Here is a 72,089-nt window from a genome sequence, read left to right as displayed (position 1 = left end):
ATTGTGTGATTCTCTTTTAATCTTCCTTCTATCCTTGTTAGTGTTATTTACTTTGTTTATCATTTTGTTTTGTGATTTTTGTATTGTTAAAACATTAAAAGTTGAGTATCTTGTCACTTTTGTACTTTCTGGCACGATCTTTGTGTTCTGTTTGTATAGGATGATAGCATGCCACATTGTTGTCCATGACCCATGCATGCATCCTAGATAGAGAACTCGCAGATTTCACTAGACAATCTCTATGACTTGTGTTTTCAGGTCTTGTGATAAAAAAAAAATTCCGTTAGTACTAAATAGCTTTGTGCTTTGTGCTAATCCTAGTGAGTTGACTTAGAGGTTTGAAAGCTTCGATGATTCGCTTTCAATAGAGAGAAAGATTAATGAGTCCTAAAAAATTTTAACTGCCTTTCACTGCACTTCACTTTTCCCACTCTACAATAACTATCCCTCAATTTTAAATCTCTAAATATCTAGTTAAAATGGATGCAATTTCTCTCCTAAACTAAGTTATTATAAGAGAGGTTTGGAATGCATATAAAAATATAATTTTTACAGAATATAAACGAGTGTTTGAAGATCTTTCAGCCTCTATAAATATAATGATGGAATGATCACACTTCACCATTAAACTATACTGCCACAATTTTATTGTATTATTATAATGATGGAATGAATCACACTTCACCATTAAAACTATACTGCCACAATTTTATTGTATCATATAGATCGATCATTTGTCCAAATAAAAACAAACAATTATTAGATTCTACTTGAATTTAATGCAAGTTCCTATCATGAAATTTTCCTATTTCTAGAAATTGAATTCAATAGGAGATGGCTCGTATCATAAAATAAAAGGAGAAGCCCTAACTTGCAGGATGAAATTTACTAACATATGTAATGTGGGGGCCAATAAGTAGTTGAGAGGAGACAAATTTCTTATACAATTCAACGATATTTTGCTCTGAGGAAATCAGAAACACAAATATAAACTGACTTCTAGAATCCTAAGAATGGCTGCAACCAGAAAATTATCTCTATAACTGATGTGTTTTTTTTAACCTTGAAAGATGTAATTTCATAGCTTTGTTTTTCCTTTACCAAAGTGGTATCATTGTTTCAGATTCCTCAGTTAAGTGTGGCAATGGCATTGATAACGACCGATAACTGCCACCATGAGAGTGGCATTTTCATGTCGTCAAACACATAAATTTGGCTATTTTTTCTGCAATTACTCAGAGAGTAAATGAGCATGATAATAAAAGCCAGGGCACTTTTCTCCAAAACAAAGAGATTATGCTAAGAATATTACTATTTCTTTAAAGCTGTTGTTTTCAAGATTAAAATGCCTGGTTTAACCATGGCAATAGGTGGCATTGGAATTTATTGCAGACAACTGTGACCCACCAAGTATATTTTCAAAAGGAATCTATCATATAACTTCACTATCATCACATCAATGCCCTCTGTGTTTTCATGTCAGAGTGGTCCCATTTTAACTGTCACTGCCATAACCGTGCTACGGAGAAAGTATATACGGTATAGCAGATCTATATGTTAGGCTACCCTCCTCAAATTTATATGACAAGGTGGTCTGCAAATCCTGCAACCCACCAAGGTTAAGAACAAGTGCTTAGCTATTAGACTTGTGTTTTGCCTATAAATTTTGATAGAGAGTTTGATGGGCTTGAATATTTGAGTTCTAATGCTTGGAATTGGTGTATGAAAGCTTGTTGTATTGTCTCAAGCTGGTGTGATTTCATAATGGGTGGTCTGATTTTGGATGACTGCAAGATTGCCATAGACAAGCAAGAGAATGGTGGGGAGAATTCGTCCAAAATACAGAGTGCATGTAAGAAGATAGTGATTAAAATGATGGGCATTGTGAAAAATCTGGCTAGAGAAGTGTTTATGTTGGGCAAAGATGATCCACGGAGAGTCATACATGCAGTCAAAGTTGGGTTGGCTATCTCAGTTGCCTCATTGTTCTATCTGATGGAGCCTCTCTTCGATGGAGTGGGTGAAGATGCCATTTGGGCTATCATTACTGTTGTTGTTGTGTCTGAATTCACAGCAGGTAATTTCTAATTTCTAAGTAGTTATGTTTCTTAAATTATTTATATCATTGACGATCAGATTTGATGGGTGAGAGTTTTTAGTGTCAATGTTTTGGATCACACTTTACGATTCATTTTTCTTTTTCTTATGCAATCTTTCAGATTCATTTTTCTTCTTCTTATGTAATCTTTCATCCTGATGATGGATGACAAAGTGTGATCTGAAACATTAATGCTGAAGCCTCTTACACAACCGAATCTAAAAACAACAAATAATCAATATTATAGATTTGGGAAAATCTAATATCACTGATATATATAATTAGGTACATCAAAATCTCCTTTCACTAGCCTGCAATAGCTTTGTACTGTTTATGATTAATCTGATTTTATCCTTATTTTAGAACTTTGTGAATACCAATCTGTGGGAATCAAGCTTGAACATCTTTGTGGCCCAGGTGCTACTCTGCATAAGGGGCTGAGCAGAGGAATAGGTACAGTGGTAGCAGGTTCTCTTGCTGTATTGGTTATTCATATTGCAGAGTTGGCCGGCGTAGTTGGAGAGCCTATCATCATTGCTTCTTTCTGTTTCATTATTGGTAGGTTATTCGACAAACATTAAGACTTAAACAGCATATTTTAAGCTTTGATCTGTTTAAATGTTTCATTTTATTTGAAATTATATTAATTTATTCATTAGAATCTACTATTCGTGATTTCCGATAAACCACCCAAACAAACCAAAATCTAAAATATGTTGTTCAAACCAAACTCAATTGTTCTAAAATAGAATTTTTCTATTGTGAACACATGATACATCTCTCACCTGGTATTGATTTTCATCAGGAGCAACTGCAACGTTCTTTCGTTTCTTCCCCAAGATAAAGAGAAAATATGAATACGGCTTGCAGATTTTCATTCTGAATTTCAGCGTGATAACAGTTTCTGGATATAGAGTTGACAACATATTAGTCATGTCTTGCCACCGCCTTTACACAATGGCAATTGGATTCACCACGGCCCTCCTTATTAATCTCTGTATTTCTCCCAATTGGGCAGGAGAGGATCTTCACCACTCCATTGTTAAGAGAATTCATGCTCTAGCAGATTCTCTTGAAGGTAAAATTAATGACTTAATTTGCTACTATATCAGCTATCTATTTTCACAGCGTTTGAAGCATTTCAAGGAAGTGATATATTGTTGCAGGGTGTATGATGGAGTACATCAAAGGCTACGAGAATTGTAAGATGAATGAAGGCGAATCAATCAAAAGTTTAGAAGACACAATCTTCAAGGGATGTAATGATCTCTTAGATTCTAAGACCAGCGAACAATCCTTGGTATATCTCACCTTGTGTCATATTTGGCAAAGGAAACAAATTAGTTTATTATTTTCTTAATTGAACTGCAAAAATGATGGGTTGAACACATACTAAGACCATCTTTTAAAACATTATATTGAAAAGCTTCCATAACTTTTTTCAATAATTGTTTTATTTAAAAATTTTGACTTATATTTGTGATTCCTAATTTGTATATTTGGCATTATACTTTGTGATTAACAATAATGTTCTGTTGTCTCTTGTTTGCTTGCGTTTTGTTTTTCAGCTGTCTTTTTTTAGTTTGCTGTCTTTTTGTTCTGCTACGCTTTGATGTAAATTTTTTGATCTTTTGGCTGTAATGGGTTTCAGGAGCCATCAAAACCTGTTTTCCCATATTCAGAAACAATAATGTTTTGATTATAATCTCTTATTTTGGTTATAAAGCGTTTTATAAATTTATTGTCATTAAAATATTGATTATTTAAATTGTCCTTTAAAGTTTGTTAAAACATTGTATATTGTTATTAGTAATTACTGAAATTTTATAAACCATCATTAAATTAGATTAAGTTTAAATATTATGTATGTTTGTAATTAATTCGTAGTAAAACATTATGTTTAGATTTAACTATGTAAATGTCTTAGTGTGATGTCTTAGATTATAGTGTAAAATGTAGTTTTAGTAGTTTTTCTTCATTATGATATATAATCATTGAATGTGATTTGCAATAATAATATGAAAATTAACTATACAATTAAATCCAAAACTTCATTTCAATTTCATAGATTATAAAAATATCATATCTCTTACCTACCATATTATTATTTCTTTATTTGTTAAATATACATCATCCTTTTAAACCTAAGTATGGTAAAACTAATATAAGCTCAACACACTTTCAAGTAAAACCATAGTAAGTATCAACATTTAAGCTATGCAATACCACAAATGAAACTATGGATATATTAATTGATTTCAAGTTTTTTCAGGCAAGTTTTGCACGTTGGGAGCCGGGTCATGGCAAGTTCAGATTCAGGCATCCATGGAAGCAATATGTGAAAGTAGGAGGCATGCTTCGTCACATGGCTTACTGTGTAGTGGCCTTGCATGAATGCATTCACTCCCAACATGAGGTGAGACATGAAATCTTAGCTACATTACTTATCAAGTTTTTCAGAGAATTTATGGGACTGTAGTGACTAATGTTTCTCACCATGCAGAGATCCCACTTTAGCCAATTGGAACTCTACAAGTCATACTCCTATAAAGTGGGTATGGAGGCAGCGAAAGTTATGCATGAATTGGGTGAGAGCATAAAATGCATGAAGAAATGTCCTCCTCCACAGTCCATGATGGAGAGTTTGAATGTTGCAGTTGAGGAGCTCATTTTTTTAGTCTGCATTGAGCACAGAGTATGGCATGTTATCAATCCAGATGAAAAGAACACAAGTCCTGTGAAAATCACTGACCTAAGTGGAAACCCAAGTGGGCATCATGATAAGCCACTGCATATCAGTATTTTAATACCTCATCTTAATGAAGGAGAGCATGTCAGTATTTCAACACCTCATCTTAATGAAGGAGAAAATATCAGTATTTCAATACCTCATCTTAATGAAGGAGAGAATAGTGATGTTGAGATGCAGTCTGAAAGTAAATGCAACGTGGCAAAAGGTGTTGAACCATCAGCCACCTTTCCTTCACTTGTGATTGAGATGGTACGAAGACTAGAGCATCTTGTAGAGAGTATACATGAACTTGGGAAGCTTGCTGCCTTTTAAACTTTAGCTCTTATCAGACACAAAAATAAGAGGAGGAAGCTAGTTAAGGTTGTAGTACAAGGTATATGTTCAGAGTTGTATGTTACAAGGTGGCACTTAGAATCTTGTCCACCTAAATATAGTTATAATTAAAAATAAATTATATGATTAAATAAGAATAATGTTCTTCATTAATAGAAAATAATGTAAATGTTAAGTTTTTAATATATTAATATATTATATATTTATCTAATCATTGTGGACCTTTAGATGTATGATATATCTATTGTATGAAGTTTTTCTTTTACAAAGTATTATTTAAATGTTAAGTTTTTAATGTATCAATATACTAAATATTTGTTCAATCATTGTTGACTCTTAGATGTATGATATTTCTATCATATGAAGTATTTCTTATATGAAGTACATGAGAATGTAAACGACATATAGAAAATGCTAAAGCTTCATTTTTTAAAATATTGTACTAGTTTATTTTAAATTAATGAAAAGTTAAATAAGATATATTCATTAAAAAAATGCAGCCCGGGCCTACCTCTTTTCTAAAACTCTTCTTTATTTTGTATAAAACATCTTTCATCAAGTATTTTATTTAAAAGTGGCTAGTGTTGAAGGTTCTTAGTTTATTAGTAAAGTTGAATAGTTTTAGAGGAGCTTATTAGTAGCACCCAATTTGGGTTAACCAGTTATTATTCAATTGCATTTCCACCAATTAAAACTATGAATTTTTTCTTTTGATATTTTTTTTCAATTTAAAAAAAGTTAAGATGCACGATTTTTAAGTTTCTAAATTATAGAAATTTATTTTCTTCAATCTAATTGGCTAAAAACTTTACATCTTATTACTGGATTTCATAGATCCACTATTTTTTAGGTACATTAACATAATTTTAGTATGTTTTTTGCACCTAAATTAGATAGGTAAACAATAATCTTATATTGTTTTAAGGGTTTTAATTTAAAAAATATTATAATAATGAGAATTAATATTACAAACATATAATAAATAATTAAACATGCCTCACATAATAGTTAGAACATACCTTTTATAAATATATATTTTTAAATTTATAGAATATTTGTAACAACATTATCTAACTAATTTTTTAATATCAATTTAGAAACCTTCTTTTAATTGTAGTATTTTTTATTTTTATTTTGCATAAATTTTAAACTATTCAATCTTATCATAATTTAACTTATTATATAAAAACATATTATACATTTGCAAAAATAGTAATTACAAAAATGCTAATACATTTTAAGTAATAATGATTTATAAAGATCACTTAATTTATTTTATGTCACCATTAAATTTAAATTTAAATTAATTACAAATTATTTAGAAATATTTATAATAGTTATAATTATAGCTTATGCTATAATTACATTTATTATTAATAAATATAATTAGGGTTAAGATTGGATTTTTAGATTAAGGACTAGGGATGGAGTTAAGGAAAAAATAGGATTAGGATTGTATTTAAAGTTATAATTAGGTTAAGTATTAGGGCTACAATGAAAATTAATGTTAAAGTTAGAATTAGGGTTATGGTTAAAACTAGAATTTGAACTAGGCTAGACATAAGACTAAAATTAAGGTTAGAGTTAAACTTAGATCAGCCATTAAGGGTTGTTAAATTTAGAATTAAAGTTATAGAGATGAGTGTATTATATAATTATATGATGTTAAAGTTTGAACATATTAAATATTATTTTAAAAATTAGAATAATTATGCAATAATTATAAATAAACAATGAAACACCTTTAACTTTGAATATCAATTTGTTGATTACATACTACAATTGTGGGCACTCTACTACATATTTGTAATACATGTGCCATGAAAAAATATATTATTTAAAACTATTGTTGAAACAATATGTTATAACTCATCTATTAACTAGACAAATTTTTACTAAAAAGGCAAGTACTAGCCACTACATGGCACTTGTTAAAGAATAAGTCTTGCTTAGTGTGAGGCTCTTATGACTATAAGAGATGGGATTAAAATTGCACCTTAGGTACTTTTGATAAAACAACATTATGTAGAACTTGCATTTCTAAATCAAAGTGTAAAATGAATAGTTCGACAAATAAAATTATAGTTCCTTAATGAAAGGAAATATACAATTTTTTATTTAGACAAATGATATGAATATTAAATGTCTTTACCTCTTCCTTATGTTGTGCACCAAAAATATGAATATCCATGTGAAAAACATGCTAAATATAATAGGAAATAAGTATTATAAAGGTCTTTAAGTCAAGTGAAATATGAATTAAGAGCTTTGGCATAATTTTTTCAATTTATGGTCAAAATTTTGTATTGTAAGTATTTATTTTCTCATATCAGTTTTTAAATTTAGAATTTAATGACAATTAACATATCTAAAGAAATATTACTATAAATAAATGACAATCAATTGATATGTTTGAACACTCTACTTAGTCCCACTTTATTTTTTCTACTCGTGTTCAATTTCTATTTGGCTAGTTTCCTTTTGTATTTTATTTTCTTGAAAAACTCTTACTTCAGCTACTTTATTAGAAAAATCAATAACTGCCACATGATGGTTGCAAAACTACCACGGTGATTTACATAGTCAAATTGGTTGTCATATAACTACCTAGTGAACGTGGAAGTTCCATGACTATTGCATAGTTTCCACAATGGTCACAGACTCACCATTAAAGTTTCACATTTGTCTCTCTACTAAAATTGGTAGTTTAGCCAAGAAAAAAAAAAGATTTTTTTAGTGTTTCAAAAACACATCTCTTTTTTTTCTCGTTTCCTTTGGCATTCTATTCACATTAGGTAGGTTAATAACCTTCTATTAAAGTTATTAAAAAAAATTGATTTTTTTTTTTTTTTAATACAATCAACTAATACACACTCACTCAAATGAACCATAAATATCATAGAAATGATTTCTTATTGTATGATAAATTAAAAAATTATAAATCAATATTTTAGAAACATTTAACATCTAATTACAAAATTTGTATAACCACCAAACTTATAAATTCTTTTGCAAGCCAACTCCTTGGCCATATAGTTTTTCACTCTATGGTCTCTTTTTTGGTTTTTCTTTTAGGATTGATTATGGGCCTCTTCTTTAACTTTCTAAACAAACCTTAAGAATAAATTCTATATCGACCTAAAAAAAATGCATGTTTCTATTTTGGGTATTATATATAATACACCAAATATCAAAATCATAATATATTTATCCTCCTTTCTATGTTTGTGAATTGGATTGATATCATTGATTAGGAACTATTCTAACAAATTACTATCCTAGGACTAGGTATATTAATTCTAGCTCCACTTGATTTTCTCTTTTGATGTTTGAATGTGGTTGCTTATAAAACTCCTATCATGATAGTAGGATTGAGATGATGAGAGATCAAATGGATAGCATGATGCTATGATAGAGATATATTAAATAGAAAATATAACAACATAATCCTAAGATGGATAGAAGATGCTAAAATAGGGTGAGAAACCTCTAATTAATAAAATTTATGAAAGGTTGATGGATGACTAGGATTAAATAAGGATTAGGTTTTGAATAAACTTTTTAGTCATGTGACAAGTGTCTTGTAAGGGATAAGGGCTAGATTTTAGGAATGGGTTAGGGCATATCCTTATGTGGATGGTTGATATTTGGACATGTAGTATGAAATAGATGGATTAGATGCAAAGTTCATTTGAATGTTTATCCTTTCAGATGTGAGAGGATAAAGGTGGCAGGGATATTTGTCACATGATGACAAGTTTAGATTGTGATCCATGTGAATGAATTTAATGATTAGGATTAAATGAGAAAAGATTGGGAGATAAAGTGGAATAAAAAATTGGAGGAAAAGGTGGTAGGGGTTAATTAGTCTAAATCATATAATTAATTTATTTAGTAGGATTTTGGGGATAAAGAAAGACATAATTAAATAGATATAAATATATTTAATTAAGATGATGAATAATGGTTGAGGGGTATATTAATTAAATAAATATTATTTATTTAAATAATTAATGGCTAGGATAAGGTGAAGTCAAATGTGGTCAAGTATGGAAACTTTTAGGTGTCTACACAAGTAATTATAGGTTCAACTATTCTAATATCTAAGGTCTTTCTCACATTGCATCCTTCATGAGAATATCTTTCCATTAAATCAAATATTCATTAGTGCTTCTAACTCTTACCTTTACCTCCTTCACATCCATGATGCTTTCAGGAATCAACACAAACTTTCTTTATTTATCAATTAGAGAAAACTTAGCTAAAGTTATCACATGTTTGATCCCATTTCTCCTTTAGTCAATATGCATTATATACATTATGTATATTTCTCCCCTTCAATATCTCCAACCCATAGGCAACTTGACCAATCCATCTCAAATATTTATAAGGCCTACGAAAGTGTGGCTTGACTTTTTTTTATCTCTTTTCCATTAAAGAAGATTTCTGATATGACTACAATCTCACAAATATAATGTCTCCAACCTTAAATACCCTCTCAATCCTATGATAAGTTACATTCAATTTTTGTTTATTTTAAGCCTATTGGTTATTTATCCTCAGTAAATTTAGCATCTCATGTTTCTACTTGATTAGATCACTCTCTTATGAAACCTTACTATCTAACAAAATATCAGCAAATATTTTAGCTTCACACTCATACAATGCCATAAACAACATCATCTTGATTGGCATGGGATAAGTGATGATATAATAGTTCTCTCCTATATGGGTCCATTTGATGTTATAATAAATCCTCTATCAAATGCTCATCCAAATTGCTGCCAATAATATAAATAGAAATTCAGATATCAATTTATGCTAGTAGTGAACAAAACACCCATCAACCAATGCAACTTGTGGCCACAAAAACAAAGAGGTCAAGCACTTGAATTGGTGATAGGGCTAAATTTTAAGTTCCTAATATCTCAATATAGTTAGCAATATAGTTTAAGTTCTTGAGATATCAACACATATGGAGATTGGGATATCAATTTCTGTTGGGAGTGAATAAAAATCCCATCAACCAACGCACTCATGGCCAAAAAATTTGAGATCTTAGGCACTTAAACTAGTGTTTCTAGATAATATTTTAGAAGGCCTAATGATAGTTACGAATACAATTAAGCTTGATGGTGTTCAAATTGAGAAAGGTGATCTAGAATTCAATCAGGAGACTCTGAAATGCCATTTCTTATAAGTTTAGCCTAGAATAGTAGGATAGGGGCACCCAATGAATTAGTCTATAATTTTTATCCTATTCAAAGTCTATCACAACCTATAACAATCTTCTTTGTTCTCTTGTACCACTTTTGTTGTGAGATCTAAACCTGCACACATGAAAAATAGGAAAAAATAGTGGTGTTATATAGGAGCTTGCCTAAGTCAACATGCAAGGTGTCAAATTCCATATTTATGCAAATAATAATTAATCTTCACTTGAAAGACATCCCAATAGAGAAAATATATCCCCACAACAAAGTTAGAGCTTTCCTTTTGACTTCATACATCTATCCAAGTAGTCAACATAGTCTCATTTAACAACTTTCAAATCCTAAGAAGAGATAACTCCAAAGAAACACCACATGTCACCGTGACACTCATTTGAAAGGTTTTCAAAATTTCCTCCCTCCAAATTAGTGCCCTTGTGACAAGTGTCACACTCTCACTAGCCACAAATTGCATGTAGGAAGCGAACTTGTCATCGAGTCCCACAAAGTTCCTTAGCAACTTGGAAACATATATTCTAGCATTTAATTAATAAAGAAAGGAAAAAAAGGGACTATTAAATTAAATATTTAATCATGGGACTCTCTGAGGTTAAGACACCTTAATCTGAAAAAGAATTAATTATCAATTTTAAAATAAAATTCCCCATTTTTTTTCTTATTAGTTAACTCTATTCTCCATCATTTAACTCTATCTCTCCTCATTAGTTAACTCCATCTCATTGTAAAAAAATATTCAAGTAATTCATTAGTTGAGTACATCTTTGAATGGAAACTTTTTCTACTCATTTATCCTTTTATTAAATTAAATAATTCATTTTTATCCTCTCATCAATTTTAATGGCAATTTTTTAAATTTTGGTTGAGTTGAGTTCATAGTCAATCTATTTAACTCAAATCTCTAATCTTATTCTCGTCCCTCTATTGGATTTTCCTAGAAAGTCTATAAATATAATCATTTTTCACTATTTTCATGATCACGCTTTAAGAAAATACTCTCTACCAAAATATATTTTAAGTCAAATTGAATTTGAAATTTGTTGTTGAGTTTCATCCACATTCAAATGAACTGGCATTTATCTTGAGGTTAGTAATGAGGTTGGTGTTGTTATATGGAGCCTGATTAGACTCAGAGGTTAAATTTTCCCTACTTCTATCAGCAAGGTTTCTCCCCATATTTTTTGACTGGGGTTTGGGGGCAGCGTCCCCAAGGTGGGGTCAATGGGCATCGCCCTGTGAGGCCAAAAAGACTTACTATTTTATAAAGGCATCAGGTGTTATTTTTCTATTGGATGACATGTTGTAACCCTAATTTTGTAATCAACACAAGTCTTGATAAAAAGGCTAAGGGTTAGGGGTTTTCTGTAGAGAATTTTATAGCATTTTGCAACGGTATTGAGTTGCAAGGGATTTTTGGTTGTAATTGGTTTTGATTTACTATATAATAATATTGGACTCTCTTTTTGGTGGATGTAGCCCGATATTGGGTGAACCATGTTAAATATTGTCTCTTTGTTGTTATTATTTTTGTGTTTTTCATTCCTGTGTTAATATTTATCTACATATAATTGACATTTTCTGTATGCAATTCCTAATAGGAATTAGGATTTGATTTCTATTTTATGATTTCAAGTCATTGTATTTATTGTTTTTAATTTCATTTCTTACACTTTGATTTAAGAATAAGATGAATTTAAGATGCTAGCAAATGGTCAATTCTGGTTCTTTGGGAGGTTGGATAGAATCTTTCATCAATCATTATTTGTGCATTTGTGAACTACCATAGAACATGGTGGCATTGTAATTTTGGTTTGTCTGGATGGGAAGGGATAGTGACTGATGTTGTGATCTAATTTTCCTTTCTCTCATGTCTTTGGATTTAATTGTTGACCTCCTTTCACTTTGGGAAATATCTCTTCTATTTGCAGGTGTTTTAGAGATTAGGTGGACCATAAGATTAAGGTTGAGTTTTAATGATCCACCTTATATTTTCAAAATTTATTGGTGTTTTTTGGTTATTTCACATGTGAGATAAACCTAATTAATATTATAAAATGAGATCTTGATTCAAGGTCCTAAAGAAACCTTCCATTAGGTCTCTTTATCTATAATTTAGCACTTTTTCTAGATCACAACACTAGATTAGGCCTAAAGCATAAGTTTGAGGCTACAACATGGTACAATGGAATCCTTCCCATGGATTAGCATCCTTCCTAGGCACTGCAGTTTTCCTAGAGCACTATCATCATTTATATTTCAAATAATGAGAATTTCTAGGAAAATTTTGTATGCAAAAGTAGTTTCCCTAGTATTGTGATTCATCTTGTGGCTTCACTTTTTTAACGTATCATAATTTAAAATTTATTACATCTCCTACATTAAGTGATCCTTCACATGAAATGACTAGTTGTCATTCCACCTAGTGTGAACACTTTATCCTTGTGTTTGGGTTTCATTTGAGAGTTAAGGATGTTATTAGAGGTATCTTTTGGACCAACCCCATCCTACTCTACATGTAGGAAATCAATGGTCATTCTAACTAAACAAAGTATGGAATCTACTAGTCATCTTATCACTTTACTAGGTTCTTCCCTTGGTGTTGTGTGAGTCATTAAGAGTGTTTAGGGAGTGGATTCAAGTTTTATGACTTCCTAATATTATATTATTTTTATGAGATAATGCAATGTTGTTTTGGAATTGATTATCATTATGGTAAAGCATCACTCTCTCTTTGATAATCATCGTTACTTTGTCACATGACTTGTAAGTCTTTCACATGTGTCACTTTACTTGGATCCATGCCAATATTTTATTATGCTTAATTGTTCTTGATATGAAACCTTATGTGTTTTCTAAGATGTAAGATGACATTTAAATTTCTTATCTTGAATATTAGATTCATTCCTATTTTGTTCTTTCAAAAAAATTAATCACTTTCATAAAGTCTTTTGTGTGAAGCTTGAATAATTATAACACTTGGAGGTTGAGCATTTCTAATAGATGTCCTAATAGCCACATGCCAACCTTTACAAATAACCACTTTTTATGATGACTTAGAACTTGTGTTACACTCTTAGTTGTAACTAAATCATCACTCTTGATCATGGGATGTGTATCTTTCTTATTAAAAATATAGGATTCCAATAGGGGCTCATTAGGTTTTGTTTATTTTCTAGTAAATGGTTTTAACCACCAACTATTGGCTGCTCAACCACTTGGACATAAAAGGCTAGAGAATCCTTTGTCACTTTGGTAGGTAGCTTATGTATAAGTGGAAAATTGTGAATCTTACAATCATGTGCTTGGGATATAAAACAACTATAGAGATGGTTGATATAGTTGATAATCTACATAAAACATAAACCGCCCACCTGTATCTTTATAGATTTATTTAATTTTGAGGTGACATCCATATTCACACACATATTTATAGGCTTAAGTTGTAAATAAAACTTCAAGTTTATGACACATAAAGCAATCAAAAGTCTAGACAATTTTATCTAAGAAAGGCCATATTCACACACATATTTATAGGTTTAAGTTGTAAATAAAACTTCAAGTTCATGGCACACAAAACAATAAAAAATTTATTTCATTTATCTAAGAAAGCCCAAATAAGAATAAGGATTCTTAATATCTCAATTTTGATTATATATTTAAAGGATACCTATTTTAAAAATTAAAAAAAACTTAGGTCTAGGATTAAACCACCAAAAAAAAGATAAACTAATAATAAGACTGGTTGAACATGTCACTTCCTAGATATTATGAAAGATGATATGAAAAATTCTTTAGCATGATTTTAAGCCCTAGAGCCTAGCATTAGCAAGATCCTAAGAATCATAATTTTAAAAAAAAAAATATTAATGAGATAGGATACCTAATATACGACAAATTTTTAAGTCTCATATTAAAATAGAGTTAAAATAACTTCATGTAAAATAATATCAAAATGTGGAAAGTTATCCTATTAGACACTTAGGAGCTATTATCACCACCACACAATATTAATTTTAAACAACATAACTATGGTCATTTGTTAAGCCTTAGTTTGTCCAAAATGTGGGAGAAAGGGTGAACAAAAATGCAAAGACTAAAAAATATTACACAAGTGGTATATACAAGAGAAGCTAAGGAACTAAGCTATATATTAAAATGCATCATAGTATGACAAGCTAGCTAAGGCTTTTTTCTTTATTACATTATCAAAACAAATTTCTTAACTTTATTTTTTATGCGAATGATTTTTTTCAAAATCTATTTATATAATACCAATGTAGAAATTGATTGATTGATTTTTTAATATAATGTAAATTATTGAAATATTTTATAAATATTTATTTAAGTATATATTATTGTAGTGATGATTGTTTAATTGATTATTATTAATTGTATTCATAAATTAATTATATGTTATATTGTTTTTAATCTAAAGTAAATTTTTAACAAAGTAAACATGATATTTTTAAATAAAAATCTTCACAAAATCGAATAAGAATAATTTGTATTTCTCTTAATTAATTTTTTTAATCTATTATTGTAACCTTCACATTATTGATTCTATTGTATAATCAATTCATAATATGCAATACTTCACCAAATAGTTATATATGAAATTATATGAGACTACTTCATCTTTGCTATTATAATAGATATTAATACATGTTTATATCTAAATATGTTTATGGTTTTAGGAGAGAAATGTTTTTTGTTTATGGGTAAAACATTTTTTGAAGGGGACTGAAACCCTTCACATGAATATGCTTATAAGATAACCAGAACTAACCAACAATGAAACTAAGGAAAAAAGTGTTGCATGAAAGATAGACACAACAAGCTCACAATAGAACTTGAGAGAAAAAAGTTGCCCCAAAGGAAAGAAATAGTAGAATTGCAAAAAAACAAACAACAAAGACTAGACAAATAGTAGAGAAAACAAGACCCATTGTAACATATTCAAAGTACCAACAACTTTAAGCTCTTGTCGGTACATGTTCTGATAAGTTCATACAACTTTTGTAAGTCCTTCTTTTTCGCCTCCATAATTTCATCTTGCCACGAGTCCTAGTACTAGGACCTTGATGATTGGTACATGTCATCTCCCTTGCAAAAGCCACCTCTGCATTTTGATCCTCTTTGATTTCCTTGATTTTCTCGTCTAGAATACATATGACCTCAATACTATTTTGAATAGTGAATTTGCTAATATAAATGCATATTATTGAAATATTTTAAAAATATTTATTTAAGTATATATTATTGTAATGATGATTGTTTAATTAGTTATTATTAATTGTATTCATAAATTAATTATATATTTTTTTTAATCTCAAGTAAATTTTTAACAAGGTAAACATACTAATTTTAAATAAAAATCTTCATAGAATCAGAAATATTTATATTTCTATTAATTAGTTAATTTTTATCTATTATTGTAACCTTCACATTATTGAATCTACTATAATCAATTTATAATATGAAATACTTCACCAAATAGTTATATATGAAATTATATGACACTACTTCATCTCTGCTATTATGACAGATGTTAAATCATGTTTATATCTAAATATGTTTATAGTTTTAGGAGAAAAATGTTTTTGACTATGGGTAAAACATGTTTTGAAGGGACCTAAAACCCTTTACATGAAAATGCTTATAACATACCCAAAACTAGCCAACAACTAAACTAAGGAACAAAGTGTTGCACACAAAATAGATACAACATGCTTGCAACAAAACCTAAGAACAAAAATCTACCCCAAAAGAAAGAAATAGCAAACCTGCAAAAAACAAATAGTAGAGAAAACAAGATCTACTATAACATATTCAAATACCAATAGCTTCAAGTTCTTGTCGATACATGTCCTGATGAAATTCATACAACTTTTGTAATTCCTTCTTTTCTGCTTCCATAATTTCTTCTTGCCATGAGTCCTAGCACTAGGACCTTGATGGTTGGTACATGTCCTCTCCCTTACAAAATTTTACTCTGCATTTTGATCCTCTTCGATCTCCTTAAGTTTCTTGTGTAGAATACAAATGGCCTCAACACTATTTTGAATAGTGCATGTGCTAATGGTAATAATTCTTTCCAAATTCTAGTTAGCTTGTTGCATTTTTTTTCTCCATACCTTATATCTTGCCATCAAAGTCATTCCTTAATTTTTGAATTCTTTCCTTAAATTGACTCCTCAAGACAATCACATCCTACTTCAAATCATCAAGGGTAGATTGAAAATCGCCAATATCACTAGACCCCAAATCATTACCATTATCCTTATTAGGGACAAACCTATTATGTAAGGATTGTAATTTTATATTAATTTGATTAATTTTGATATGACATATTTTAGCTAGTCGAAACTGACCAACCACACTTTCATGTTTGCAAGGCCCAACACATTGTAAATATCCTCCTTGTCATCTAGGAGGTCTTTTAAAAATAGTCCCACATCACCACCATCAATATCAAGCACTCCAACATTTTTAGGGGGACTATCTTGGTTCTTATGCAAATCCTTAATGGAATTCATATCCACCTTTCCCTTGCCTTTGAATGTGTTATGTCTTTATTATCCCATGTCAAACCAATTTTCTCCTTACCTTTAGAGAGAAAATTATAACCATTTTCCACTTTATATTTTTTTCTTTTTTCCCTTCTTCTTTGACATAGACAAGTTACTAGAACCCCCATCCCATGTTGGGGATCCATTAGACAAGAAAACCTAGTTTCTTTTTCTTTTTCTTTTTTGATGTTTTTCCCATTTGCCTTCCCTAAGAGGGGTGTGGACAAATAATCTTCATCCTCCTCAAGACTCCACTCCACATCATCATCAAAATCAACATCAAATCCAAAAACATCACAACCTTAGTTTTGTGGCTTCTAGTGGGTCTTATAGAGGGAGAGAGAAGGGCTTTAAAGTGCTCCACAATCAACTAAATCAAACCCTCATGTAGGATGGGTAACTTCACACTCTTAGCATGCTCGTTCAATTTAAGCTCCAGGAGGCGAGCAGAAAGAAAGGAAAGGAGTCGACAAGCTTATGACATAAATGATTAAGAGAGATAAAATGAATACCATAAATTGTAGTAAATCAACCATCCAACGTAAAATAATGCATCATCAAGGCTTACACTACATTAACCCACATAGGTTTAATAGACATTTTAGGAGAAAAATGTCTATGATATAATCACTTTAAAATAATGTACATAGTTAATAATAAATATTACTTATTTCACATGTGTGGCATTTATATTTTGATGGCAAACTCAAAACTCCACACAGCATATAAATGTGGACACATATTGATAATATTTAGAAACCACTTGCTCATTACTAAGAAATCTTTTTTCTCATCAATAGTAAGTAAATATTTATTTTAAGGAACAATCTCAACTTCAACTATGCTAGCCACATTTGTGTCTAACAAGAATCAAAATTGGAGTAAATCTTCACTATATAACAATTATAATCGTTATCAACCTAAAAATAATCATAAAGTTTTGACTTGCAAAATCTTGCAAAATCTAGATCGCCTTGTGTCTTAGATTTCAAAATGTTATCAAAATAGCTTCAAAATTACTGTCATAGAGGAGAGGGCGCTATAGTGGAATAAGGTCCAATAGTGGGGATAGTAGTTGGGCACAATTAGTCTAATAGTGGAGCAAAAAACGTGTCATGTCAGTACTTATCCCCTAAAAGATTCCACTAAATTTGAAAAAGCAATCAATCAAATTCACAACTTTAAATATATTAATTATCTTTGTGACTTAGTGCACAAGTATGGAGGGACCATCTTGGACACCTTGACAAACAAGGCATGTGCAAATTTTTAAGTAGGAGACTTGACAAGTAAGCCAATGCATAAAATTCAAAAAGATTTAAAATATTTAAGACAGATTTTAGAAGGTGACTCTACTATAGAACCCTCTACCCTAGCTTATCTATCAATTACAAGAAAAACATTATTATTACAATATTTTGAAACAAATACTCCTAATAAGAATGATAGAAGGAATTGAATAATTTAGACTGGTAAAAGATATTGTTAGTTTTTCTCTAAAACAACAAAAAGCATGTCACATCTACTTGTTTAAGATCTGAATTAAAATATGATGACTTTATTTGATGAGTATTCATGCCAGTCACAAAGAAAGATCATGGAGTATTGGCAGGAATGTAGTACAATAAACGACAACAGGCATTAAAGTGCTCAAATAGCTAGAAACTCTAAAGGTAAAGGTTCATTACAGTGTTCTTGGAAAGCAGTTGGTTTCTTCTGTAGCTGATGGTACTGAACGAGGCGTTTATTCAACAGTTCATTATTTCCAAATAATTATATGTATGTAAGTCTAAATGGAAATACAGTGGGATTGAAACCTGGATATCTATGTAGGCTGTATATGGTTTTTTCTTGCTTAGAATGAGGTTTCTGTCTGTGGTATTATTAGCAGTGATTAGATGAGGTTCAATGTTTGTCGCCTCATTAGACTCCAAGACTTTTCATCTTTCTTTGTAGTCTTGTTAATTGGAGTTATTTAGCATAAAAGATCTTTTTGTCCCTAAGCTTGCTCTATTCTTCTTTGTCCCTCTCATTCGTAATCTCATCAATTAAGGTCAACTCTTTTGTGATCTCAGAAGTTGATGGGAGTTAATCTAAGTATTCACATATTTGTTGTCAGTCAAAGTGGAATTTTATAGTTCTTTTAATATATTTAAAGTTGTTTAATTAGAATAAAGGTTCTTTTTGAAAAAAAAGATAATTCTATTTTGATCTATAAAATTCAAAGAGTTACATAAATATTTTCATATAATAATGTTATTATTAAAGTTTAAAGACTACAAATTCAAGGAGGTTTGCAAGAGAATCATTTCTAACAAACCTCATAAAAGAATAGTACAACAAAAAGACAACACGATCTTTGGGACATTTTCCTCCTTATTCTTTATTCTTTTCCTCACCTTCTTGATCTATGGAATGCTTTTTTAGCAGTGGTTAGTCTAGAGTTGTTAATTTCAAGTCTTCTAGACTGATGTGTAACACTCATTTTTATTTTTAGAAAAATGAGTTGTTGGCCTATGGGAGGTAATCAAAATGATTGGGTTGCTCTCTCTTCTATTTTGGTAGATCGACCTTATTGCTCTTTAGAAGAGGTTGATGCTCTTGCTTGGGGTATGATTTGAAAGGAGCTTATTCAGTTTCAAATGGATAAAAAATCTTACCATAGGAGCAAAATGGGTATGATGCTTTTCCTTAGTGGAAAAAGATATGGAATTCATATTGTTGGCCAAAGTGAAATATTTTTATTTGGCTTCTTTTTCATATAAATATCTCACTTGGGATATATTGTGACCTTTTCACACATCGCCCCATTGCTAACGGGGACCCCCTCTTTTCCGGCTTTGTGCATTGTTAGGTTAGGGTTTTGGCTACTTAGTGGGCAGTTTTGTGTTTCCCATGCCCAAGTCTCAGAGTTTTGATCATGCCTAGTGTCGTTTAGGGTTTTTGAGGTTATAGGAACGTTGATATTTTAATGATCCTAAATTTTGTCTAAGTGTTGACCTTTTTTAGCGTTAATGTGTTTTTAAACATGCGCATCGGTGATTTTTAAAGTGCCAAGGTATTCCCAGACCTTTTTGGAGTTGTTTTCTCGCTCCTAAGGTATTATTTAAGTTGATTTTGCATTTTATCCCGACAAATTTCCTAGTGTTTCGCTCATTTTTTTGGAAAATTTGCCTACGTCCAGTCAAGTTTTAAAGTTTCTAAGCGATTTTGAGTGGTTAATATGCCAAATTCCTAAGGGAGATCCATATTCCAAGGGTTAGAAGGTCAAATTCCATGCTAGAGGTGCTTTCCCCCCTCATATTCCAGACTACCCACCCTTTTCCCCACTCAAAATCCACACTACACATGGGTTTCCCCTGTTTATCCATGCCTAGGTCGATTTTCCCCTGGAAGTGCTAAAATTTGGCTAAGTGTCAGGATTTCTCTAGACTACCATCGATTTTCCACCAGGAGTTTGGACTGGAGTGCGCACTATAGTGCAAACAACGTTGAGGATGATTTCATGCCTGGGTCGATTTTCCACCAAGCTATTTTGTGACAAGTTAATGTGGATTTTTGTGCAAACTCTCAGTCCATACCCAAGTCAATTTTCCACTGAGAGCATTTTGATGAGTTTTCAGTCCGTATTTTCATCCAGACTGAGGTCGAATTTCCACCAAGGAGTGTTTTTTGCAAATGAAGTGAATTTGGAGTATGGATTCCTTGTCCAGACTGCCATTGATTTTCCCCTCGCCTGTTTTGTATGCATTTTGATGAAATTTTGCATGGATTTTTTATCCAAGCTAAGATAGATTTTTCCTTGTGGGGATTATTTTGACGTTTTAAGTGATTTTAATGTGTTTTTTTTAATCCCAACTAAAGTCGATTTTCCCCTAGAGGCTCAATTTTGACTTAAAATTGAAATATTTAATAAGTGAGCCCCATTTTAATTATTTTTAAATGATGATTAATGATTATTTAAAATTTTAAAAGCAAAATCAAATAACTTGCAATAAGCATTTAATGATTTTACCCTTCTAGAAGCAAGTTGGTTTCTTACCAAACAAGTATATAAGCAAGTGTTTTATCCCACATTGCTTGTGTGGTGAAAGTGAGAAGCAAAAGAAAGTATAAGAGAGGAGTTTCCAGTAATATTTTATTATTTAAGTCTACTAGGTGTCTCCATGAAAGGCGATTTTTCTCCCTTATTGGCAAATTTTGGTGAAGTGCTGAAGTAAAGTGTTGGGTTGAGGATTTTTTCCTCCTCCATTTTTTCTAGCTTGGCAGTCCATCCTATTGCTTCCATTGAAGACTATTTCCATATTTTTCGATTTTTCCATGTTTGGCGATTTTTTATGACTTTGGCAATTTTTGGTGATAGAGAGCTTTGGCAATTTTCTCCACCATTATTGCTTGTTGTCCTAGACCTTCATTGCAGATTGTGTTGCAGATTCAAGCTTGATTGAAGATATTTTTCAGAATTTTAAAAATGGCACCATAGCTAGATATTTTGAATTTTATTTGGCAGGTGTTTTGTGCCATTGTTTGGGGTGATTTCCTTCACACTTGGTGGCTTCCATCATTCCCAGCTTGTTGATATGTTGTAGATCTGAGTTTGTCCTCCATTGTTGTCACTTGTTTGACCTCCATATCTGGTTGGAAAATCAATTTTCAGATTTATACCTTGTTCCTAGCTATTTTGTGCCTTAAGAGATTTTATCTAAGGAGCCGATTGGAGGAATTTTCAATCAATTTCTAGAGTTGTCTTCCATTGTTGCAGACCTAAAACTCCATTGTAGGGGTGTTGTCCTCAGAAAACAATTTTTTCCAGCGACCTACCTACCTTGCAATTTCACTTAGGAAGCATTTCTGCTTCATTTTGGAGTTTATTTTTGAGTATTTTATCATTCCTAAGGGTGTTGGTAAGTCTAAAAACTTCATTTCCAAATTTCTCTTCAGACTAAGTTTTCATTTCTAGCCCACTTACATGCTCAGATTTTCTTATGTTTGCCTTGGAAGGTTAATTCTCATCAATTTATGCATATCTAGATGATTACAGCATGTTTTTAAAGTTTAATTTTCAAGTTGTCTTCAGATTTTGTTGACCTCCATTGTTGATTGCGGAAGGTGTCCTCAGACATACTTTGTGTGAAAACACAACCTTTCACACCTTTCCTTAGTTATCGTTAATCTGGTATACTCCTTTGCATTTTAGTTTGCATAATTTCTAAGTATAAGGAGGTATTAATGAATTTTATAGAGGGTTTTGATGCCCTAGCATTGTCACACTTTGAATCTAATTGTCAAGATCTACAAAGTGTATGGACTATTTTCCTGACTTCATGCTCTAATTAGCTAAAATATTTAGAAAGTTGGGAGTTATATCAAGAACATTATTTATTTTCCTAAGTCTAACTTCAAGCTTCGTACAGGTGCGATGTCGAAGTCCGGATTTAAGGAAAGGAAAGAACTACTGAAGATGCTAGAGACTAGATTTTATCTAGAGCTCAAGATTTCATCCAAATGGAAGGAAATCACAGATACAAACATGCATTTCCTAGACTTGAACTAGATGTGATAGGGGATGTTCGAAGTCAGAAATTAGGTTCCTTCCCCAACATATGCGAACATTATGAAGAGTGGTATTTTTCATGTCGTTGGATTTCCACAGTCCATACAATGTAGTGATCTCATCCTGGAGTGTGCACGGTTTTATGATCCTCTCACACGAATGATCAAAACTCCTAAGGGCATTTTCATTGCCTACCTTGCCGAGGATGCCATTGCTGAGGTGTTCAAAATTCTACGTGGAACAGATATGAAGGATTTGACTAAGGATGAATAAATAGAAAGATACACGATGAAGATGGGTGCATGCAAGAATATGATAAAGAATGAGTGGATGATTGAGCCTGAGTCTCATCATTCCAAGGCTCCCAAGATACTCATGTGCATAGACTTCAAAGAGGAGTATAGTGACTTAGTATTCCTACTCAACAAAGTGATGGGGATGCCACGGGGAGCAATATTCGATGGATTGATGTTCTATTTCATCCAGGATTGTCTTAGTCAAGGAACATTAGTAAATTGGTCTAAGATTATAAGTGATAATCTGGACTTTCAGCTGAGGAATGTGGAGCGGTCCAAGTCATTTGCCATGACTTCTTACTTGGTATACCTACTTGCATGGTTTTTTTCATACAGAGGATTGATATGAAAAGGTGAAGTCGGGAATGGGCAATGATAATTCAGGAGTCATGCATGCTACCCCAGCTGAGCATGTATAGAATTGAAGACTATAAGAGAGTGAATGATGCATTCACTATGTACATCATGTGTGTGTTGCAAGGCGGAATCCATAGAAGATTATCCAAGGAGGCAAAAGAGCTAATAGATAAATATGGATCATGGTATATTCAATTTCCCACCTTCACGTACCTTAGGATTCATGGGTTTCAATCAGAACCCTACAGACTTCCTAGGTATCAGACCGACAGAATGATCTTGTTGAAAGTGGTGAGACAACTTCTAGAGTTCGATGTCATTCAAAGAGAGAAGCATAGGATAGACATGGCATTCCCTATTTCATTTGGGAAGATGTCAAAGGTTTAGCAGTCTGCCATGGCCGCTAGCACTGCGAGTGAGGAGCTTGCATTCTATCGATTTGTTACATATAAGAAAAGAGAAATATTTGATCCAGATAAGAAAGTAGGAAGGATTAGGGGAGAGAAGTTCATTCACAAAGTTGACATAGAAGATTATTGGGCCAACCTAATGGGCGAGCAAGCAGTGAAGAGATGAATGTGGTCCAGAATGTCAGTGGATTTCATGAGGAAGTGTGGACTTTTCCTCATTCCTGATCAAGTGTTAGATGACAGAGATCATACGCATCCACAGTATGAGAGTGAAATGAAGAAGGAAATTTATTTTCTAATTGGTCAGAGTCAGAAGAGATTGACCTGAATCTATTGATGAGAGAGGTCTTAAGTTTCTCTCGTGCATGGGTAGATATACAGATGAATAAGTTAGTTGATATGGGAGTTCCCTTCACTTATGAAAGGATGAAGCCGAAAGAGTCTACTTTCGAGGATGATTAGAGGACTATCAGTGATGTCAGAATTCATGTAGACAAAGAGACTCAAGCTCCCAAGAGAAAGAAGAAAGTGCCAAGAGAAGTCAAGGCCAAAGGGAAGAAGATTGAGGAGGTGAAGAAGAAACAGATGACTATCATTCCTCCACCTATCATTCCTTCACCACCTCTTAGTGTCTCATCAATCAAAGTGATTGAAGTAACAGAGCAGAACAAGGAAACCCAACAGTGTTCCAACATAGTGATACTACCAGAGAATATTCAGGAGTTACCATGCCACAGCGACATCTGCACCTCCAAATGAGAATATGATCAGACGGGATCCCCTACTGTCCTTTTGGAAGTTAGTTTGGGAAATGTGATATACGATTTGACCAGGATTAATCCTGATGATGATGATGATGTTATCTCGGTATTGAGAGGACTTGATTGAGAAATGTGTATCGATGATGGTTTGGAGATGGCCACTATTCCTGATTGGCTGATGAGAAGTATGGAGAAAAGTAAACAAATGATAGAGGTACAAACTATTGACGACATTGATGACTACCTAGCTAGGAGTGCTAAGGAGAAAGAGCCCAAGAGAGTGAAGATTTTGTTGCACATAGCTAGAGATGAGACAGGAATGCGGATTGCACAGATTGTTGTTCCTATTGTAGGCTTGACAGCAAACATTGCTACTCCTATGGATTTACATATCACTTCAGTTACCCTTGGTTGTACATCCAGAAAGAAAGAATTTCAGGAGGTTGGTGAAAACCTCAAGGCAATCGATGTAAGGTTAGACAGAGAGATTACGGAGAAAGAAAGGTACAAAGAAGAGAATATTAGACTTAGAGAGTATATCGCAGGGATAAGGCATGAAAATCCCACCCTTATTTCCCCTATTGCAGTTGACCATGGAATGCATTGACACTATGAGGCAGCGAGAGATGCACTCTCGAAGGTGGAAAAGTGGATTGAGAGTACAAGAAAGCAGGTCGATGATTTCCTTACTCAGTTTGTCCATGCATATGATAGGACAATAGGGCTTGTATTCAGAATCCAGTATTTGGAAGGAGTTTGGGAAGAATTTTGGCCTATTCAAGAGAAGACTATTCCATGCCTCCAAGCTTTGAAGAGGATTCCTAATTCCACCTTGGTCAGCGAGAACATTGTGTACAATGGGGACAAATATGATTTCCATGGCTGGTATTGTTCATTAGTCGTGAAGAAATCAACGTATGAGAACACCCAGTCGTATGGAGATGGAGGGATTGATTCAAGACATTCGAATGAAGATCCTTGCCTCGATTGAGGAATTATTGGGTGTTGATGTTAGTGATGCAAGTTGTTTACACTTAGCTGAATTAAGAGACAAGATGAAATTTATGTATTTTTTCTAGTTGGACTCTTTGAAGAAGAGTCAAATAGACGACTTGCTCTCTTTGTTGATTCATGTTCATAGTTCGCATAAGCTCATGCCAGATTGGGAGAACACTTTGGATGCTTGCTCGGATTCACTAGACATCATTAATTTACAGTAGGATACCTTGCCTAGCATTTCCATGGAGGAGTTAGATTCAGTATTGGCTAGATTCTTGGAGTATGCTAGGAGAGAGAGATGCAGGGAGGAATCTTCTAGAAGATTCCCTATTTGATAATTAGGTATCTTTTCATTGGACCATATGTAGGTGGCGCCATTTTTTATGTAAACCCTAATTAGGAAAATTCTAGGGTTTTGTTGGCATGATCTTGGCCGTTGATCTTGGATCAATCTTGGCCATCCATTTTGTAATAGACTCTATATATGCCTCCTTGTCTCTCATTTGTAAGAGAGAGTTTTTGTAGAATTGTTGGTATATGTTGCAACTATTTGAATCATAATCATTGTTCAATTGTTGGTGATTTTTCTCTTCAAGTGTTGTCTTTGCATTCATAGTTCTCAATTCCTCCAAGTTAGATTAGAATTTATTTTCATGTATGTTAGATTGAGTGGAAGATTTGTTGAGTATATTTGTGTGGAATCCTTATTCCATACCACTAGCCTCTTGCCATCGGTAAGTGTGCCTTGTGTGGTCAACTGGAAATTGAGTAATCTTAACTTCAACAATTACGTGTCCCTTGACAAGCATCAACTTGGATGGTGTCAACGTTTGATGGTAATAGCCTAAAAATCTTTAAGTATACCTTAGACGATTGCACTAAGCTTGTGTCAATACCTATTTGTGAGAGCTCGCCTAGTTTGATTCCACTAGATTTGTTCATCATTTCCTACATTCCTAGGCTTAGAATAGATTTCCTGAACCCTATTCCTTTTTCCCTTTTTTTAGTAAGAAGTAAAATCCAGAGCCATATTGATAAATCTTAAGTTGTTAGTGCACCTATTCCACATCATTAATGATAATCCAAACATTTGCATAAGTCCCCAAGTGAACATAGCAAGTCACATCGACAATTGAGTTACCCACTCGTCAAGACCTGACATGTAGAAACCTTGGAATCATTTTAGTTGATCTCAATCTTAGCATCTGAGGTGATTTTGTTCAAGAGAGGGTAAATTACCTTGGTATTTTATTCTGAAATGTTATGTGCATAAAACAAACATCAACATGATAACTTACAAAAAGGCGTTTTCAAGGTCCTTCCTAATGTGTTTTATGTGGATCTAGTGAGGAGAGTGCGTCTTCAATGCTCCTTTTTTTTAGCTTGTGGAGACAATGGTGGTTTATTTGGAATGGCCCTTTTGTTAGGCCTTTTTCTACATCTAAATTTTGGGCTACTTAATGCCACCCTCCTACTTCATTCTCTATTCTTTCAATTGCATGGAAAATAGGACCCACTTTAATCCTTTACAAAATTTGGCTAGAAAGAAATCATCGAATTTTCCAAGGCTATTAGAGTCTTATTGGGTATATTTTGCAGAAGTTTATAAGCTTAGTGAAAGAAACCTTATAAGAAAAGTTCTTTTTGGATGTTGTTCTTTACTCTTTTGATAATCTAATTTTTTAAAATTTAGATTTGGAGTAGTTGACTTTCTCAACTAACATTAAGTCTATGGTTAGATCTTTGAGTAAAGTGAATAGAGTTGGTAAATGGTCACTATCTCCTTTGGGATTTTATAAGATCAATATTGATGGTTCTTCATGAGGTAATCTAGGAGCTACAAGGATTAGTCGAATTGGAAGGGATAGTATTAGGTTAGTTCACTTTTTCATTAGCTATGGGGTTTTTTACAAATAAACACATGGAAGCTCAAGCAGTCTTAGTAGCTATAGAGAAAGCTTGTGAGTTGGGTTGAAAAAAGGTTATTTGTGAGATTGGTTCAAAGATTTTGGTTTCCCTTTTGAGTAATGGAAAAGTTTCTCAATCTTCTTGGAGGTTGGCTCTTTATGTAGCACAAGTTCTTCATTTGACATGAAGTTTTGATTCCATCTCTTCTATTCATATTCCTCAAAATCAAAATGTTGTTGCTGATCTTTTGGTTAAATGGGTTTCTAATGTTAGTTATGGTTGGAATGTTATGTATTGAGGTGTTATTTTTAAGTTAAAAATTGTTTTCAAAATTTTAAATCATTTAATTTTTTAATATTATTTTTATATAATTATAATGTTTTATTGATTTTATAATAGTGATTAAGAATATTTTTAAATATAATTGTATGTAAATTTTTTGTATCCAAATTCTAGACCTTCACAATCCATCATCATAATGAAAATAAATTATACAAAATGATCCAAAATATTAATACAAATTTTTAATAATTATATCTAAAAATATTATAATAATACAAAAATATTATTAACACATTTATATTTCCTATCAACAAACCCACTAAACTTCTATTAATATTACTTATCATCTTTCTCATGTTACAAGTTCAAACAAGTCAAACTCCAATGCAAGGATTAATTGTATAACCATATTTACCAATTTTAACAACAAAATACCATCAAATTGTGTTCAGAACGTATGGAAATGCTGAGGAGAACTTTAAAAATTATAAAGATTGTGCTTTTACATATATCTACATTTAAGGATGAATACCTTCGATTTTAAAAGTTACACAATTAAATCTGAAAAGCATTCCATAGAAAAATCATATTTTCACAAACAAGTTCACCCATCAAATTTTTAACTCTATTATATCTTCAGATCAACATATGGAAACATTTTTTCAGAGACTTATACTAATATGACTGCACTATGAGGACAGCGTAAACACCTATACTGTTATGCCCATGCAAGGGCTTATGTACAAGAGTGTGAAGGAATATAAGGAACAAATTCCTTTACTGTTATGACAGTATTAAGGCCTATAAGAAACAGTATTGAGAAGGCATATAAAGAACAAATTCCTACACTATTACAATATGACTTATGACAGTATCAAGGCCTATAAGAAACAGTATCTAGAAGGCATATAAAGAACAAATTCCTACACTGTTATGACTTAAGACAGTAGTATCCAGGCCTATAAGTAAAAGTATAGAGAAGGCCTAGTGTTCAAATCCTGCAAGTGTTCCCAGTTCTTGAACAGACTCAATAACATGTTCAAGCCTAGCCACTATCTCCATCACATGTGATGCAAAAGTAGCCAAATGAATTGCCTCTGGAAATTCTATATTGACTGTCATTTTAAATTGACAAGGTGGCTCAATACTTAGAAATATATGATTCTGTTCCTCTGTATTAAGAGCTGAATCTTGTTCTTCCAAAGCCACAGAGATCGATTCAGAGCTGCAATCATGTTTTCTATTGCCTTCAGTGGAAATATTGATATGGGCATTATTTTCAAGTACATGCATTGGCTTGTGATGTTCAGATTGGCCCCTTTTCTTTGAGGATTGTTGGGTAGAATTCAGATCAGTGTTTTGATGTGGCTGGATTATGTGCCAAATTTTGGGTTCAAAGCAGACTGAAGTATTGAGTTCCTCAATTGCAACATGCAAGCTCTGCATCATGGATTGTGGAGGAGGGCATTGCTTCATACTTTTCATGCTCTCAGCTAAGTCGTGGAGTATTTTTACTACCTCCATACCCACTTTATAAGTGGAGGGTTTCTTGAATGCTGATAGATTGATGTGGGCTGCCTGCATGGTGAAATTATCACTAAAAGTTTAGGAATTATTTCAAGAGCTTGATTAAATGTCTGAGTTTTGAAGGCATATATCTTTAAAAATCTATATAAATTTTCGATTTTTCTAATTTTATAAAATATTTAAGTTATATTTGTTATTTTTAGGTTATGTATACTGATTTTTAACACTCATATACAATTGTAGAATGCTTCTGGACATTAATGAAGTGTTACCAGATATTCTGAACGAACGCATCCATGCAAAGCAACAACACAGTAAGCCAGGTGACGCAGCATGCAACCTACTTGCACATATTGTTTCCATGGATGTCTGAACCCAAACATGCCATGTTTCGGTTCCCAGCTAGCAAAATTGGCCTGCAAAAATTTAATGGTTCAGAATATTGGAAAAGTTTATAGTATTTTTTCAACTTCTTGTTGTTATTTCTGAGTTCGAGCTTATATGAATTTTTATATCAATATTTCGAATCACACTCCACATTTATCATCACAAAATTTAAAAAATTTAAAAAAAAATTGAAAATAAATGTGTCTGTTTCTTCAACTTCTAAATGTTAGAGAAACATATAAGATGTTTTTATATGAGAACAGCACAGCATATAAACTGAGATATACCAAGGATTCATCATTTGCTTTAGAATCTAAGACATCCTTGTATCCTTTGTAGATGATGCCTTCTAGTATTTTTCCTGATTCATCCTCGTTTATTACAGAATACTCAGAAAGCTTCATATAGTCTACCATACATCCTGTAACAGTGCACCAGCTCAGAAAAATGTTAATCACACAGTGAAACTAAATGGTTGCTATTGTGATGAATTAAAACAGTGATGCTACTACCTTCAAGAGAATATGATAAACCATGAATTCTTTTAACAATAGAGGTGTGGAGATCCTCTCCTGCCCAGATGGGGCATATGAACAAACTTATAATGAGGGAAACTGCACACCCGATTGCTATGGTGGAAAGGCGTTGACAAGCCACGGTGAATATGTTTTCAACGCGGTATCCAGACACTGTTATCATGTTGAATGTAAGGATGAAAATCATAACGCCATAATCGTACTTAACCTTTATCTTGGGGATGAAACGAAAGAATGTTGCAAGGGCCCCTGTTAAACAATAAACATGAGTATAATGAGTTATTACCATCCCTAGCAAGTAATGGATCACAACGTCTACAGATTATCATTGTCCTCCTTCATTAGAGTTGAGTTGGAATACCAAGAACAAAACAAGAAGAACTGATGGTAATAGGTTCTCCAATTTTGCCAGCCTTGTCTGCAATGTAACCAACAGATATAGCCAGAGAACCTGCTACCACTGTGCCTATTCCTCTGTTTAATCCCTTACTCAGAGTAGCGCCTGGAAAACCAATAGCCATAAACTTAACTGCTCCAAAATTTGATCATTCTCAATACCAACAAGTTTAATCAGGCTAAAGTAATAAAATTAATTCTTGACTTTTCAAACCTAGGATGTTCTATTTGATTTGGGAATGTTCTACTACTGAACTAGTGATCCCTTTACACCAATCGATCTTTAATCCGAATTTAACTTATTTCCAAGAATATTTGTCATTTTCTCTCTATTTTTTTTACATGTTATAGGTTTAGTACTATTGATTCTCACATATAAATCCTTTGGAGTTCTTGCTGTTATTGGTATAGTGAGTTCACAATTAATTCAAGGTAATCATCCAAAACTATTAACGCAATATTTGCAGCTTCAGCCTATAAGTATAAAGATATTAAGATATTACCAACCCAGCAAACAAAAAGTATAAAGATATTACCTGCTGTGAACTCAAAAACAACAACAACAGTCATGACGGCCCAGATGACATTATCACCAACTTGATCAAACAGAGGCTCCATTAAGTAAAACAGCGATACCAAAGACAATGCCAGGCCCACCTTGATTGCATGTATGACTCTCCTTGGATCATCTTTACCAAACTTCCACATTTTCCTCACAGGTGTCTCCAAAAGCTGGCTCAATTTCCTCCACATTTTCCTCGCAGGTGTCTCCAAAAGCTGGCTCAATTTCTTCATACATGCAAAAAGACTTCGAGAAGAATTTATTTCAGAACCTTCCAATGCAATGTCGATGTTACACTCACAGAGACCATTAGTTGCCATTAGTGAGCGATAAACACAATTATCTCACGTAAAACGAAATTGACACTTGCTGAACTTTGTAATGCTCCAGGGCTTTTTATAGATAGGATAGAGATGAAGTCTGTTTAAATAAATTACAGGGTCCACAGAAACTAATAGGAAGGCCAACAATTTGTTTATCAGAGTTTCATGTCTGCCCAAGTAAGGAAACTGAATAGTTACTCTCTTTCTTTCTTTTTGTTTAGTGTTTTAATACAAATACACTCCTTTTTTTTCAATTGGGATATTGGTTGATTTTTTTTCATAAAGTTAAATTTAAAGATTTTTATTTATATTATCATTTTTTTATTTAATATAACAGTATTAGTCTGTGTTATCTTTTTTCAAATAAGAATCAAAGACTGGGATATCTATTTGGCCACCAAAATCATGTGGGACCCAATCTTTATTCATCCACTATCATACCTACCACAATTTGAACTTTGATGCATGAGTAAATAAGAGATGGGCCGTCATTAGCAATAATTGTACTCAATAATAGAACTTTGATATGAGAGCACACGTATGTTAACATCTCTTCAGATAAGAGTCAAAGACCGAGGTGTTTATTCCACCAAAGTCAATCTTGACCTCATCCATTATATCATGCCTCCCACAATCCGAACTTTAGTGGATGACTTAATAAAGGATGGACCATCACCCACACTAATTGTACTTAACTAATAGAACTTTGATATGAGAACACAAGTCTATGTTAATATCTCTTCGGATAAGAATCGAAGACCGAAATATCTATCTCACCAAAATCACCTGAGACTCAATCTTGACCTCATCCATTATATCATCCCTCCCACAATTTAAACTTTGATAAATGACCTAATTAAAAAATAAACCATCACCCACATTAACTATACTGACACTAACTATCCTCAACCAATAGAACTTCCAACCTTAAACCATCACCCACATTAACTGTAATCCTCAACCAATAGAACTTCCAACCTTCCAATTAATCAATCTCTGATCAACTATTGGACTTTCCGAATAAGTTAAAAACAATTTACCATAAACCCGTACCCAAAAACAAAAGATACTAACTTCACTTACGATAAAATGGGCTCCATTGCATTTGGATTCTGTCAGATTTCAAGTACAAGAACTTCTAATCCTGTTGGGTATTAATTTCCCAAGTTTCTTCAACCTAATTATTGTGCGCATGGCCTCCTGTGGCCCTTATTTCACCGTATCATTCACAGTTCCCAGGCCATGAGGAACGAACAAACATGTTCGTACACTGAATCATTGATATCCGTACACTAAATTCTTAAACGGCTTTCACTAAACTGCCAAACAATTGGCCTACCAGACGGTTTCGATTAATTTCATCGAGTTATTTGATCCACTCAAGGTGAAATGTTTTCAGCCACACACAAGAACTCCAATATTATAATGCAGATAATATCCTGCGCTGTGTTTAGAGCCGCTACTCTTGATTTGAAGAAAAATCAATCGAAATGCAATTATGGTGGAAAAAAAATGGTCGACAAGATGTTGTATTGCCTGGGTCGATTGACAGATGTAAAATAAGGACATTAAGTGGAGAACCCACTGCAACCATTCCGCTGAATTTATTCAAACATGTCGGACAATGCCCTTGTTTCTGTTTGTCGTCTCTTTAGTTTCTCTTCCAGTTTTATTATTATTGTTTTCATGACTTTGGTGTTTTGATTGCCATGATGGGGCCATGGCTTCCATAACTCTGAAAAAACTGAGTGCGATCAGACGCATGTTCTGAGCCAGGAATCGTTAGAGAGCTTAGAAACTTCTGCGGTTTTGCATTTGCAGGAGTTTCCTCTTGGCAATCCTCAAATGATAACAAGTGAGTCGGTTTACTGATTGTGAAATGAAATTAGTGGCCTTGAGTAATAGCCGTTTTGTCATAGGAGTTTTTCAAATTTGGGATGATTAAAATAAGTAAATAGTAATAGTATCATTGAAGTAGGTGAGGGAATTGGGTCCCTCTCCTTTTATAAGGAGAATAATAGTGGGTTTAGATGGTATTTGAGATTAAAGGTTGATTTTAGTAATTAAAAAAGTGAAGAATAGCAATATGGTTCATTTTGATTGTTTTGGTTTTATTTTATTTTGATGATGGATCAGTGTGGTCTGAAATGTTGATCCAAAAAATTGAACATAATTTAATCTAGAAAAGCATCATCATAACATCATGGATTGTGAAAATTTCTTATCATTAATAAGGGGTACATGTAGCATTCAGCCATGGATGCTATGGTACATCTTAATGGTTGGATATCTATTTTCCTAAAAAAGGAAAATGACTATATAATCAGCAGGATGCACTATGGTATCAATGGTTGGATGGTACATAACTGAAGTTTTGACTACTCATTGATGAGGATTGTTGTTCTTCATTTGAGATGATGGTACATTGAACAAGTTGCAAACAATCCTCATCAATGAGAAGTCAAGACTTTAGTATGTAGCATCCAGCCATGGATTCTATGGAACATCTTGATGGTTGGATATCCATTTTCCTTAAAAAATGGATTATCATTGAAATTAGCTTGTGGTGAAGTTGAATTGGTTCATTTTGATATGATCTATCTAGGTTTTTCACTACAAAATCATTTGTTAGTTATTGTAACGGTGACGATTACATGTCCATGTCTTCTACTTTAATATTCAGGGTTAATTTTCTTTGAATCTTGGGACTTTTATATAATACAAAATTGCATTTTTAGTTGAGAGTGGCAAGGTGTATCAATTTTTATTTACAATCATTTTTTAAAAATCATTCAAAAATTTTAATTTGTCCCTTGTTTATTGTTGGTCAAATTTATAATCACGGAGGTGATCTCAATTACTTATTCACTTACAAAAGATAACCATAACATTTAATATTTAATCTCATTTAATATTGAACTTACTCTTCTTTGCTATCTTTGTGTGTTGGTTCAAGGCATGAAAGAATTTTGTTTGATCCTTAGTATTTTATTTAGAAAGAAATAGTCCTAGTTCGATTATCATATCTCATACCTATTATTTACCAATTTCATCCAATATTAAAAATCATTTATCAAAGAATTTGTATTACACAAACATATAGAACATCTTACATGTTTAAAAGTGGTGTACTATATCATTTATCTACTATTAAATAGGTATCCTTATTATCTTAATTAAGAGGAGCAATGAGTCTTAGAACGCATTCCAACAATCAAATATAAGAATCATTTTTTAATACAGGAATACATTAAGAATATTGTATTTAATTGGTTTTCACTAATATTTCTACATTGTTGGTTAATCTCACTATGTCACTTGTAACACATTTTTAGCTAAGCATATTTATTATTTTAATTATCAAATTTTTAAGTCTTTATTCTATTCACATTTGTTACATTTTTATGTAATTTTTTATTTAGGGTAGACTCTAAGTTCTTATGGTATATGTTTATTTACTCTAAATTAATGTAAAATTAATTTTGTTCTCCTTCTTTAAAAGAATCACTTATTTTCATTTCAAATTTTTGTGAACCCTTCAACTCTTTGACTTCCTTAAATATAGCATATTATAGATCCAAATATTGAAAGTATCGTATGGTAATATATATTAATATTAGAGCATTTGCATTAACATTAGAGCTTCAACACATCATCTTCTAGCATCTCATGGCATTTCCAAGTGTTTTAGTCATTAGCTAATTATGCATTGTGACTTGTCAATTTTTTAAAGAAGACCTAATTGAGGTTTGCATTGTTAATTTAAACCCTAGGTATGATAACCAAATTTATCTAATTAATTATGCCCTGGGTTGTATTAGATTTGCAATAGTTTAGTAAACCAACATGGATTAAATTGTGCCCTAGATTGTAATCAGATTTGCAGTATTTAGTAAGACAACATAAATCAAAAATAGAATAGACGACAAACAAGCATACCCTGGGAAAACCTCCAAGGAGGAAAAAAAGCCAGCATGAAAGACCCACAGGTCAGATTATATATTCTCCTCTAAATATCAGTACAATACTTAGCTCGAATCTGATCTTCACATATCAGATCTATCCTTGTATGCTTCAATGACTTGCCTCAAGATATGCTATGTCCCCTTGGACAATATTACACCAAACTAAATAAATTAGCCCTCTTCCTTATGTTCACACAGCAGAGCTAAATTGCCTTCAAATTTAATTGAACTTGATTGATTGTTATTGACTTGCAAATTGACCTTTACTTATATGCATCTTTACTCTATTAAAGTTAACCTCCTTGTAAGTCGGCCTCCTTGATATTTTTGGCGCTAATGTTATTTTGGTGTGTTTTAGCATGGCATTTAAGATAGGGTCACGTTAGGGTAGGACCCGGTCCTAAAGGGGTTCGGATGTTGCCTTAAGGCAATCCAAACCCCTATATCCCTAGTTACAATCAACATGCATTACATTGAATCTCACACCAATATTTGAAACTATAATCTTATTTCCACTTGGGGATCTATGAATAACACTACACTAAGTTCCCATGCTTGCATCTTATTGCATTTATTTAAAGAAACCCCTTTAACACCTTTCCACATGTATTGAGAAATGTACAACTATGATTGTTAGCACATAACATATTACTTTCACTTACTTGAAACATCATTCAATCACATTAAAAGGAAAATAGTTTATTAAATTGTATTGCAAGGTTTGGTAGTAGCTTAAGAGTATTGAAGATTCAAGGTAATCATATCTCACATATTTGTTCAAAGGATACTAAATGAACAATCAAATTGATTGTGCTTGTAGTTCATTATTGAGGGCATATATCTCATTCTGTTGTTATCCCTTGTAATAAAGATTGCTGATATAATTTAGACTATAAAAAAATATATATTATTAAAAATAATTTATTTATCATTTTTATTCTATTATATGAATATATTCAACAATTGTTATGTTCAAAGCATGGTTCGATAATTTTTAACAAAACCTTTTGTCCATGAATACATCAAATATTACTAGAACAAGTTCCAAATCTTAGAAAAGGAAATTGATATAAGATATTTTCCAATACTATGTTTTGGGTAGATGGTATCAACTAGCGAATTGGGTTGTAAAAATATAATTCAATTTGAGGCAATTTGTATCACAAATCCAAAATCCAAGATGCCTTCATGAAGAGTGGGTAGAGATCAATGTGTTGTTTGCATGAATTATACATAAAGCGCAGTTTGTTTGTTTGGAAGACATTGTGTCTCACAATAATGTGAAACTGAATTTAGTGGTTGTTGCAGTTAAGGGTGGTCAATGAATTTTTTCAACAAGGTGGTGGAAATAGATGGTTTTAGATGGTTTTAGGTGGTTTAATCCCAAGAGTTATTGATTTGAAGTGTCAAATCTTTCATGATCTAAATGTTGATTAGTTTTTTTGTTTTTAATATGTTTTGTGTCAAAATTTTCATGTATTTTGTCTTAATTAGTTATCAACTATAGTCTTATATAGATAATTTAAATAAATCTTTTAATAAATATTGTTGTTATATATTTTTACTTGTTTTCTAAATTAAAACTTATAATAAATAAAAAATCTAAAAAATGATAACTCGTTTAAAACCATTAGATTCTTTTAATTTATTTTTTTATATTAAAGAAGATTTGAAATCAGCACTAATATAAAAAAAAAATGAAATAATTCAGAGACATTTTAATGAATGGCCCTAAAAAAGTGCAAAATGAAAAGACCATTACAACTTTTTCAAGTACTATTTATATAACCTTTATTGCTATTGTCACATAGATATCTATATCAGTTCGTACAACTGTGGAATTTCTATGAACTTTCGTACAGAGAATACTTTCCCTTTAGAAGCTTACAATAGCCAGATTAATGTTGTCCACCTCCTTTTTTAAAGTAAAGCAGGATGGACTCCTATATTGCCACAATTAAACTAGGATTTAAATCCTCCAAGTTTGCCCAGGTCCTGTACAGATTCTATTACAAGTTCAAGTCTAGCCACTATCTCTATTAAAAGTGAAGCAAACATGGCCAGTGGAACTGCCTCTGAGAAGCTTGTTTTGTATTTATCTACAACCAACATCACATGATTCTCCTCTACTCCATTTACAGTGGGGCCTTGTTCCTTCATATCCACATAAGTTGATTCTGAATTGCAGTCCTCTTTGCCATTGGTTTCAATTGAAGTGTTCACATGGGCATTATCTTTCAATCCTTGTATGAGCTTGTGATGTTGAGGGGAAGCTTCCATTGTTTGTGAGGATTGGTGGGTGGGATTCACATGGATGTTAGTGCCTTCCAAAGGACTTTGATGTGGATTATATAATGATTGGATTTGGTAGCATATTCTGGGCAGGAAACAGAATGATGTATGCATTTCTTCAACTGCAACATACAAACTCTCCATCAAAGCTTCTCTTGGCCTGCATTGCTTCATGTCTTTTATGCTCTCAGCCAGCTCATGTAGAATTTCTGCTACGTCCTTTCCCACCTGATGGGCAAAAGGATTTTTGAATGACAGTTGATTACTGTTGGGTGCCTGTCAGGTAAAATATATGTCAATGCTTGAGAAAATATTATACGATCTTGGATTCAAGAGCTGGATAAAGATTTGATTGTCTCACCTGCTTTTTTGAATGAAGGCAACCATGTAGAGCAACAACGCAGTAAGCCATGTGACGAACCATGCCTCCTACTTTCACATATTGTTTCCATGGGTGCCTGAATCCAAACTTGCCATGTGGAGGCTCCCAACTGGCAAAAGTGGCCTGTAAAATCTTGAAAAGATTAGTAGACTGGACATGATAGTTAATATCGAGAAGCATTCTACAATGATAGAAGGGGTGGAGCTAAAGGACATGAGAGTTAAACAAAAACTTTTTTATTTTTTTCCTCGTCAAAATAATAATATTTAATAATAAATAAAATATTTGATATCTTTCTAAAAATTTTAAATAAATATATTTAAGATGTATATACTTAACTTGTAAATAAGCTATACATCAACCACCATAACAAATATCTAATGCTTTCTTTTAAAAACTCAGCAGAAATTAGGATATACCAGGGATTCTTCACTGGCTTTAGATTCTAAGACTGCTTTGTATCCTTCTTCAATTTTGCCCTCACTGATCCCATCATACTGTGAGCCATCCAAATACTGCATCAGGCATCCTGTAACAATGCAATAGTCACAAGAAATGTTATAATGTTGGAAATAAGTCACGTCCAAATTAAAGATGGGTTAGTTTTTAAAAAGATTAATAGCTAAGTCATAAAGTATTTCAGCATCAAATGAAAGATCTTAGATTTGAATCTTAACTGATCTGTGAAAACCTCAAAATACAGTTGCCATTGATTTTACCTTCAAGGGAATCTGCTAAAGCATGAATTCTTTTCACGGTGGAATAATGAAGATCTTCCCCTGCCCAGATGGGACATATAAATAGACTTATGACCATGGAGACTGCGGATCCAATTGCTATGGTGGAAAGCCGTTCGTAAGCCATGGCAAATATGTTCTCAACACGGTATCCAGACACAATTATCATGTTGAATGTCAGAAGGAAAATCACAACGCCATAGTCATACTTATTTTTTATTTTTGGGAAGAAACGAAAGAATGTTGCTGCAGCGCCTGTAGAGCAAAAACAAAGGAAAGAGCTTATAATTAGTTCTTGTCAATGCACATACATCATAAATCAACCCATCTAAATGCTTGTGACCATGATATACAATAATTAGGCTGAAATTTACCAAGAACAAAACAAGAAGAACCGATGACAGTGGCTTCTCCAATTTTGCTAGCCTTTTCTGCAAGATAACCAACCGAAACTGCAAGAGAACCTGCTACCACTGTGCCTAATCCTCTGTTCAGTCCCTTGCTCAATGTAGCACCTGCAAAACAAAATAACAGAAGGAAACATATTAGTATATGCTTGGGAATAGTGGGAAACAGATATCCAGTATTTATAATGTATTAATGCATAAATTATGGTGTGTGAAAGTAGCTATGCATTGATGCATCTTAAGATTAGATAACAATTTTCGAAAATTATGTTCTACAAACCATATTTGTTCTAATTTGTTCTTGATCATATATGTAACAACTATTTCATTATGTTTCTAGGCATAATCACACAAAGGGTTGTATTGACAGAGATATTTTAAACATATTTATTTAGATAATGAAAAGTTTGTATTATATTTTATGTGGATTGACATAAATTTTTTAGATTGTATTTTCTAATAAATATAAATTTTGTGGTCAATCTATCTTTGTTTCCGATATGGTATATTTCTAACACAAAGTTATTTTGTAGAGGCGCTTGAAACTTCTAACTTGATCTAGTCTTGATACCATGTTGAACTTTTCATGAGCCAACTAGTACTTCAACCTAGAACCTTCCATTTGTTACTAGAATGCTCTACCACTGAATTACTGGTCCTTTGTGACAAGTCCACATTGATCTAGATATGACTTATATCCTACATAACCATTAGAAATCATAGATAATGATAATAGATCTGATTCTTCTAGATCTACAACTACATGAATGAAAGACCACTCATATAGAAAATTCCACCAAACCAAACAACTTAAAGTTAATCATTTGAAACATCCAAAATCCCAGATTAACAACAACAACAACATTAGTTTCAACCTTTGAGTTCAATAATGGTCAGAAAACACTATCAATCAAGCACAACTAGACAGTACCTGCTGTAAATTCAAAAACTACTACAACAGTCATGATAGCCCAGATGGCATTATCCCCAACTCCATTGAACAGAGGCTCCATCAAATAAAACAGTGACACCAGGGACAATGCCAGACCCACTTTCATTGCATGTATAACTCTCCTTGGGTCATCTTTACCCAATTTCCAAACCATATCCCAAAAATCCTCAAAGGGTTGTCCTAATTTCTTCTTAGTCATTCTACACCTGTCATGAGAAATCTTTGAAGCAGAGCTGTCTGATCTTTCCATTGCAAGATCAATCTTGCACTCATCAACATTGTGAATCGCCATTAGCCTAGCAAATCACAAGTTGAAGAACAACAACACTTGTCTCCAACTTACCAATTTCACCTCAACTTCTCTTGCATTGTATGCACGATTGCAAGGACTCTTATAGAAAAAAACCAGGCACTCTATACTGTATAGATGACGTCATGGGACGTTCTAGTGACGTATCCACTTCGTCCGTACACCTCTGCGCTGGATCCGTGACACGGAAATCGCACTTTGGATCAAAGTGGAGTTCTCACAAGTTTGGATTCTTTCGGTTTTAATACTTGCAAACAAAGAATCCTCCTTTGATTTTGTTGGCCATCTATTCATCCAGTGCCTTAAATCTAATGATTTTGCACAAGGAAAACATTATTTTTATTCCACTGTCGCTTTCCATTTCTACATTTCCTCGCAACTACCCACAATTGCGTTTGGAAGGGAATTCATTATAAAATCCCCATTCTACAGTTGTAAAAAGAGAATGTCTGCACAGGAAATAGTTTTCTAATGTTAGAACTATTTCTGACACTACTGTCATATCATGATCGGCTTACATTTAAATCAATGGTTTGACTTGTAGAGAAAGAAGCCAAGGCAGTGATATCTCATACAGTGAGTGACGCTGAGTTTTTATATATTTTATATCTATTTAGATGGATTTGTTATTGGGTGTTATTATTATACCATCCTGAAAATTACTGGTTGGCAGAATTTAGAAAGTTTTTTAAGCTGAAGCGCATATAAAAAAGATGTTTAGTGGAGAACCCACTGCGAAAATTTTGATAATAATCCAGCAGCATCGTTGAAACAGATGTTGTAACTTTCATACTTTTTCTCCATTCCTTTTAACCATTCATGATAGTTTCCATATCTGTTCACTATCTTAGTGATATACCACGCGTCTTCTTATTCCACATGCTTACACCTTAGACTATGTCTTTTGTCTTTGCAGGAATCTCACTGTCAAACTATTCAAACAAAACAAAATACGCTTCAGTACTATAGCACTAGCTTTTCATGAATTGGAAGATACTTGCAGACTTTTTTCTCGACATTTCTAATATAATCACATTTTTTTATAAGACATGGGACGGCAGATCCTGTCTTTCTAACTTTACAGGTTCATCGAATGACTTGAGAAATTGGATGATCATCAACTGTTCTATCTATTTATTTAATCTTATCATATCGAACAAATCCAAATTTCATGATAAACTCCACATAGAATGTTCAATGTTGTATCGAAATCGGTACACTTCTCTCCCATGAATACTTGACAAGAATAATTAGCCCTTCAAATCTGAACACGAATCCCTAGCCAGAGTATACGCACGGCTGCTTTTTGATAAAATTCTTCTCTGGCTTAATTCTTACGGCTACAAATGTTCCTTTGGTAGCCGTCAATTCAGATTCTGTTCCCGTACTTTACTGGTTGCTTAAAACTTTTCCGTACACACGGTTTGTCCACAAAATTGTTGAGATTATTTTAATGAGAAATATTGGCTAGAGTAGTTCAAATTTCTTGTCAAAAATAGTGTATGCCATATTAGTGTATGCCATAGTGTGCATGCACTAAAGAGCTCAAATGGAATTTAATATCTATTTTGACATTAGGATGCATATTTAAAATTATAGATTGGTTTTTTGTATTTATAGGAAGTTAAGGGATAGGTGGATAGGATATTAAAGGTAAAATTTATATGTATTATAATATTGTATAATTAGTTATATAATAATTACAATCTGTATATATTTTGACATATTGTTAAAGCATCATTATTTATGTGAAACAATTTTTTAGAGTTATTAAATATTAGTATAATAATATGTTATAACAAATGGAGCATTATGGGGATGATCCCACAACATAGTGGTTAGCTACGAGCCTCCTACATGGGAGGTCTTGGGTTCGAGTCTACTCAAGGCCCATGTGCCCCACACACACGTAATAGAGAGATAAGGTGATGCTTAGGCGTGGAAGACAAGGAGATATAAGGGTGTTATTGTTGAACAAATAGGGGATGAGGCCCCTCAAAAAATGTGGTCTCACTGGTTCATAACTCCAATCAAAAGCGATTTGGCTTCGACCCATCACCAAGAAAAAATAAATAAAAAATAAAAAATTGAACCATTTTATTTTTTGTTTTTTTCAATAAAAGTGGATTATTCTACTAAACTTTTTTATTAATATTTAAAAAAAAAAAAAAAATTGCACCATTTTATTATTTTAAATTAACTTAATATTTAAATTTGAGTGGTGAACAAATTTATAAACAAACAATATATTAAAATTAAAAGTAATAGCATAAATATTATAGCATATGTAATAACCTTAGTGATTAATATAAATTGTGGAGAAGTGAGGTAGAGTGCATAGAAATTTAGGGAGAAGATTACAGTAGAGAGACCAATACATTGCAACCTAACTTCACGCTTCTCAAATTCTATGTGAATATTCCAAATTACTCTCAATTTTGTACAACAATTTACTTGTCAAGTCCCCTACTTAAAAAAAATTATTTTCAAGTCCACAATATCAAATATGATGCACATCAACATACTTTTTTTTTGTGACGGTGTCCAAAATGGTCCCAAAAAATGTAACACCACAATAGGTATGCATTAAGTCATATTTAATGGTGCGTTGATGTGGCATCACATGATTAGTTGCTTTTTGAAATTAGAGGAAACTTTTCAAAAATATTCACTCCTGACATGACAATAATATATATGTTTTTTTAATATTATAGAGAAAGCCCCAAAAAACCCTTATTTAAATGCATATCCAAAGGAAACTCTTTTGATGCAATATTTTCCAAACCCCAAATCTACAAACAACTCATCATTACAACAAACCCAAATACCATAGATATGCATTAAAACAATTTGCTTGTGTATTTCATACCTTGTAATGTCGCAATCATTTAATGCATAGCCATGACTTTCACTTTGCACCTCTTCCACTCAAGATAGGGTTATAACTTCAAATCAGCCATGAAATCTCTGATACCACTTGTTAGGAAATAATACTTTAAACTCAAATTCATTTAATACATTTCTTACATAACCCATGAAATAATTGCATGCATACAAACTTATAGAATCACCATAATGCAAAGATCAAATAGACAAGCCACAAAGATAACACAAGATATACCCTAAGAAAACCCTCATGAGGGAAAAACCCAGCCTCCAAAAGCATCCATACTCTATCATATTAATTAGCCATAAAGCACATATAGAGTTTGTAGTGTCCCTCCTTAGTTTATCTTTTGATCTATGCATTAGTAGACTTGTTTAGACATGGCATTAATACTTGGATGGCTTCTTATGACTTTGCACTATCGTAGATGTTATTTTATGATGTTAGATAGTATTCTTCATAGACATACACTATATGATGATTATTATTATGGTTGACTTTCATATCTTGGATCATTATGATAATAATGGGATTTCTTATTATTGATTATGAGATAATATGGATATATGTGATTTGATAGATTTTATATGTATACACATGCTTGATGGCTTTATATGCTTCATTATGTTGATGGCTTATTAAGCACTATATGATATTATGGATAGTTTTATGTTGATTATGCATTTGAGGAGATTATTGACATACTAACCCTATCTATTGTTTACATATATGATGAGATGCTTGCTTGATGTGTCTGTCATTGTTGGATTGCCTTCACGGTAGAATCAACGTCACATCACTCATTGTGAGTGGGATGTGCCGTTGTGAAATTCTACCACGTGTCTGCCATATATATATATATATATATATATATATATATATATATATATATATATATATATATATATATATATATATATATATATATATATATATATATATATATATATATATATATATATGCATCATTGCTTTGTGGTTTTAGGATTTGCAAGTACTAGGCACTTATTCCTCCTAGATTTCTAGGTGCGAACTTCTCCTGGTTACACAGGTGTGAGTGTGTCTTCATTCCCAATGGTATATATGGTTTCAGAGTTGACACAAGTTCCCTTCACCTACTCTAGGTTTAAGTCGTCACTATGTGTCTTCAGAGTCTTGATGTAGATCGCCATGTTGCTCAGTCGGTTCGGTGAGTATGTTAGTATTTGATGATTTATTTGATTATATATAATGGCATGATTATTAATGTCTAGATTGACTATTTGATTTATAGTATTTTGGTCTATTTGATTCTTGGGTATTTAATCCTTAGTTGTTTATTTATTTAATATAAAATTATGATTTATTTCACATTTATTATTTAATGGATATCTATGATTTATTTACCCCTTTATTTATTTGTAGCTTGCTTATGTCTATAGTTTAATTATTTATTCAATATTAATATTTGTTGGTTATTTAATAGCTATGAGCCTTTAAGAATTTATTTATTAATGTTTCCTTTATATTATTTAATTTAAATGATTTTGTCTATAGTTCATCTATTTAATATAGTTGACTTTATATGCACTTGGGATATGTAAATACTCCTTGGTAAAATAATAATATACCCCCACCAATATATTAATACACATGTAAAATACATTCTTATATTTATCCCACCTACCTTTTATCCTCATTGGTGTATTTTGAAATGAGGGATAAAATTATATTCCATAATGGGTAGGTAAAATATATTCCCAAAAGGAATATTTTGATTGGTTGTTGTAGAGGCTGGGGTTTTTTATGCCTTTGCATGCTTTTTATTCCCTTTTTCAAGCTTGTTCACAGGTTACTTCCTGGAAATATTGCTCTGCAATTTTATTTCGGAGCTTGTTCTCGACTGTTGGTGTTTTGTTGTCTGGATTTGGTTGGAGCTCTACCTCAACTCTCATCCATCACTCAAGGTGCAGGTTGGGTTCCTTATCTTTTGTTTATTTCAGTTTTAAATTTCTTTGTGTGTATGCTCTGTGTCTGAAAATGCCTTCCGGGAACTGGGTAGGAAATATTTGGTTTTATAAAGTTTTATTGTAGTTTTCAGATTAATATATGGTGGATAAAACTTTATATTATATGGGTGTTTATATTTTTTTATTGGAGAAATATTTAGTCTCCTGTATATTGTCATTCACAGCATTGAAAAGTATGGATTCGTGGCTGCTTGTTGTGAGTTCCTGTATCATTGTCTGGATCATGTGATTGGTGTTTTGTTTGGTGTAGTATTGGCCTTATCTATTGTTGGTAGTGTTAGCTGTGTGATTCAGACTTAAAAGAAGTCTCTATGTGTGAGTTCTGGGTTTCCTAGTTGTGGAATATGTTTTGGAATTTCTCTCTCTATGTTTTACTAAACTTTATTCCATTTGTTTCTTCTTACTTATTGGGTCTAGGCGACCTCATTCATGTGCTTTTTATGTTTTTGAATTAAGTTTGATTTTTATTTTCTTTCGCAAGTTTTTTGTCTTTGTTGTGCGTATGCACGAAACCTGTAAATGCGCTAACCTTTAAGTTGAATATGTGTGAACCTGTTAAATGAAAGCGCTTTTCTTTTTGACAGATGCGCTAACCTATTTTATGTATGCGAGAAACCTAAGATGAAAGCGTTGTTCTGCCAAACAAATGTGTGGTTTTAGATTGCAAAAGAGTTGTCATGTGTCACAAAAGCGTGACTCTACCTGTCTTTGGTGTTTTCACTATTTTGCCAATCAGATTTGGAATCTTGAGTTTGGTTTCATTCCAAAGGCTTTTTGGGGTTTTTGCAGACATTTTTTAGTTACTGTTATTTATCAGTTTGATGCGATTTTATGTTTTCTATGTTGTAACATTCTTGATTTAGTTATTGTTGAAGATTTGAGTTTTTCTTATATTGAGATGTTGCAGTGGAAAGATGGTATTGCTGAGGAGACATCAAAATGGTATTGTTGTGGAGACAACATAGTTGATATGTTTTATTGATGGAATACTTCTCATTTGATATTCTATGGATTTCCACATTGAGGCTCATATTGCATTGTAATGGATTTAAGCCCTTTTGCGTTCTTTAGTTATGGTTTTTCTTGTATGTTTATGTGTTGTTGGGCTGCATGATGAGGTTATGGATCTCTTATTGGAATTTGAATTGGAGCCTCTTTTCCTTGGTTTGTTTCGGAGCATGCAGGGGGAGTGGGCTTTGATGTGATGACCTGAGTCACGAGAGATAGGCAGCTAAGTTGATAAGCTTTCTGTCTAGACTGCCATGACACATGGGGGTTTTCCTTTGTTTAATCAAGTGATAACAATAATAATGAATTAATTGGGATGGGTAATTAGAACTTATTTAAACAAGATAATTAATTGTTTGAGCCTCATGGCTTATTCCTTGGGAGGATGTTTTAGGATAAGCATGAGAAGGTCGTGAAGACGGTAAGTCAAATCTCCCTTGATTCTCTCATGGGTAGAAATGGCTCCACATGTCTATCGGGGTTATGTCGTGAAGAGTTGTGTTGGCAATATTATTGGGGAGCATAGCATGTGATGACACTCCACTCCTGCATGTGTCCTTGCCTATTGCAGATTTATGTAACTATATTTTATGGCTATGCGATGTAAACACTTGTAATGAAAGTAGTTGGAAACTTGTTATGTATGTAAATGGAATTCTTAAGGATTTGAGTTACTCAAGATCTAATATTCTTGTGATTGTAGATATAGATATATGCTAGTTAATTCCTAAGAGAATTGATGTAGTAATATAAGTGTTATCATGGGTTATATGATGAGATTATCTTATTATGATCATCGATGTGTTTACGAATTAGATTAATGATGCTCATGTTGTAAAGTTTATATAATTTCATGGTATTATGTGTTTAAAAGGGAAAGGTTTATGAATTTAAAGGATGAAATTGAGTAATAAAGGAATACGTGGATTTATATTCAATGGGAATGCTTATGTGGTGAGTTGGCCATGATTTATCTTGCATGGCTTTGTAAGAGAAGTAATGTAGTAGAATCAATATTGTGAAAATAGCATTTATGTTCATGCCTAAGTTAGGATTGGATAGGTAATCTAAGTTGGTAATTAAGATGATAAATGCAGTAAGGATATATGGCTGCATATGTAGTTGAATATTGGGTCTAGTTGTATGATGATATTTTATAAGAAATGATGGTGGAAATGATTGTGACAAAATGAAGTCTTTGAGTTAGATATATAATTCTCATGATGTATGGATGTCTTTAATAAAAGTAATGATGGTCTTGACAATGGTTGATACTAAATCATAGTAATAAATAGGTAGTTAGTAAGTTAAATAGATTAGCTTAAATCTTAATGGATGGTTCCTATGATAGTTGTGAATGGTATATAGGTATCTCTTGTAGTATTAAAGTATTTCTTAATTAATGATAAGGGTGTATTTGGATTCATTGTTAGGAATTCTCAGTTATGTGTTTGTTGTGCTCTCTAGAGAACTTGTGTGATATGCTTGGTCAATAATCCTAGGTAATGATTTATCTTAAAGAAAATCTTATGGTTGATAGTCATGTTATAATTAGTTAATGATGCTATTGCATAATGAGTTGGGTAGCATGCATATCTAAGAAAAGAATGAGCTTAGCCAATGGTTTAATATTGCATTTCTTGTTTCGTGGTTTAATGGAATTGATCGTTCGCATATAATATAAGAAAGTGTGCATTAACCATATAAAGAAAGCGATTATTATGTGTGCATATCCTTGAGTAGTGGAACATGGATAGAATAGGATGCATTAAAAAAATTGTGGTTGCATATCATGCCAAGTAAAAGTAGAATAGAAAGAGACGCATAAATGCATGTTCATGGACTCAATGGATCAGTAGCATTTGTAGAATGGATAGAAATGCTTGTATTTATATTGTGTATGTTATAATGAATATGTGAAAATGAATGATGGATGTTGATTAGGATATCATGGTTTTGGTTGATTGAGTAAGTGATGAAGTTAAGATACCCTAGGGAGGTAGATGTAATGCTTGTTGTGTTATTTCCACTTGCAATTTTGATTAAGTGAAAAGCTATTTGCATGATGTTCACTTAGATTTAAAAATCATTGTATGTTAGTACGTGGTTGAGATGATGTTTGTATGTTGCATTAAATGATTCTAAGATAAAAAAAATTATTGACTTCATTAGTGAGTTAGATACCTAATTTTCTTAGGGTATTTTAGCGGGCATTACAGAGTTGTAATGAATACCCTTGAATCATCAAGCCCTCCAATGTATTCCCATGTGTCAAAGCATGAATCCACACATCCCATTCCATGCTCCACAAATGCAATCCTCAAAAGGACTCAATACAATGACAACCCAAAACTACTAACCAACCTTAACCACTAAACATGTGCTTTCTTTTATAGACAAAAGTTCACACAAAAACAACTAGTGGTAAAGTAAAACCATGTGCCACAAAACCACTTTCTCAGAACTAACCCTTGACCCCACATTTAATATTGGATACTAAGTTTTTTGTTTTTAAATATATTTCCCCAATATTAAATAATTATAATATAATATTATAATGTTACAATACAACATCACAATGGCCTCGAGAATATTACAAAGGAATCTAAATACATGTTACACATCCATGTGCAACATCACATATAAATAAAATATTACTTGATTATAAAAATTATTATGCAAGGTGTACAACACATTATTCCCCAACACAACAAACATATTGAAATATATGTATTGACCCTATACCTATGCTCTACTTTCATGAATTATTTCCCTAGAATGGATTATATTGGATACATTACTAGACAATGGGAGCATGTGAAAATGGTTTTGAGATGCTTCTCATAAATCTCTCCCAAAATTGGTATTTGATGCTTTTTTTAACTAGTCTAATGGGTGTATCCATATTCAATGCTTTACACCTTGACCTAGAATTAGATATGTGAGTCACTCATGACCATTGATAGCTATAAATAGTCATTCACAATTTGTTACCACCAATTTAGGCAACCTTTCTTGATGTCTAATTCATTATGACACACCAGTTTGGTCATGTACTTTGAATCTAGCCAAATTTGTTAGGTGGTTGGATCATAAAAGTCTTTACATGGGTAGGCATGCTTGGGTAGGGGAGACGCAAGAGGTACATTTCCCATAATGATGTAGTAATCCACCAATTGGTATTTCATCCAAAACACCACCCCTAATCTCTTGGTTACAACCCATCAATGTCAATTAATATAACAACATTTCAAACTTTAATGCAAAACTTCATACTACCCCATTATTATGAAAAGGGATTCTCTATACTATCTTGCCTTCGGTATGGTAATGAGTGGATATCCTAACAAACCTACTGCTAGTTTCCCACTATTCCATCTTTTCTTCCTCTCATGTGTCCCATCACATCTTACCTCTTCTCTGTCCACTTCGTCACATGTTTATTCAAGTTGTCAGCCAGTTCATTCCCTTTGCAGTATATGTGTGACACTTTGAAGTCCACCAATCTTCTAATGATTTCACGTATGAGCTTCATCTGGATCTATCCAAATTCCAGTTTGGGGTTGCATTTTGTCTAATAACATTCATGGTGATCAGCAAGTCCCCTTCAAGGCAAACCTGCCTCACACTCAATTCTATGCCCAATTTGAGCCCAAGTAAGGCCATCCTAAATTTTGCTATGTTGATTGTAGTCTCACCCAGGATCTTCTTTCTTTCTGCCAGGATGTTGTCCTCATGGTCCGTGCCACACCAACCCCATCGAAGCCTAGATTTCCCTTAGATGCGTCGTTGAAATTCACCTTTGTCCACCCATCTTCTGGTGCTTTCCAAACAATCCATTCACTTGATTTTGAGGGAAGATTAACCTTCTTGACCCCATTAATAGTGCTATTATGCTATCTTATATTATCATAATATACATATAATAATTAATATATTATTTTAATTTTTTTGCCAAAACGCATATTGTGTATATATAAATAATAAATGAAAAGTAGAAATTACATAGTGTAATGGTGTAAAATTAGGGTTTCACCAATTAAGATAATAAAACCAATAATATTATTGAATAGTCCATTACATTAAAAGAGGGGATTAAATACAATAGATCTAGCCATAATTTAATTGGAAAAGAGGGTGAGAATACTACTTAGATTTACTAATTTCTTGTCTTCCTTTTTTGTGTTAAAATTTTGATGCAAATTGTGAAGTTAGGGTAAGACAATGGATAATTGAAGAGGAATAATTAGAATAGACTACCACAAGTATTAGATAGAACTGCAGACAGGGATCTAAGCAGAAGAAGAAAATCAAAACCTATTCTTAAAACTTTAAGCTGATTTTTCAGGACTAGGTAGGTGGGATTTGCCCCTGTCGTCTTCTTTTCACTCCATCAAAATTTGAACCTATTCATTTTCAAAATATCATAATCTCTGAGTACGGCTCCTGATTAAATTCCCTACACATAGAAAAAGAGAAGAAAGGGTTATGGATAGGGGTTTTCCTTGGATCAAACCTCAGTTTAGGTATTAATCTTGAATTGAATAATGTAAATACTGAAATAAATGCTAGGAGATATACCTCAGATCTGCAATGGTTGATATAAATATGGATGATGTAATTCTCTTAAGATGTAATCAAAGATGTTGGATGTAATAGCATGACAAAAATATGGACATGAAAAACCTTAATCAAACACATATGCTTGTATAAAGATTGATGTAACTTTGCTCCATAATTCTTGAAGGATAAAATATTGCCTTGAATGCTTGAGAATGCTTAATAATGAATGTCTGATAGATGCACAAATGATGGGGTATGTCCTTGATTTCAAAATAAATTGATAGAATGTCTTTATATAGGGTTTCCTATGTAAATTATTGATTAGGCCAACCTCAAATGGTCAAGTGTAGCCACGAGGACCAAAATCCATCAGGAAGGGAGAGAGCCCACCTAGATTTGAATTCAGTCCTATTAAAGGGGGGCCATGGTCCAAGACTAAGGAACTTCACACCCTAGTCTTCCAAAAACAAGACTAACAAATCAAAAAATGGGGGAAGGCATCTCTAGGACGGGGCCCACTTAGCGGTGTCAATAGGTGACTTTAAAGTTGGAGTAAAAAGGACCAAAATGGACCTAGGGATAATGAAGATCAAACATGCTGAAGTAGGAGTGCAAACATGAGGTGTGAATTGTACCGATTATAATTTATGACTCTACATTTAGCCCCCACTTTAACGAGAGTATGATCTTATGCAAATACTTTTGGTAAAGTAGAAAGATGAGAGATGAGAGGGGGAGAGAGAGAGAGAGAGAGAGAGAGAGAGAGAGAGAGAGAGAGAGAGAGAGAGAGAGAGAGAGGGAGGGAGAACTAGGAGCGAGATCACAAGGAGATGAGACATCACTAATCTTGAGGAACCAAGCCCCCAATCTTAGGATCTTAACTCATATAATCACAGACAAGGACACACAAAACAAGACAAAGACAAAAAGACAAACAAAGACAAAAGACACACAACACAAAGGGTTAGTACTAAAAACAAAAGAAGGCTCCAAGTCAACTAGTTGAAGATATCTTGACAGTTAGAATTCCTCAACTACTAATATTACCCTCAGAATACTATCACAAGAACACAAGTGGTCACATGAATAGAGAAATAACATGTTGTTAGACAGTTCAGATAACCGGAAGACAACTCAGAAGGGGGGGGGGGTGGATCAATTGTCACATATTAAAGGAACATTCATAAATTAAAACTTTAATATTGAAACCCAAAACAATAATACCAAAATAGAAGTTAAACCAATTAAGCATAAACAATAATCATAGAATAAAAGTCATCCACACAACACCAATATTTGTACGTGGAAAACCCGGTAAAGGGAAAAACCATGGTCGGAAGCCTACCCACAGTCAAATAATACTTCTACAGTAAGTATGTGAATTACAATGAAGGGGCCTGCACTTGTAGGAAGGTCAACATCCTAGAATAAACTGCTCATCACAAAAGGAGCCTCAGTGACTACATGTAAATCCATACTACAATGTGGAGAAGTGTTGAACTGCAAAAGATAGCATCTCCTATGCCTAAGTACAGTTCCGGTTAAGCTCAATACGAGAGGACTAAATCCTCTTACATAAGCCCAATTCGATCTCCAATGATTGACCAACTCCTCTGCCTGAATGATATTACATTATTCGCGCATTACATTCCTTGACCATGACCTCTTACATTAACCACGATGATCTACAATGAGATCTTACATCTATTTATATAAAATCCTCGACCATAAACAATCAGGTCGGCCACCAAATAATAAACCGATTACATAATTAAATACCATGTCAGCCTTAGACTAAAAAAGTAATATCAACACATAAGACATCTTGAAAATTCATCAATAGGTCCTATCCACACATTACATTAAAGTCATTCCATAACCTAGATCAACCGGGACCAAGTATAGGTCCACACGCTTCAACAATGATCTCTGTCTGCCAAGTCTCGAATATGATCACCAACAACATCCTAAAACTCCATCAAAAGTTGCACCAACACCACTTGTGCAATTCATCAAAGATCTCCATCAAAAGCTCTACCGGTGAAACCCTCACCGAAAGCAGAAACCAATCTTCTAAGCAAGCAGGATAGCATCCAATCCCTTGACCAAAATCAATTGACCAAATATGAGTCTATGTATCATGAACAAGCCAATACCATCACTAGACTATACTGGAGCCTACCGGATCATGTCAGATCCAAGTTAACCAGAAACCACTCAACCTATTGGGACCAGAAGGGTGTCGGTAAAGAATCCAAATAGCTAGTGTTGACATCTATGATAAAACATCAATGCAACACATAATCAATTCCACCAAATGGCCAACACATGCATCAAGTGATGAACCATGATCCACAAATAGAAAAGTTATGAGCTCATGGGGAATAGAAAGGAGAGAACATGGATTCCATAGGCTAGTAAGTTGGATTATGCTAGGATGATCCATGAGAAGAAAATCAAGAGAGACCATGGAATCCATACGCTATAAATTTGTATTATGCTAGGTGATCCATGAGAACATGAATACTCACAAGACAACAAGTTGTGTTATGTTGTGTGATTCACGTAAAGGAGAGAGTCAGAATAGTCTAGAAATTTGTCTTATGCTAGTTCCACTCATCTCAAAAAAGGAAGAGTTGAAAGGTATAGAAAGGTGTGCTATGCTAGTAAACTCACCCTACTGCATATGTCATCATCTAGTTTTAGGAGTTAACCATCCCGTCTAAGAGTTGGGTCTGGTTTTAAGCATGCAACAACCTGTATAAGACTTGCAATTGAAAAACAAATATGCCTAGTTTTGGAAACATCTTGTATAATAATTCTAGGTATAGTTTCGAGAATGTATACCTCATACAAGACATATAAAAGGGCTGTCTGGTTTCAGGAATGAAGCATATCGTCTAAGAGTTAGGTCTGGTTTTTAGAATGTACCCCATATAAGACATGCAATTTAATAAAAAAATATTGTACAAAGAAGGCAATATGTATGCCCCCCCTTAAGATGTCAACATAGAGGTATGTTGATGACTTAAGGAAGCTAGAAACAAGGATACACACCTTCAAACCCAAGGATATATCCTTTAGGAAATAATGTACATAAATCCAAGATAAAGAGGCATCAGACATGACTCAGATTATAAGCAAGGAAAAGATAGTCGTAAAAGAGATATCTTCCAACAAAAGTAAAGGGAATTCATTGGAAGAGAAGGAGGGAGAGATCCTTGCTTAGAGATATCTACCTCCAAGAGGAGATTTTGAAAAAAATAACATCATTGGCCAAAAGAAAGGAAGGGGAAAAAGAATGCATACCTTCCTCCTATTGCTAGGTCAAAGGGACTCTTGATGAAGGATGACACACTTTTAACCGTAAGTAAGGGGTTTATTTATAATAGTCATACATCGGCAAGTGAAGAAGAGGTTGTAAACAAGGATACACACATCTTTCATGTAAGATAGAATCCTTGAGTAAATAAACAACTTCACACAAGGAATAACATCGTATCATAAGAAAACACCACTCAACAAAGGAAAAGTGGATCCTTAGAAAGGATAGGAGAAATCAATGCCCCCAAGCATAGGTAGAAAGAGAAGAATTACACAACTTCCAAAGAGAGAGTATACATAAAAGATGTAGCACTTCAAGCAAAGGAAATGTCCTGACTAAGAAACACGCATATACTTGCATGAAGAACCATTCAGTGGGAGAAAATGCATCAAGCTATGAAAAATGCAACTCAAAAGAAGAGGAAACCTTCAAAAAAGAGAAAGAGAAAATATACCGTCCTTGCCCCCAAAGTGAGGAGACAAGGAATAATTATGTTGTTGTCCAAGTATAATTAGAAGTGAAGATGTATTACCACTCATGAAAAAAAGCCCCCAAGAAAATTAAACTACTAATGTCATATGGTGAGAAGAAAAATAATAAGGTGAATGGAGTGCTAAGACACTACCTCTTCACCAAGGAATATTACAAGATCAATTGTAAGAGCTATGTGAGCTCAAACATATTGGTCTTGAAAAAATTATTTAAAAGTTTTATAAATTCCAAGGGAATGATAATAACAACAATGAAAAATAGCAATACGAGCATCACCTTTATTCTTATTGTTATATTTTATGAAAGGAAAAATAAAATTCTTATCATAATTTAATCTCCAAAATGTTCTTGTAGCTAGTTTTTCTTGATTGTCAACATGGGTAGGTCTTGTCTCTTGAGATGTAGGACAAGGTGTGCTAGTAGAAGGAGAAATATTTCTTTCTTGAGTAAAAGAATTGGTAAAGAAGGAGAAAGATTACTTTCTTGAGGTAAAGGAATTGGTGAAGAAGAAGGAAGATTACTTGATGTAGAAGCATGTTTGGATGGGAAATAATTTCTATGTCTTGCAAAATACTCCTTAAGAATTTGAACCTTACAAGCATCCTCCATATATGTTTGAGAATTAGGGCATCCTAGGCCTTCCTTAGTAAATTGTGTGGGAGGGTCTACAGGGATCTTGATTCCTTGTTCATGTTTTCCAAGTTCATGTCCTCTATATCTTTATTTTGAAATCATATCATATCCAACTTCATAAGATATTCTCAATTGTGAAGGGAAAGGGGTTTCATTATATATTTCTTTAAAAATTTGTAGTTTAAGAACACATAGAAGAATCAAAGGGATAATTAGATTAATAAGGAATATCCCTTGTAGGGAAATTATCCTTTCTTGCATCATTCATGTCCTCTTTGATAGGTTGGGAAGGAGGGTCTTTATCATCTAAATTTGCATCTTTTCTTAATGTTATCTGAGGGGATATATCATGAATAAAATGCATAACATCATCTTGCCTACAAATGTGTTGATGATCACGCTCTATGAGAAGAAAGAGGATCGAGAGAGATTGATATACCAACATTTTTAACTTACCCCCCTTGCACTAAATTATCTTTCTTAGAAGAGGATTTTGTCATGTTGCTCTTTAATTCTTCCTCTCCATTAGAGAGATCATTGATAGTAGTATTCACTCTTTCTTCATGAATAATAGGTATTTTTAGGATGGGTACATGAGTTTATTAATGCCTCATCTCTAGGAGGAATACCATGTATGGAGGTTAAGGTGACATTAAGGAAGGTGTTTATGATATCATCCTCTTCCTCTAGGATATCCTTATGAGAGAGAGACATTATAGGAGAAATATCAACATCATTCATCAAAACTTCATTCTTAGGAGAGGGAATTTTTAAAGAAGTGTTAATAATCTCTTCTTGCACTAAATGCCTTCAGAGGTAAGAGGATCCTTGGGAGAGGGTAAATCATGGCTATAGATGAAATAAAAAAAATGAACTATCATCATATGCGCAAAGGATAACATTATTGAGATATTGAATTACATTTAAAATTGAACTATTAAAGCAAGATAACAACTCCATTTCAATTAAGATAATGAAAGGCTAGATTTGAATTTGAAATATTGAATGCAAATATTTTTTAATGTAAACTATGATTAAACACAAAATTTATTTATAAAATGATTGATTAACCAATGAATTAAACAATGTGATTTATGATATTGGACACTAGATGCATCTAAATCTAAACATAACATGTCATAACAATCAAATCTATACAAAACAAATCTAAGACCACAAATCAAAAATTAGCATGAAATAAATTCACCAAAATGTAATGTTTTGGATTAAAGCAAAAAAATGTTTTGAAGGGGCCCCAAAACCCTTTACAAAATGATTCTAAGAGGATTAGAATCAGATAGCAAATTCCAAAACAAAACGGGCTGCAAGGATAGGCATAGAAAGTAGCAGCCAAAGATACAGCAAAATCCCAGTTTGGCACAAAAAGATAGCAGAAAGACCAAACCTAGACATAAAAAGAACCAACAACATAAAACAACCCAATTACATTATGCTTTTGAGGGTCTCAATGATGTCAAGCTCTAGGGAATTCATGGTATCAACAACAGCCTGCATAGAATTATGATCCAAGTTCTAAAAGGCCACTTACCCTCCTTCCAATTGGGTAAGTGGCCTTTCAGAACTTAATAGAAATTGGGTAAAAGAAGGATTAATAGAAAGAAGATTAACCCACTTACCCTCCTTCCAATAGTCTGCCACCATGGGGCCATGTGAATCCACGCAAAGATCTTTTAAATATCCCAGAGTATGATGTGAAGCCACTGAGTGATGCCCAATCCAACAATCATCCCAAAACCATATTTTTCTACCATTCCCAAGCTTCCAGTAGGCTCCCCAGCTAGCCACATCCCTAGACTTGAGAATATTGTTCCAAAGATAAGAACCAACAGGGATCTGAGAAGAACTCAAAAAATCCTACAAAGAATGAAAATTAGAAAGATATTTATTATGCCATAAGGTGTTCCATTCCCTTCTACAGTCATAGGACCTCCAAACCTATTTAGCCAACAGAGAAATATTAAAGATTTTGTTGCTTCTAATACCCAATCCACCAACTCTCCTTGGCTTGCAAACATTATCCCAGGCAACCAAAGGGATTATTATCTTCTCCTTAACCCCTAACCAAAGGAATCTTTTTTGAATTTTGTCAATAATATCAGTAAATTTAGAGGGAATTTTGAACAAACTAAGAGCATACACTAGGAGGTTCTGAAGAGTAGCTTTCAGCAGCTGAATTTTACCAGCCTGGCTCAAAAGGTTACCTTTCCATCCAGCCAAAATCCTATTAAATTGATCAATTAAAGTTTTCCAAAAGGACTTAGAAGATTTACATTCCAGAGGGAGGCCCAGGTAAGTAGAGGGGAGCTTACCAAATAGGCAGCCAAGAATGTTAGCAATCTTCATTTGGCATTGCTCAGGAGTGTTGATAAAATAGATAAAACCTTTAGTTCTATTAACCATCTATCCAGAGGCTTTTTCATAGATGCTGAGAATCGATTTGATGACTCTGGCTTCTCCAAAAAAGGATCTACCCATTAAGATGGTATCATCAATGAATTATTAGAGAACGGTTTGATATCTTTCAAGGAACCATCGACAACTTTTTTATGGATGTATCTTCCAAAAATTTCCACCATTATTGTGAAAAGAATAGGCGAGATGGGGTCACCTTGCCTAAGACCCCTCAAAGTTATAAAGAAGTGGGATCGATAACTGTTAACAATAACAACAAAAGAGGCAGTAGAAATGAGCTACCAAATCAAACTAATCACCTTGCCAGAGAAACCAAATGCTTGGAGAAATTTTTTTAAGAAGCACCAATCCACCTTATCGTAAGCTTTAGGAATGTCCAATTTTAGAAGAAATCCTTTAGACTTCACCTCCAAAAGAGAATGAATGTTTTCATGAACTGTGATGATGGAGTCAAGAATCTGTCTTCCTGGCACAAAGACATTTTGCTGAGGGGAGATCAGAAGAGGAAGAACAACCAGCAATCTTGACGTAAGGACCTTGGACATAATTTTGTATAAAGAGTTGCACAAGTTGATAGGACTAAAAGCATCCAAAGAATCAACCCATTTCTTCTTAGGAATAAGGATGATGAATGTAGAATTCAGTTCCTTCAACAAAGATCTAGCTCCAAAAAAATCTTTAACATCGTTGGAGACATCTTCCCCTTCCACATCCCAAACATGTTGAAAGAAAAACATAGGAAAGACATCAAGTCTGGGAGCTTTACTACCATCAAAAGAAAAGACAACACTCTTAATCTTTTCCTTAGAAGGAATGATAGCAAGATTATGATTTTGGCTCTTAGAAAGGATTATGGGTATAGTATTGTTAGCCCTCCCTACTTTCATTAAACATTTCAGACTCAAAGGTCCCTTTGGTGTTTATTTTCTCTGTTGGTAATATATTTCCTTTCTTTCAACTCGAGTCATTGAACCTTTTAAAAGTTCAAGGTTCAAAGTTCAAAACGTGCTTTAAAGAATTTTCTTCGCGGCTTTATTTTATGGTAAAGCGAGCACTTTGTTGCAATTTGTATTGAACTTGAACCATTGAACTTTTTTTGGTTCAAGGTTCAAGGTTCAAATTCGGTCATGCGTCGGTTTTGTCTTTGCTCGTTAACCGTTATTTATTTTGTTGCATTGTCAGTGTTTTGCATTGCTCTGTGTTATTTCTCAATATTGAATTTGAACCTTTGAACCTCTTGGTTCTTGGCTCAAAGTTCAAGGTTTGAATTCTTAAAGACCAAAGTTCTATGTAGAATTGATACATGTATCATAAAGTGAATGTGGCGGTGGGAAAAGACAATATTCTGGGGGATTCAAAATGTTAGTTTCTAAAATTATGACAAGCAATCATGATAATTCATGAGTCGTATGATAGAGTGATCCGAAAATAAATGCATGTTGGCTATACATCAAATCAGGCGATATCTCACACGAACTTACTTAATTAGTATAGCTAGCTAAGTCTTGAGTGTGATTTTGTCTATCCTTGTTGCAAAAACTAGCAATTGTTTCTAGAATTTTCTCCATAGCAATGCAAGCGAGGAAAATTGGAGGTATTGTATGTGCACGCAGAAGTTTTCTGAGAATTTATTGTTGAGATCAGGTTAGTTTCAGTCATTCTCTCTTCTGCTGTATTTACTTATTCTAGAAGCTAGCTGTTGTTCGTTCCCCTTTGTTGTGTATAAAAATTCATTACATTCTTGTAATTGTTTGATTAAAATGAGAGGGGTCATTATGAGGTCTACTCTACCAAAATTAGGCCGCACTTCTTTCCTAGTTAGTTCACTCCCAAAGATGGGAGATACTTCATTAGTCCTGGCGGATCTCTCCGATTTTCTTGAGAGAGCCAAAAACCCAGTTCAGAATTCAATGATGGAGAGAATAGTGAAGAGTGGTTTGATTGAGGCCGCCACATTTCCCATTGTTGCACCATGCCTAGAGTTAGTATTGGAATGTATGAATAGGTATGATGCGGAGCACAGGTGTATTAGGAACATCAATGGCGAAGTGTTGTTAAAAATTGACAGGGACACTGTAATGGTAGCTATGGGTATACCTCATAAGGAGCCATATGAGGATTGGACTATTGGCACATCATACTCTTTCTTTTATGAGAATAAGAGTACTTATAAAAGTGCGATTGCCAAGAATTGGTTACTATAGATTCAAAAAGGGGGGTCCAGGTTGCCAAGGCCACTTACTAGAGAACGCTTCATAACAGAGGTGCGAGACATTGTCATTCTGTTGAATAGGTTAAAAGGAAATGTCCATGCCTTGTATTGGGAAGACTGGATGTACTTCTATATACAAGTCATGCTGAACAGAAGCGCCTACCTGGATTGGGGGCAGGTGATTGCAGAAAGATTACACGAGAGTCTGAACAGGTTTGCAGGAATGAGTAGTTTCTTTATGTCTTCATATTTGTTTTATATGATTTCTTGTACCTGAGATTGGAATGGCCTGTATCATGAACCTTGGATTGATGGGATAAGGGTATATGAATAATATCCTCACCTGGAGGAACAAAGATATGTGGAGAATTTTATCAGATGATGTTAGCCCTAATTTCAAACTTGTCAAAATTTAAAAAAATTTGTGTCAATGTTCCTTCCTGGTGAGATTTTTCATACTGTGGCCAAGTTTTCAAAGATGCCAATGTATTCAATCATGAGGCATTTTCGATGAGTTGTTACATTTTAATAAATCACCGAAGATGAAGCTTTTATCAAATGGCATATCAAAATGATATTTATTGCTCATTTCACAAAGTTTCCGAAGTATTTAAGACCGATTCTCTCACTTAGCTCTTCACTTGTCAATGAATTGTTTCAATTTTGAAAGACCCCAATGCACTCATTTATCGATGACTTTCTCAAATATCCAAAACCACCGATATGTCCCATCTAATAGCATTAGTGACAAGTTGTGGAGTGTACAAGGAAAGTCACCAAAAAGATTTGGAGAAAGCTTATCAAAAGAAAAATTTGGCACTCTCAAAAGTCATCGATGAAGTGAAGACATGAAGGATAAGTGAAATTATCGAAAGATTGGCCAACTTTCACAAATTTCCGACAAAGGGATTTTTTCGTTTGTTTTCATAGGGTGAAGAGAAGGTAGTTATAATAACTACTTGCAAATAACTACTTCATCGAAGAATAAGGTGCAAGATTCATAGAAACATTTTTAGAAACTTCAAGCAAATGCAGTTCGTAGACTTAGAACCGAATTCCACGACCCTAACCACCATCCTCTCTGCCTGCGCAAAATGGAAGCTTTCGAACAGGTAATGTTCACCCATCAAAATGCCTCAAATCGATGTGATCTCATGAAATGCGATGACTGCAAGACATGCACAAAATAGCCTTGTGGAAAACTCTTTAGAGATTTTTAAGAAAATGCAGTTGGCAGATGTAGAGCTCAACTTAGCAACCTTTTCCAGCATCCTCCCTGCGTGCGCCAAAATGGGAGCCTTGGATGAGGGTATGAAAATCCATCGAAAAGTGTTTGAAGACGGATTTTCTTCAGATGTTATAGTTGTGACAGCCTTGATAGACATGTATGCAAAATGTGGAAATCTACAGAAGGCACATGAATTGTTTGATGGTATACCTCAACAAGATGTGGTTTCATGGACTGCAATTGTCGCTGGATATGCACAGAATGGGTTTGTTGATAAAGCTTTGGAGATATTCAAGCATATGCAATTTTCAGGTGTAAAGCCCAAATTCAACAACTTCTGCCAGCCTTCCTCTACGCCAATGCTAAGGTTTGGAGTAGGTTGTGAACGTCCATCATCGAATGACTTAGTTGCTATTACCTTGGCCGATATGAATGCAAAGTGTGGAAGAACATAGAAAAAAATGAATGAGCTGTTTGAGTTGCAGACTGCGCAAAATGGAGATGTTGAAAAAGATTTCAAAACTTTCAAACAAATGCAATTTGCAGAAGTAATGTCGCATTTCCCAACCATTTCGTAGGGCTCTTCACGTCTTCATAGCAATGTATGGTCATGCACTAAAGCATCTTCAAAGGAAAAACATCAAAGAAATGTGGTCTCATGACAACCAAAGATTGCAGGATATGCACAAATCGGTCTGTTAAAAGAAAGTCTTTAGAAATTTTCAAGTCGATGCAATTGGCGAGTGTAAAGACAAATTCTGTAACCTCTACTAGCATCCTTTTGCCTTTGTTAAAACTGGAGTTTTGTAATAGCACAAGGAAAGAATGTAAGTATAGACAAGGTGAAGAAAAGGTTTCAAGGTGGCATATTGGTTTTGTCAACAAGTTGGTAACTCTTCCTAGCTTGCCAAAGTAAAGATTCTCACACATACCATAATGTCGATGAAGAGGGAGAACAAAGAGTTAAACATTGCCGATACTCCTTAAATTGCCTATGAAAGATGTTGGTTTTAACTATGTCCTAGCAATCAACATTGTCACCCAAGAATACAAAGTAAAGGAGAGGCATTGGTCGACATGTGTGTAGCATGACAAACATAGACATGGCATCATGAATTATTCAAAAGGATGCTTGAGAGAAACATTATTTCATGCTCATGGTATGGACACCCACTGAAGTACACCGGACAAGCCGTGAAAGAATTTGCATAGAAAAAGATCCATTTGACAAATGCCTCCAAAACATGTCATCTCATGGAGGAAAATGAAATAATAACAGGTTGCACACAAAAGACATATTAGAATGAATTTAAAAGCTTATGAGAAGATATGTCAAAAAATCCCAAAGTCAATTTCTGGAATCTTGCTGATGTGGAGATAAAGAGAAGTGCAGGAAGTATTGACAGAATGTGACAAAGAATGTATAGATGTATATAAATTTATCATTTAGCGAATACATTCAACTCTTCTCGCTTTAATGTCATGTTAAGATGGTTATGGGGAAATGTGAACAAAATATGCAATATTTTGAAATAAGTTAGTTACATTGATGCAAGACTCCTTGGTTTTTGGAAGGTGTATTCATGGAAGAAAAAGATGCTTAATGGGATAGTTGAAGCACATATGTACTTGAAGAAGATGTGTTGGCAAAAACTACTTCTTGATGTCAATAAAGATGAATAGATGATGAGATGGTCACAAGGATCAATAAAGAAGATGAAGATGGATAAGTGCCTTACATTGGTCCTAACTTTAATGTTTTAATGTTTCAAGTTGATCTTTGTAAAAGTGACCTAAGTCACTTATTGTAATTAAAGTTAGAATTTGGGCTTTTCTTTTGTGAAAGTTAGGTCAATCCTAACTTATTTGTAAGGGGTAGTTTTTCTAAGCATTGGATGAGGTAGTTATCCTAAGTTCTCATTTTGGGTAGTTTTTCTAAGTAGTTATTTCTTCCAAAGTTGAGGAAGTTATTTCAAGTAGTTGAGGAAGTTATTTCAAGTAGTTGAGGAAGTTATAAAGTAGTTATAAAGGTGGTTAGGGTAGTTAACTCAGGTGGTTACGACTTCACCTATATATACCTCATTATTATTCAATGTAGGGGGATTTCCACTTTTTCACAAGCTTTGTATAAGATACTTGGATAGTATTATTCAAGCAATTAAGCAATAGAGATCAATTTGGATGTGTGTTCAACTTATTCTCATGGGTTATTATCAATGTTCTTATGTTTGATTGATGATTACCTAATGCTTTCCCTTTAACATTGAATGTGAAGAAGTTTATTTCAAGTTGTGGTATCTCAAACTTGATTATATGGGATTTATTTTAATCTAGATTCATACCTTATATGGCGTTCAATCTTTCTTTATTGTTCGTTCTTTAAATTTTTGAAAAATCCAAATACCCCCATTATACGAGGGAGCTGCCCCTCTCAAACGCAGAGAAGAATTACCATTCTTTTGTTTTTGTGATTCTTCAACTGTTGTGAACGCTTTGTTTCTAATTACAGGGCAAAACAGAGTTTTTCAAGAAAGTTTCTTAAAGCAACAAATCTGTTTACTAACAGATGGAATGACATTTTTGCAGGGAGATTGGTTTATGAGTTGTAGGGAAACACAGATAAGAGGTTGACAATGGAGGCCATGGAATTTATTGGCATTTATGGTTGTTACTTTATCCAATTCCCTCAGTTCACTTATATTAGAGTTGGCAGTTTTCATAGTTAACCCTTCAAGTTACCCAGGTTTGTTTTGGATAGTTATGTTTTAATCAAAGTTTGTCGTCAGCTAGCATATATTGAAAATAAGATTGGAGGAAAGTCCGGGGTGGTATTTCCTATAAAACTTGGACACTATAGTTGTGCATCTATTTCAGAGGCATTGAACCTTGAACTTGAATTCAAGAAGTTGAAATTGCAATTGTATGTTGCTAGTTACAAATTTGACACTCGGGGATTTACTATGGAGAATTTAGATGTTGATAATGGTTTTCAACATGAACCTCAGTTGGAGGATTATTGGGAGAACTATGCTAATGAGTTCAAAGTTAGGAGACAGTTGTGGTCAAGGTTCACAGTTCAGCAAATTGTGACAATGGGCCTATCCATGAATGTTTCTAGGGTGCAAGAAGATGGAGATGAGGAAGTAGTTGACCTTGAGTTAAATGAAAGGATATAGGGACAACTTATCCTAGAAATTGATTGGAATAGGAAAGGGGATGATATCATTCAGGCTAGAACCTTTAATGTGATTAGAAGAATAGAGAAATGGTTGAAAGATCATCACTTCAGACAAAAGCCTATGCCTGCACCTAAGGATGACAGAGTTGGTCAAACCCGTGCAAATTCCCAAACATCTCTTTTGTCTTCTAATGTTACTGTTGATATTGTAGATGATGAAAAATAGAGGATGGAGAAGGGAAAGATTGCAAATTTAGGAGAGTCCCTTTTGGGTTCCGCCTATGCTCATGTTACTAGATCACTTGGTAGGTAAAGCTATCAGAAGACCCTTGCAAGTTCATTGGTAGTAGACCTGGATCCTGAGGAAGAAATTTAGGAAGTAATGGATACTCAGACATAGGATCAGTTTATCACAGATGTTGTAGATAAAGAAAAGGAAATCCAACAACCTAAGGATTCCGGGAATACCATGGTTGTTATGACCATTAACCAACAATCACCATTACCAAGGGAAACATCCATCACCCCTAAGTGGCTGAGTGCCTCACTTACTAAGAAGAGGAATGTAATTCCTATTTCAATCCCAATGGAAGATATGGTTAGCAAGTGTCTGGGAAGAACTTCAATGTCTAAGAGACTTAAAATAGAAACCATGATCGATGTGGATGAGCAAACTAGACACTGGGCTGCAGAAGTGGCTAGAACCCCAATAGATAAAGAGATCGAGAATATCACTGAGAAATATTTTATCATTGAAAAAGATTGATCTAAGGGCAACTTCCCAGGCTGCTAATGCTAAACATTTGGAGTCTTCAACCAAAAGGATCCTCACTAGGACTTGGAATGATGAAAAAGACAATAATGAGATGAAGCAGATTATAATACAAATGGCCCAATATATCAATGCTATCTAGAATCCAAATCCCCAACCACTTCCCAAGTTTCTTTATCATTTGATCCAAAATCACCCATGAACCAGAAGTTACTTGATCAGGTTCAAAGGAGTCGGATGATTACAGATGTCTTTGGTGAATGGCTTGAATCAATCGCATAGTAGGAAATTAGCTATATTTTTTATTTAGTCAAGGTGTTTGAGAATGCAGAGTCTGTGGGGAAAGAGTTAGAAACAGAAATAGTGGTCTGGGAGAAAGAGAAGAGTAAATGGTTGTCTGTATTAAAGTAGATGAGAGACACTCGGAGATATGGAGTGATGAACTTCCTCACTGAGAAGTCAGTGCATGGCCTTTATGATAATTTACTCTTCATTTGCAAATAAAATATTGAGTGGATAAACTTAATCATTCAGCAAGGACATGAAGAATTCCTCAAACTTCTAAAAGAATTGAAGGAATTAATTGACACTATGCAAAAAGACATGAAATTCATAGACCTTCAACTTCTAAAAGAGGATAATAAAATGCTTGAGGATTCATCAAAGATGATCCAGGTTTTCAAAGATCGAGTACAACAGATTTAGGAAACAAAGTCCTTCACAATTGAAGATTTCTCAAAGATTGCAAGAATTGAATCTATGTTGGTAGTTTTCTTCGATCACCTGGAAATGCATAAGGGTAAGGTCCTATAAGTAAGCAAAAAGAAAGAGGTATGGAAGCAATGAATCCTACATATAGGCCTCCTACATTACCAACTCATTCTGAACTTCTCTCCAGCTCACCTGGAATGGTGGAATATTCGAAGTACTCCCACATCACAGGACAAACAGGTTGAAGCCACATCATCTGCTAGAGTTTGATCATGTCTTTGTTGCTCATGGATTATGCCACTTTTCTAGTTTAGTTATTTCTTTTTCAGTTTTAAAAGAACTAAAACTTCTTTAACTCTCGGGTAGAGTTAATCATTTGACTCTGGTTTTATTTGTAACAAACTATCATAGCCTAGCGGCTATTTATATGGTTCTGGAAGTCTTTTTAAAGGTCCAAAAAAATTTGATTGGAAGGAACATACTTAATTTTATTTAGATTTTTAGTATAGATATTTTTGGTACTTGAATGAAATGATATTTTGATACAATCTTAGAATCTGTCTTTGAAATATTAGCAATCTCTATTGAGATGTATGCTTCTGGGCGGAATATGATTTTTCATTACCGGTTCTTTCTTAGTCTGTGAATTTATTGATTTTCTTTTATTTAAAGGGTGCTACATTTTTGTTTAAATGGCTCTAATCCCCCTTGTCATGTGAGGCATGAGTGAGAATCGATCAACATTTACACTACTTTGAGTATTTTGGGTTGAATAAGTTTTATATTGAATGGATATGTGGAGGAGTAAAGTCTGTGAGCTTTACACTTATTAATAAATATTTTATAATGTTATTTTGTGTTGAAAAAGGAATGTGAAAGCCTTTCTCGCTTTCTGGTGAAAAGTGTTTATATTTTTGAGTATCTGCATAAAAATTTATTGAACATCTTACGAGGAGTTGTACTCTTATGCAGAGTGATGAGCTGAGATATTAGCTCATTTTATTCCTAGAAATCATAAGTTTTTGTCATGTTTTAACTTGTATAATGGGATGGTAATGATATATTTAAGTTTGACTATATGCATTTCAGATCTTAGTTGAACCCATTAAATCATGTTATGTCTTTGTCAATTAATATTGTTGCCATGCTAGTTATTCCTACAGCCATGTGATTTGTTCCCGTTGCCATATGGATTGTCATAGGCGATATCATGTGTGAAATGAATAAGTGTTATGATTAATTAAAATAGATATGTATATGCTTGTATGTTCTCTCTTTTCGATTGCAGGAATAAATGAGATGTTGCGGTGAAGGTTGTCCTGTCACATCGAGAAGGCAACTTGAGTTATTAAAGGGGTGACTAAGAGTTCAAATCAATGAAGAGGATAATGGGCATGAGGAATGACAAAAGAGTAGTAGGGCGTGCAAGATTCATTTATGTCTGGATTTAGTGAGCATCAATTTTGTAATACCGTCATGCTATATTCTTGGTTGTAGTTTGGTGTAGATCCATGTTTTTAGTGGCTGAACTCCAGCTATTCTCCTTCATGAATGATATCCGCCTCTTCTCATCGGCATGATCTTAATTGTAGGAAGTTATTGCAATTTTATTTAAATAGGCATCTTCATCTCTTCTCTAAGGTTAGAAAGAAAGAGGGACAAAAAGCAAAAGATTTAGAAATAAAGTTGCAGAGTGTTTTAGTTTTCTTTCATTCCGAATGACGTATCGAATTTTGAAAAACAATGAATAAAGTTATGTTATTCTGAGCACTCGGAGTTATTTTGGAAGTTTGGATACACTCATCCAAGGGGGCCCACTTGGTGAGTCATCTCATTCCTTTGTTAAATTTAGTTTTCCTTTTTTGTTGCAATAGACATCCTGGCATTAACTGTTCCTGTAGCCACTGGAAATAGATCCATTGACTGTTCGTGGAGCCAAAGCAAACAAAGTAATTCCTGTTTGACAGCTTTGGACTTAGTTAACATTTATTTAAGTGATTTTTACATTAATGTGTTGGCATATGCACACTCAAATGAGACATTGTATGTGATTGAAGGTTTTGTCATTGATGGCAACCTTACAATCCTATGGCACTGGCAAGGCATTACACTGGCAAGGCATTACACCGGTAAGGCATTACACCAGCATCAGCAGATTACACTTTACATCGGCACCGGTAGACAAAGGAAGCATACCAGCACAGAGGCCAACAGGATTTTTGTTATATTACATTTTTGTTTATTATTGTAAAAACCTTGTAAGCCAACTTGATATTCAAATGAACTAATGAGACAGAAAGAAGTCTTAAGCAGGGTGCATGGTGAATTTTTCTGGTTAGATGCAATTCACAAAATCACCAAGGAAGCTGTGAAAGTTGTCACAGGGTTACCAACAACTGGTAAAAGGCCAGAAAAAAATAAGAAGGTCTCCAATGACCTAGTTACTGAGCTAACTAGTGCTACATCTGATAAAAGGTCCTTAAGAGTCAATGATGTAAAAGATAACAATGTAAGATTTATCAACATGATATTAGGATATAAGGCAACTCATGCAAACAGACTCAATTCAGTGTCAAGTCTGTGCATTAAGAGTGCTTATGACATGGTCACAGATAATGCAAAGATTGATGTATGTGAGTGGTTGAAGGACGAATTAATTGACAACTTAGGCAAGATTAAGAAGGACAAGAAAGGAACTTTTAAGTTCGGAAATCTGCTAGTATGTTTGATGCTACATATAACCAAACAGGTTCCCAGTATAGGCTACAAAGAACTTGGTTATGATATACCGGTAGGTAAATAGCTAACAGAACTATTTAGCAATATGGGAGAAGATAAGAATCAAAATATCCAAGACTATTTTCAAGCACTTAAGGCCAAAATGAAGAAAAGAATCTGATTATCACAAAAGATTGTTGACAAATATAAGGATAACATATGCTTTGTAATTAAGAAGGATGAGATCTGGATGGAAGCAGTCATCCCTAGGACTATTTGGGTAACAGAGATGGGCTACGAAATAGATGATCAAATAATTGAAACATATGCTAAAGCACTTCTGGAAGCCCCTAAAGAACCTAAGGAAGAAGTATTTGGTAGTGCAGAAACTATTGAAAGCCAAATACAATCTAAGAAGAGAGTAAAAAAGGTTGAGGCAGTTGTAAGAAGAGGTTCTAGGCAAGCAAAAGAAATCAAGGATAAAGTAATGAAACAAACTGGTATAACAGAGGATGAGTTAGCAGCTCCACAACCTAAAACTCACCTATCACCGGTAGGCACATCTTCAGAGAATGACATGTATAAGAAATATTTGATGGAAGTAGCAGATGAAGTACCAGATGAACTATTCAAAAGGCTGGAAGCAAGGAGACAAGCAGTAGTAGAACTTGACAGGAAAATAAAGATAGAAAAGCTACTTGTTGTATACCTAGTGAATTCACCCAAAGAAATTGATGACTTAATTGCTGAAGCAAATCGGTCAGTATTTTCTACTGCACACCGGCACATTGCTTTAATGGTTGGAAGAGTTAATGAGGTGACTAAGGAGACAGAAAATGCATGGGACACTTTCCTAGTGGAAAAAGAAAAACAAGAAGAATACATGAGCCACAAACCTATAAAGGTTTATCAGAAGGATAAAGACAAGGGTAAAGGTAAAGTTGGTGGACCACCTAGTATCAAGGTTAAAGACAACTTAACCCCACCTCCTTTGATTACTCCACCGTAATAACAACAACAAATACTAATACTACAGAAGATCAACCGACAGTTGAAAGTATGGATGTAGAGGATGTCAATCCTAATCCTGAAATCTTATATATAGTGGATGTTGATACTCAAAAGATCAACATTGTGGTAGACAAAGATACAGCTGATAAGACTGACATGGCTAGTGAGCCTCTGGTAGATGAGCAAACTAAAAACACACAAGAGAAACCAACAGATGATGACAAAGGGCAACAGGTAGAAACTCAGACTCAGACTGAGACAGAGCAACAAACAGAGAAACGGGCTCTGGAACATGCACAGGTTCACAAGGAAATAGAGCAACTGGCAACTAGAGAAGTAGAAAAACCATTGCTTAAGGAAATGCAAACACAAATAGACCTACCAGAGGTCAATACAAGCTTGGTTACTTCCACCGGCAGTATTCAGAATGTAGGTTCCTCATCATCAGGCTACAAATCAACTAATGTGACTGAAGTACTCTTAGATTCAATTAAGAGGATAACAGATTGCAGCTCACAAGCTTATAAGGCAATAGATGACACAATCCCAATTTTGAAGGTAATTGCTCCTAACTGTAATATAGACAATAAAGATTATTTAGGACAACTTGATACCTTGTGTAAATATAACACTAAAAACATTGAGAAAATAAAGAGACATTGAAGGACAAAGTAGAAATTGAAAAACAAAGATTCTTTGATGAGCAGATAAAGAAGTGTACTAGGGATTTTGACACACTTCTATCGGAACTGTGTAACTTATTGAAAGAGCACAAAAATCTGTACAAAGACACCTGTAAGACAAACTTTTTGACTATAGACATAGATAAGAAAATAAGCAAGGTACAAGATGAAATCAATAAACTTGCTGATAATTTTGTTAACTCATCTGATACATTATCAGTTTTTGAGGAAAAGATAACAAATTTTGAGGAAGAATTACTTAAATTAGAAAGAGAAAAGGAGAGAATAGTGAATAAGGCAAAGCATCTAAGATTAAAGCTAAGTCCAAGATTGGACTATCTAGCATCATTGCGAAAGGAAATATCTGAGGCATTGATACAGGAACAGAAAACACCGACAGAGCACATGCAGCTTCTCACCAGTACAGTTAAAAGAACAGAGATAGCAATAAGAGACAGTAAAAAGTTTATGGACAGTATAAACTTAATTTTGGCAGATCTATTTCAAATTGTGATCACACAGGTACAAGGTTGAGACTACAACTCTAACTAACATCTTGACAACCTTTGTCATTGATGCCAAAGGGGGAGTAGTGGTATTGAGAAAATTAAAAAATCACAGGAATCATATGCTTAGGGGGAGCACACATTTTTGGTAACATTTTTTTTGGACTTCACATTTTTGGATACACTTTTGAAATTTCTCATGAGTGTTGCCATCAATGCCAAAGGGGGAGATTGTTGGCATATGCACACTCCAATGAGACATTGTATGTGATTGAAGGTTTTGTCATTGATGGCAACCTTACAATCCTATGGCACCGGCAAGGCATTACACCGGCAAGGCATTACACTGGCATCAGCAGATCACACTCTACACTGGCATCGACAGAAAAAGGAAGCATACCGGCATAGAGGCCGATAGGATTTTTGTTATATTATATTTTTGTTTATTATTGTAAAAACCTTGTAAGCTGATTTGATTTCATTGCAAAATGACTCTTATATATAAAAGAGATCATTGTAGACATTTGGGAAGTAAGAAAATGAAGTGATGTAAGCGAAAAAGTAAGGAGAAAAAGATTAGGCAGACCTATTATGTGAAATATAGGTTAAGGGGTATATGTAAAGAATAGAGCAAAAACTGGTACTGAATCTAGCATTGAAGATGCTATTGTAAAGCAGTACAAGTTATTGGATTTGTATAATCCACATTGTAATTCAGTGAGACTTCCCATTTGAGCAGTGAGCTCTAGGCACTTGGCCTTCCTATATGTGCAGGCCCCTATTGTAAGTAATATTCTCTTATTGGCTAGTAAGTGAATATTGTGGGTCACAAATCCCACCGAGGTTTTTCCCACATCGGGTTTCCTCGTTAAATCATTGTGTGATGGTGTGATTTTCATGTGGTTTCTTTCATTTCTGTTTATTGCATTATTTCTTACATACCGGTACACTATTATAATATGTTCTGCATGTTTTAAGATAAGAAATTCTAATTACCGGTTAGATACTGATTCAACCCCCCCCCCCTTCTCAGTATTTGTGGGAATCCTAACATAATGTAGAGTTTTCATGTAGCCATTCAGTTGTTTTAATTCTTGCTTGTTTTTCCCAAATAGATTTTAGTTGTTGTAGTAATGCAGGATAGCTATCGCAGGAACTTAGTGCATATATAATGAAAACCCATTTCAAGTAATATGTCCCTGAGTTGACGATCAAATGAATTTCAGTTATGGAGATAGTAACTTCACAGAATGAATTTCCAAACTTTGGGTTGAGAATTAAACTATAATTATTATTCTTATTGGTGGAGTGAACATTTTTGGCACCGTTGCCGGGGATGGTGTCAGACTAAGAACCTGTTATGGTTATTATCTTTTTAGTTTTCAGTTTAGTTGTTT

General features: G+C 33.6%; 4 protein-coding genes across 4 annotated transcripts; 2 read left to right on the top strand and 2 right to left on the bottom strand.

Moving 5' to 3' along the window:
- The first annotated feature begins 1,600 nt into the window (after positions 1–1,600).
- On the top strand, positions 1,601–5,252 carry LOC131041641 (aluminum-activated malate transporter 14). The gene is made up of 6 exons (XM_057974794.1): positions 1,601–2,077; positions 2,516–2,656; positions 2,904–3,176; positions 3,265–3,398; positions 4,371–4,514; positions 4,602–5,252. Exons 1-6 carry the CDS (start codon positions 1,723–1,725, stop codon positions 5,160–5,162), a joined length of 1,608 nt encoding a protein of 535 aa, XP_057830777.1. The 5' UTR covers positions 1,601–1,722; the 3' UTR covers positions 5,163–5,252.
- Positions 5,253–28,161: 22,909 nt separating this feature from the next.
- LOC131041637 (aluminum-activated malate transporter 14) lies at positions 28,162–31,439 on the bottom strand. The gene is made up of 6 exons (XM_057974790.1): positions 30,930–31,439; positions 30,359–30,499; positions 29,974–30,246; positions 29,749–29,882; positions 29,347–29,490; positions 28,162–29,125 (listed from the first exon to the last, which is right to left on the bottom strand). Exons 1-6 carry the CDS (start codon positions 31,273–31,275, stop codon positions 28,532–28,534), a joined length of 1,632 nt encoding a protein of 543 aa, XP_057830773.1. The 5' UTR covers positions 31,276–31,439; the 3' UTR covers positions 28,162–28,531.
- A 5,557-nt stretch (positions 31,440–36,996) lies between these two features.
- Positions 36,997–40,365, bottom strand: LOC131041624 (aluminum-activated malate transporter 14). Its single transcript, XM_057974762.1, has 6 exons — positions 39,993–40,365; positions 39,029–39,169; positions 38,637–38,909; positions 38,337–38,446; positions 37,897–38,040; positions 36,997–37,811 (listed from the first exon to the last, which is right to left on the bottom strand). The coding sequence occupies exons 1-6, from the start codon at positions 40,303–40,305 to the stop codon at positions 37,206–37,208; spliced, it is 1,587 nt and encodes a 528-aa protein (XP_057830745.1). The 5' UTR covers positions 40,306–40,365; the 3' UTR covers positions 36,997–37,205.
- Positions 40,366–59,508: 19,143 nt separating this feature from the next.
- On the top strand, positions 59,509–61,568 carry LOC131041605 (pentatricopeptide repeat-containing protein At2g13600-like). Its single transcript, XM_057974739.2, has 4 exons — positions 59,509–59,748; positions 59,967–60,098; positions 60,902–60,997; positions 61,116–61,568. The coding sequence occupies exons 1-4, from the start codon at positions 59,509–59,511 to the stop codon at positions 61,566–61,568; spliced, it is 921 nt and encodes a 306-aa protein (XP_057830722.2).
- Positions 61,569–72,089: the final 10,521 nt, after the last annotated feature.

Source organism: Cryptomeria japonica, chromosome 8 (assembly GCF_030272615.1).
Source record: "Cryptomeria japonica chromosome 8, Sugi_1.0, whole genome shotgun sequence".
In the NCBI taxonomy this organism is placed as follows: domain Eukaryota; kingdom Viridiplantae; phylum Streptophyta; class Pinopsida; order Cupressales; family Cupressaceae; genus Cryptomeria; species Cryptomeria japonica.
The sequence above is the reverse complement of the archived record's forward strand: the minus strand, read 5'-3'. Positions and strand labels throughout refer to the sequence as shown.

What these genes read in the sequence shown, in the direction of transcription:
- LOC131041637 (XM_057974790.1), bottom strand. Translation starts at nt 31,275, where the DNA reads ATGGCAACTAATGGTCTCTGTGAGTGTAACATCGACATTGCATTGGAA. An exon ending in TTCTTCTTGTTTTGTTCTTG is followed by an intron (nt 30,247 to 30,358) that starts GTATTCCAACTC and finishes ATTGTTTAACAG; the next exon opens with GGGCCCTTGCAACATTCTTT. An exon ending in GCGTTCGTTCAGAATATCTG is followed by an intron (nt 29,126 to 29,346) that starts GTAACACTTCAT and finishes TTCACCATGCAG; the next exon opens with GCAGCCCACATCAATCTATC.
- LOC131041624 (XM_057974762.1), bottom strand. Translation starts at nt 40,305, where the DNA reads ATGGCGATTCACAATGTTGATGAGTGCAAGATTGATCTTGCAATGGAA. An exon ending in TTTAGCAGATTCCCTTGAAG is followed by an intron (nt 38,447 to 38,636) that starts GTAAAATCAATG and finishes GCATTGTTACAG; the next exon opens with GATGCCTGATGCAGTATTTG. An exon ending in AAGCCAGTGAAGAATCCCTG is followed by an intron (nt 38,041 to 38,336) that starts GTATATCCTAAT and finishes AAGATTTTACAG; the next exon opens with GCCACTTTTGCCAGTTGGGA.
- LOC131041605 (XM_057974739.2), top strand. Translation starts at nt 59,509, where the DNA reads ATGGGAGATACTTCATTAGTCCTGGCGGATCTCTCCGATTTTCTTGAG. An exon ending in TAAAAATTGACAGGGACACT is followed by an intron (nt 59,749 to 59,966) that starts GTAATGGTAGCT and finishes TCTGTTGAATAG; the next exon opens with GTTAAAAGGAAATGTCCATG. An exon ending in TTACACGAGAGTCTGAACAG is followed by an intron (nt 60,099 to 60,901) that starts GTTTGCAGGAAT and finishes AAACATTTTTAG; the next exon opens with AAACTTCAAGCAAATGCAGT.
- LOC131041641 (XM_057974794.1), top strand. Translation starts at nt 1,723, where the DNA reads ATGAAAGCTTGTTGTATTGTCTCAAGCTGGTGTGATTTCATAATGGGT. An exon ending in TGTGTCTGAATTCACAGCAG is followed by an intron (nt 2,078 to 2,515) that starts GTAATTTCTAAT and finishes TTTGTGGCCCAG; the next exon opens with GTGCTACTCTGCATAAGGGG. An exon ending in TTCTTTCTGTTTCATTATTG is followed by an intron (nt 2,657 to 2,903) that starts GTAGGTTATTCG and finishes GATTTTCATCAG; the next exon opens with GAGCAACTGCAACGTTCTTT.